At 40.6% G+C, this 72,089-nt stretch overlaps 2 protein-coding genes across 5 annotated transcripts; both read right to left on the reverse strand.

The window, feature by feature from the left end:
* Nucleotides 1-2,391: 2,391 nt before the first annotated feature.
* On the reverse strand, nt 2,392-3,036 carry LOC122030388 (mucin-1-like). The gene has a single exon (XM_042589594.1). It carries the CDS (start codon nt 3,034-3,036, stop codon nt 2,392-2,394), a length of 645 nt encoding a protein of 214 aa, XP_042445528.1.
* A 24,646-nt stretch (nt 3,037-27,682) lies between these two features.
* On the reverse strand, nt 27,683-34,129 carry LOC122029747 (transcription factor BIM2-like). Of its 4 annotated transcripts, XM_042588866.1 has the most exons (13): nt 33,719-34,129; nt 33,564-33,647; nt 33,426-33,453; nt 33,024-33,350; nt 31,539-31,629; nt 31,327-31,451; nt 31,109-31,220; nt 30,643-30,712; nt 30,446-30,541; nt 29,361-29,606; nt 28,854-29,077; nt 28,425-28,557; nt 27,683-28,297 (listed from the first exon to the last, which is right to left on the reverse strand). In XM_042588866.1, exons 2-13 carry the CDS (start codon nt 33,630-33,632, stop codon nt 28,160-28,162), a joined length of 1,659 nt encoding a protein of 552 aa, XP_042444800.1. In that variant the 5' UTR covers nt 33,633-33,647; nt 33,719-34,129; the 3' UTR covers nt 27,683-28,159. The 4 variants fall into 4 exon arrangements, 3 of the variants coding, with proteins under 3 accessions (XP_042444800.1, XP_042444799.1, XP_042444801.1); XM_042588865.1 differs by lacking the exon at nt 33,426-33,453 and having other exon boundaries at nt 33,719-34,122; XM_042588867.1 differs by lacking the exon at nt 33,426-33,453 and having other exon boundaries at nt 28,854-29,017; nt 29,544-29,606; nt 33,719-34,119.
* Nucleotides 34,130-72,089: the final 37,960 nt, after the last annotated feature.

Here is a 72,089-nt window from a genome sequence, read left to right on the forward strand (position 1 = left end):
CTACCAGCGGCGGTTGCAGGAGCAACTATTGTCGTAGTAAATCTTGTAGCGCCTTAGAGACCAATTGGTTGATATCTTCTTGAGTTATGACTATTGCTTCATCGTGGCTTCTTTCTTCGACGGAGTTACGGTTGTCGATAGTTCTTTTGATGTTAACCATCATAGCGTCTTAGCTTAAATTTTCCATAGACGATATCAATTTATTCTTTCCAAATATCATGGATAATCAAGATACTAGTCAATGAACAATCTGATGTGCACTCTCTCTAGAGGTCGTCGGTAAAGACGATGAGGGGGTTCTCAAACACACTTCAACAGAGGGTCAGACTGGCATCAAGGAGATCTCGACAGGCTATTCCAACGCTTAAGTTAGGATTTACTTGAGGTAGTATGCTAGAAGAAGAAAATTGAAAAGAAAGAGAGAACCTGGTGGAGTTGTAGAGAGTCCAGAATCTTTTTCCCTTACCCTCTCTAGGGTTTATATGATCGTCAGAAGAACATCTTCTCGTCAGGCACTTATCGTCCTCTTCAATCTGTACACCTTGCGTCAGATCCGACAGTTGTTAGTTGCCTCCCCATTCACCAAATGTCATGTGTTTGAAGGAGAGCATGTAGGGGACTAAATCTGACAACCCCTTAATAATCTCTCTATTCATGTAGTGCCACATATTTTGGAATTTTTATGGAGGCACGACCTTATTGAGGCGACAGTTATGATGTCTCCTTATTCATGTGCCCCCACGTGCTTTTCGTAGGCCACGTGAGGTATGAGTCTGATCCGAGGATAGATGAGGAAATGAAGTTGATGCAAAGTGGTCTTGAGAATAGACGAAATCGGGATCCGATGCTGAGGCCTGGAGGGTGCTGGCGACTGAGGTCGAGCCAAGTGTGATGCTATGATATGAGATTGAGGCGTGAAAGGTGTTGGCGACTGCAACTGAGAGAGTATGTCAGTGATTGAGACCAAGACAAAGGCAATGTCAGGTCTGAGACTAAAGCATAGATGATGTCGGGGGAGATGTCTGAATCTAAGACAGAGACATAGAGAGATGTTGATAACTTAGACCGAGACATGGAGGATATTAGGGATATTGGAAATGCAATCAATGCCCCACATTGGAAAGATATTGAAATGATCATGGATTTAAAAGAATGTAAGATATCTCCATTGACATGGAATTTTTTGGGTAGAGCCTAAAAATAAAGCCATGAGGACTCTACTCGAAGTAGACAATATTATATCATTATGGAGATATGTGAATTCCTTTTGGACTTGACAAAATAGTATCAGAGTCATAGTCCAGACCAGATGCCATGTGAAGTGGTCTTGAATGAAGTTGCCAGAGACTCGAATCAGGTCAGGGTGATCGGATGCTTGCGAGAGGCCCATAATAGGTCAAAATGACCTAATGCTGGGGAGACTCATTGCAGATCAGGATGACTAGATACTTGCGAGGAGGCCCGGAGTAGGTCAAGAGTAATCGGATACTTGCGAGAAAGGTCCGGACCAGGTCAAGGTGACCGAATACTCGTGAAGATGTCTGAACCATGAGAGTAATGGTTGTCTTTCGTTTAAGAGGAGAATTATTGAGAATATAATCAAAGTCTAACATCGGAAAGATATGGAAAATATCATGGGTTTAAAAGAATATAAGATATCTCCATTGACATGAGACATTTTGAGTAAAGTCCAAAAATAATATCATGAAGACTTAAGGTCAAAGTGGACAACATGTCATAGTGGAAATATGTGAATTCCCTTGGGACATAATAGGGTAGATGTCTGGATCTGAGATTGAGACATGCAAAGATGTTGACAGCTAAGACTGAGATATAAAGAATGCCCCAGTAAATGTTTGGATATGAGGCAGAGATATGAAGGATACAGGAGAGATATATGTCTGGATATGAGGCTGATATATGGAGGGATGTCAATAGTTAAGACTGAGACATGAAGAATGTCTAGGAGATGTTTGAATCTAAAGGTGAGATACGGAGGGATGCTAGTAGTTATGACCGAGGCGTAATAGCTGATTTATTCTTGATCAAACTTGAATCCTTTTGGAATAAGTATATTGAGCTGGCTCGATCAAAACCAAGTTTCATCTGGCTAGCTTGATTCCTTTTGGAGCCATGTTTAGCTCACTTGACTTTAATTGACAGTATGACTTTTGACCATACGAGACCTGCAGGGGCAAGAGGATTCCTCCAAATCAATAAATTTTAGTACATTGCGGGTTTTAATCGTCTGCGAATTCAAAGAATTGTTTGTCCCATTATAATCTCTTCAAAGACATTATTAGATTTTCAACCGTAGCCCTCGCGCAATGAAAGTTTCACCCTCTCTGTTCTTGATCCGTTGCCAAACACACACACGACGGTTTTAGAAATTTAAAGAGCGACAACGGCAACGAAAGCCGCGGCCAGCCCGCTGACGGAGACCACGGCAGCAGGGTTTGCGCCACTTATATGCTCGTCGCTTGCTTCGCCGGAAGGAGCCGGAGCGGATGCTGGAGAGTCAGCACCGTCTTCGGCAGTTGGTGCGTCCGCGGCGGAGGGAGAAGTCGCAGGGGAATCGGCTTCTGACCCTGGCCCTGGCGCCGACGCGGGAGACTCGCTGGGAGTTTCGGAAGCAGGAGACTTCGCTGGAGAGGGAGTCTTCGCCGACGATTCTGGCGCATTCGCCGCGACGACTGGAGCCTTCGCGACGACCGGAGCCTTCGCGACGGAACCAGTTGGGGCTGGAGTCGCGGCCTTTGGCGACTCCGAGGGGGCTTGTGCCAAGCCGGAGACGGCGGCGGCGGCAAGGAGGAGGACTACAAGAGCAGATGCGCGATGCATCTTCGTAGGCGGGGCGAGCGGCGAGGGATTGTTTGAGAGGGAAGAGATGAGGAGCTTCGGTTGTTGGGATTGGAGGAAGTTGGAGCATTTTATAGGAGGATCGGAGAGAGTTGCCACCGCAGCTGGCGGTGGCAACGGAGATGGAGAGAGAGAGAGAGAGGCCGAAATGAACGGCTCTGCCGCTAATGTGGTCATTGGTGATCACCGGCGACCCGTCCGAAACGGCGAGGGTCAATTGGTCTTTGACTTTCTGAATAATTCATAGATTGTGGCTCGTTTTTCCTTATTTTATCAACATTTAAACCGCATGCAAATCTCTCATGTTTAATAGATTCTTCCCATAATCCCATTCTTTTGGATTCAAGCTTTACTCTAACACAAGATCGATAAATTATTTTAAATTGAACGCGGAAAAATCCATAGGGCTCTCAAAGCATATAATTGCATCCAGTTAAAAAAAAACAACGAGATTCTTAACTGATTTTATTATTGTTAATAATCATGTGTGTAAACATCTGAATCATCATTAGTTAGTTTTATTGTCAACTTAATTGCTAATTACAAGATAACAACGAGGATGACGACGTGGTTAGGAGTCTAGATTAAGGTTAGGAGTCTAGATTAAGGTAAATAAGAAAAGAGTTAAAATGACAATCAGAAGGTTTTTCAGTGTAATTATTCTGACGCTCAAGTTAAAAGATGAAGAAGATGAGCATTAGGATTTCGATGTGCGTATATGTGTGTTCATATACCTGGATATAGGAAAGAGCTACCTTTTATAAGGAAACCATGTACTTTTTCCTTCCGTTTCTCTTTTCCATGTTGTCAGTATTTAATTTTTTTTAATAATATAACTTGTTCATGCCATTGCTTTTTTCCTGAAATAATCTGAGATTTACGCAATGATTATTCTTTTCCTGAAATACTCCGAAATTTACACTATGATTCACATTTTTCCAAAAATGGTCGTGCATCCTACGTCGCCAAGGGGTCGCGAAACCAAGGAGACAATGACCCAAGAGTCGAGAGCTAAGAGGCCAAGGAACCTGGAGGCCTGAGAGATCGGGAGGCTAAGGAATTGAGAGGCTCAAGAGGTCAGGAAGTTAAGAAGCCGGTAGGCCCGAGAGGCCTGAGAGGCCAGGAGGCCCGAGAGGATAGGAGGCCCGAGAGGACAAGAGTCTAAGGATCCGAGAGGCCTGAGAGACCAGAAGGCTATGGAGCCGAGAGGCTTGAGACTTTCCTCTGTTGGAACCATCTAAGTAGGTTTCACCAATCTTCTCTTATCCATATGACACATATTGATCATTCCCTGAATTACAAGTCTCCCCTTCAAGTCTAGTCTAAGGAGGTGAGAGTCTAACTGACTAGATTGTTGTATAATCAGAATGATCCCAACCACCTCGATTACTTAAGCCATGTGGCAAATCCATTGCATATTTATGAAGAGATTACACATAAAATGTCAACATGTCTCGACCATCATGTCCTTAAATGCAGCCATTCCTTTTAAGAATGTTGTTTGCATTATACACCTCTATTTATAAGCCCAGAATGTACAAGTGAACCTCTGAGATTGCATCACATTAATGTAATAAGACTCGCGACAGAAAAGGCTAGGCGTCTTTTAAAATGTAATGATTACTCTGAGTTTTAATTTGTCCTATGTGCTTTATGGCACGGTAAAAATTTTATCCCACCCTTATAACAATAGAGATCCAACGATCCCAATTGAACGAGTCATGCTATATTAGGTCAGATAAGAACATTTATGCATGCACTTGCTGATTCTTCAATTGTCATTTCTTCTTCTTTTTCGTCTCCTTTGTCTTCGAGTTTTCCTCTCCACCCAATAAGTTATTTTAGTCCATCTTTATGATTCTTTCTTTAACCAATCCCGTGGTAGCACATTCCATGGCCAGAGAATCTTCTTTCGCTCCCTGGTATAGATCTACTGCTTCAAGTTTTACTGATGCATCCCTTGATCAGTTGAGGATGGCTTATGGAGTTCCGACCAATCATCTATTATGGTTTTCGAATGGCAATGATCGGCTAGACTGTCCCCTCTAGGCTTTGTAACTTTCTTCCGAAGCTACATGATGAGAGAGTTACGCTTCCCTATCATGTTTTCTTTATTGAAGTGTCGTGATACTTTTACATCTCATTGTCACAGCTTGACCCCAATTCTTTCTGTATTTTGACTGGGGTAGTGATTTTTTTCTACTTATATCACATTCCACTTTCTCCTCGCTTCTTTCATTTTTTTCTTTTACTAGAAGAAGATGGAGGATTGAGTCTTCTTCTTCTCTCGATATGGGATTAACTTAATTAAGGAGCTTCCTTCATCCCACAAAGGATGGAAATCCCAATTCTTTTTCATCAAACTCCAAGGCTCCATATCTTGGTTGACTCGTTGGTAGTGAGAATTGCCGCCTCCTCTAACTTTGAAAGACTACCACCTAGTGTAAGTACCCAGAGTTAGTTTTGATGTGGGATTGAGTCTTCTTCTTCTCTCGATATGGGATTAACTTAATTAAGGAGCTTCCTTCATCCCACAAAGGATGGAAATCCCAATTCTTTTTCATCAAACTCCAAGGCTCCATCTCTTGGTTGACTCGTTGGTAGTGAGAATTGCCGCCTCCTTTAACTTTGAAAGACTACCACCTAGTGTAAGTACCCAGAGTTAGTTTTGATGTGGTCAACTGGGTTAAGTTAGGTCTTGCCATGTTTGTGTTGGAGGATCGGTGGCCGACTTGAAGGGGGGTTGGATAGACGGCACCCCCAAATCGCTCGCTTTCTACGTATTTGTTAGTTGTGCAGCGGAAATACAAATAATACAAACACAAATACGAAAGCTAAATACAAATACAAAGAACAAGAAAGAGCAAGCAAACCAACACGTGCCGATTTACGTGGTTCGGAGATAAAGCTCCTACTCCACGGCGTGTCCGTAAGGTGGACGATCCCTATCCGTCGGTGGATTACTCCCCGGAAGACCTCCGGCTAGCTCAAACATCCTTGTGGGTGGAGAAACCTCACCACAAACTCACCAAGACCTCTTGGACACAAGGGAAACTCTTGAGCACTTAGTGACTACTAATTAGGCTTTAACCAAGTCTAATTTCGTCACCTTGGCCGGCCATACCAAGCTCCTTCTTATAGAGCTTGGAACAAATTAGAACCTGATTTGCCCATTACCAGTCGACTAGTCCTTGCACCAGTCGACTGGTGCCAGCCCAACGGCTCTTTCAACGGCTATGCTACAGTGCATCAGTCGACTAATCCATCACCAGTCGACTGCTACAGTGCGCTACAGTAACTGCTACAGTACGCTACAGTACTGCTACAATGCCGCTATAGTAAAATCCTAGGACTAGGATTTTACTCCGAGTACAATCTCTCATGCACTCGTATCCTCACCCTTATGACTCATTTGACGCTTTCTTTGCAGCTTTGACCTCTTGCCTTCAAGCCTACTTCCTTTGGCTCTCGTCCCTCGGATGCATCCAAGCCCATGGCTCGTCCCCAATGCCATCCTTCGCGTATGCCTCGAAGTCGCTTCCCTCGGCCCTTGTTCTCGCTGCCTTATCCACGGTCCCTTGGATGCTCCATCCTTCACCGGATCCGAAGCCATCAACCTGAGTCACATGTGTCACCTGTAGTCCTGCACAACTCAAGTACACATATCAAATAACGAGGGTAATCCTAACTTAAACCCTTTGCCCAAACACCAAAACACATGGTCCCGCGGACCATTGGGATTGCTCCAACAGTTTGATCCTTGTGTCTAAGTGTATATAAACTTAGGAATACAAGCAGTTGAGCAGGAGATGCAGTGATGAGAAGGATGGTACGAGGAGTCAACGGGCTCGGTGCATCCGAGGGATGAGAAGTTATAAAAGAGTATACAGGTGGACGAGAAGGACGTGCGCGGCGTATTCGAGGGACGAGAAGCAGGGGAGGAAGCCTACTCAAGAAAAAGGTCAGAATTAGATTTGAGTAAGCTCAACTTCGAACAACCGGATAATCACCTAAGGAAGAGTTAACCAGTTTTTGAAGGTTAACTAGTCACATTGCCTCGTGGAAGGCGCTTTCAACATGGTTGGAGGTGCCCTCACACCTTTTGGTGGAAGGCGCCTCCAACCATGTTGGAGGCGCCCTTGCGTTTCCAATAGATGCACCTTGAGCTGTCGATTACCGTTGGCTAGCTATTGGAATTCGAATACAACTCTATGTCACGCCTCAAGGGAATACTTGTCCGCTAAATCAGACGGTACCTCTTAGTAACAATATACGAAATAATCGATATCACACCAATTCAAGCCAACATTAAAAAAATACCGATATAATATAACAATACTAAGTCACAAATGACAATGCATGTATGTATGTATGTACATGTGAAACACTCAAAAAAATCCAGAATAGAATGAACTATAACTATAAGCAACGAAAACCATAAAAAGAAACAACTCAACATAAATCCAACTCGATCGGGACTGGCAGCCAGGACCTCTGAGCGACACAACACCTCCTCTATCTCCTAACCTGAAAGTTAAGGAAAAAGCAAAGGGTAGTGAGTACAACCACTCAGTGGGTAGAAGAATATAGTGCATGAATAACATACTGACAGGAGATCAAAGGATGTAATCTTAGATAAAATACTTACTAACCAATATAAGGTCCCAACATAATCATTAGCTAACCAAAAGTATAATCAATAACATAGCACTTCACTAACCTGCTCAATCAAGTAAAACTAATAAATTAGGAGTACATACAGTATATCCAAACCTGCATGCATAAATATATGTCCGACATATAGCAAACACATAACAAATACTGACTGCAGGAGAACGCTCTACCACGGATGATCCAGTGGGCAGTCAAGGTAAATGACTAGTTATTGTCCGCAGGAGAACGCTCTACAATGGATGATCCAGTGGGCAGACAAGGTATATACCAATGGTCACTAATGACTCTCTCACCCATGCATAGGAGATAGGATATACTAACGATTCTCTCAACCATGAATGGGAGACAATGGTCTATAAAATATACTAACGGTTGCTGACGACTCTCTCAGCCATGAATGAGAGACAATGATCATCAAGGTATAGCAACCCAGGGTCTAGTAGGATCCTCGAAATCCCACCATATAGTATAATTCTACTAATGTATAGGAATGAGCCTATATAACAAGTAAGATCTACTAGGATACTCGGTATTCTATATTACGATATAATCCTACTATCTCAACTAATTCCCTAGAATTGTCACAGATATAATAAACAATGGAATCAATATCAAGTAATCCTAGGGACTGATTTAGAGGGAAAAGCCTAGTGGAATACACTATCCTTTTGCTAGGGAGTGATTTCCATCAAGTCTAGGTCAGTATAATCTCACTAATATATATATATATATATATATATGCCCTCGCATTGGTATACAACTATACTACCTATAAAATCAGTGCCCTGCAGGCATGGGCTTAAGTATATAACCATACTATAATATAAATTCACAAATATAAGCTATAGGCCTAAATAACAACAAGGATCTATTAGGATACTCAATATCCTACACTATAGTATGAAAAAACAAACACAGGTTTAGCAAGATGCATAATATCCTATACTATGGTATGATCGTCCTACACTAGGGTCTGGTAATATCATATATGAATCCAATCATGAATAACAGACATAACTGCTTAGCTATCAACAATAGGTCATCATATAAGGACAATCAATAAAGTATCAACTCAGGAGCAATATAGGACATATTTAAGATAGACGAGTAACTGTAACCTCATCAAACATGACAGTAAACAATCATACACTAAAATCAAAGCTATTAAGAAGATAAGCAGGATCTACCCACATAGATGTAGCGTGTCTAAATTGTCTTCAAGTCCAAAGTCTACCTTGAGCCCAAATCCTACAAGTGTCGAGAACGAAGCCGATCTAAGAAAACAATAATCCTAGTTATCAACCTATTGTTTAATTTCTATGTTAATCTATTAATCTCTCCATCAATTGAATTATAATTTAATCATGTAACCTCAATTAATCAATTAATTATTAAATATCTAATGCATCCATTAATCTCAATTAAGTAGTCATTTAACCCAACCTAATTAATTATCTAGCTTATCATTTCAATTAATCAAATAAACTTAATTAATCATCCAATACTCTTAATTAATAGTTAATCAATCTATTAATTAATCAATCAACTTCTCAATTAAAATACAAATTAATTAACCAAGAATTTAACCAACATTAATTAATTAGATTTACTAAATCTATAATCAGAATTATTAATCAATTCATTGGTGAGTTAACCCAATCAACTCAACCTAAGCTTAGTTAATTTGAAATCACAAAATAAACCTATGTTAATCAAAACATTAATTAATTACTTAAACTCTTCCTCTCCGATGGAGGCTCTGGGTGAGCTGGTGTTGCTGATCGGCGGTGGCATGGATGGCCTGCAAGCAACAAATTACTGTGGTCGTGTACAGGGTCGGGGATCCCGATTGAGGAGGTCGTCGGCTGCAACGGGGCACAGGATGGTGCTCGGCGATGCTAGGAGCCATGACGGCAAGGGTGGCAGTGGCTGGCTGGTGTGTCAGTTTCACGGCCTCTTCCCTCGGCTTAAGGTGGTCGTCCGGACTTGCAACGTCATGCCCATAGGAAAAGTGAAGTGCAGTTTGCGGTTTGCGGTGACGTTGGCAGTGGTAGACAATCGGGGAGACGACACGGCTAAGGGGTACCCGACCAACGTTCGGGTCTCTCTACATGAGGAGGAGAGGAGAAGGAGTGGAAAGGCGACATTGGCTGCTCGTGAGCAGTGCGTCACTTGGTCGAATGTGCTACTCTGGGCGGTGTGATCCTTCTTGCGGTGGAAATCGCAGCTGTCGATGCGTGGGGAGGGACGCGCGATGTGAGCATAATCCGGACATGATTATTGGCTACGTGATTTTCTTTTTTTTCCTTGCATTAGTGGTGATAAACTTTACTAGCTTTAAGGGATAAAGTACTGGAATTAGTCTTTCTAATTTTAAGGGATAAATCATTGGAATTAGTCTTAGTCTTATGGTGTATATAAAGGGTCCTAGAGATGTGTATTCATTCAATTCATTTTTTCATCTTCTAAGAAAGTATTCTATCAGTTGTCTTCTTCCTCGCTCTATTCTTTTTTTTTTTTTTTTTGCATATTAGTATGTGCCTTGGGTGTGCTATTCATCGATTCTAAGCCAACATCTCGTATCAGAGCCTTGGTAGTATAGAACACCCAAGAATCCACGTTCCACAAAAATGTCTGGCATCCCACAAGTTACTGCGAAGGAGAACGGCGGAGTGTCATTTCCCTATCCGATGCTAAGCCCTTACAATTATACTGTGTGGGCAATAAAGACATAGGTGATCCTTGATGCCCAGGGAGTCTGGGAGGCGGTGGAGCCAGTGGAAGGAGCCCAGGTGGATGCAAAGAAGGATAAAAAGGCACGTGTATACATCTTGCAGTGTGTCCCCGAGGACATACTTCTCCATATCACAAAAAAGAAGACGGCGAAGGAAGTCTGGGACAGCCTCAAGACGAGGTACCTTGGAAGTGATCGAGTGAAGAAGGTACGCGTACAAATGTTGAAGAGCGAGTTTGACGCCCTCCGGATGAAGGAGACTGACACGATTGATGAGTTTGCTGGCAAACTTAGTGCTATGAGCAGCAAGTTCTCCGCTCTTGGTGCCACACTTGAAGATTCATCTTTGGTAAAGAAGTTACTCGATTCTGTCCCTGATAAGTTCTTCCCTATTGTTGCCGGTATTGAGCAGTTTCACGACCTTGATACGATACCATTTGAGAAGACTATTGGGCGACTAAAGGAGTACGAGGAACGAATATTACAATTACGCGACAACACCAACGACACTGAAGGAGAGCTCCTACTTACTCATGCCGAATGGCAAATGCGACAGGAGGGGAGCAACGTGGACACTTCGTTAAGAGGAAAGGGGTGTGGGTCAAGCAGCCCTAGTCGTGGCAAATGGCATGGACGTCGGTGAGGGTGCGGTCATGGTCGTGGTACGCAACGCCAAGACAGTGCAGGAGGGACTAGCGGCAATAACAGTGGCACTCGAGACAAGAGACATATAAAGTGTTTCAATTGCGAGAAAATGGGGCATTATGCGTCCGAATGCTACAACCAGCGGCGTGATGATGAGGCTCATCTCACTTGTGCCACCGATGAAGAGCCAGCACTGATGATGACCGTGTCCCACGAGGAGTCTGACATTAGGCGTGAGCGGTAGGATACCATTCTGCTCAGTGAAGATAGGTTCATACCGGAGATGTACCACGGCATTAAGAAAGGAGATGAAGATGTCTAGTATCTTGACAACGGTGCCAGCAACTACATGACTGGCCATCGTAAGAAGTTTCAAGAACTAGATGAAACCATCACCGGGAGGGTGAGGTTTGACGATGGATTAACCATTGAGATCATGGGCAAGGGGACGGTTGTGTTCGAATGCAAGAACGGCGATCTGAAGGCTCTCCACAAGGTATACTACATTCCGAAACTTTGTAGTAATATCATAAGTCTCGGTCAATTGACAGAAACTGGGAACGAGGTGCACATGGAAAGAGATACCATGAAGCTGATTGATAGGAGCGGGAAGCTCTTGATGCTGGTAAAGCGAACACAAAATCGCTTGTACAAGATAACCTTGAAGACATTCAAGCAAGTCTGTCTCCTAGCAAGCCTAGAAGACCTAACCTAGTTATGGCATACAAGGCTCGGACATGTCAATTTCCATGACTTGAAGTTGTTAGGGGAGAAGAAATTGACGGTTGATGTGCCTCTATTTTCCCAGCCGAACAAGTTTTGCGAGGTGTGTGTGATCGCCAAGCATGCAAGGTCGTCATTCCCGTGCCAAGCAAACTTTAGAGCAGAGAAGCCGTTGGAACTTATCCATGCTGATATTTGTGACACAATCTCACCATGTACACTAGCCGGTAACAAGTATTTCCTTCTGATTGTTGATGATTTTACAAGGTGGATGTGGGTGTTTATATTGGCAGCAAAGAATGATGCATTCTGAGCAATCAAGAAGTTCAAATTATTAACGGAGACCAAGACTGAATACAACATCAAAACACTCCGAACAGACCGGGGCGGCGAGTTTCTATCCACGGAGTTCACTCAGTTCTATGAAAATGAAGGAATCGAGTGACATCTCATGACTCTCTACACACCCCAACAAAATGGTGTTGTGGAGCGCCGTAATCGTACCGTGATGGCCATGGCAAGATCTCTCCTCAAGGGTACACATATGCCGGCAAGGTTCTGGGGAGAGGCGGTTAGGCATGCTGTCTATTTGTTAAACCATCTCCCAACTAAGGCGCTAGGAGAGCGCAGGCCATTTGAAGCTTGGATGGGGAGAAAGCCACATCTCGCCCACTTGAGAGTGTTCGGTTGTGTTGCATATGTGAAAAATACAGGCCCTCACCTCAAGAAACTTGACGACAGAAGCTCACCCATGGTATACTTGGGTGTCGAGGAAGGCTGCAAAACTCATTGTCTATTTGATCCAAGGCATGGCAAGCTACAAGTAAGTAGAGATGTGATGTTTCAAAAAATTGTGAATGGACATGGAATGCAGGTGCCAATAATGAAGAAAGGGTACCAGAGTTTATGGTGGTAGATGCATTCGGCATCGACAAGGTGATTGTTGCAGCAGACATTGAGGCCGCAGTGGAAGATGTCACAACACCGGCAGTAGCCGTGGCAAGAGCATCAAGTACATCTGCACTATCATCGAACACCAATACAACTTCCTCGCCTTCGATAACAAACTCACCCGAGTCTTATGAAGGACCGGTCCGTTTTAGGTCCATTGCTGATATCTATGCCAACACTAAGGAAGTGGTTGGTATTGATGAAGAAGAGGGTGAGGTGATGATGGTGATATCTGAAGAACCGACATGTTATCAAGAAGCAGCAACTGAGGCTTGCTGGTACGAAGCAATGGAGAAAGAGCTGAAATATATTGAGATGAACAATACCTGGAACTTAACTGAGCTCCCATTAGGCCACAAGCCTATTGGCCTAAAGTGGGTGTTCAAATTGAAGAAAGATTTAGATGGGAAAGTCGTTAAGCACAAAGCAAGATTAGTGGCTAAAGGCTATGTACAAAGACAAGGCATTAACTTTGAAGAAGTGTTTGCGCCTGTCGCTAGACTTGATACTATTCGAGTCATTCTTGCACTTGCGGCAAATCAAAGCTGGAAGGTACACCATCTAGACGTGAAGTCAGCATTCCTTAACGGAGAGTTAGAAGAAGAAATATATGTCACTCAACCAGAAGGGTTTGAAGTACAAAATCATAAACATAAGGTATATAGGTTGTCCAAGGCCCTCTATGGACTGCGGCAAGCTCCACGTGCTTGGAACATGTGTTTGAACAGGAGTCTGGAAGAGCTTGGCTTCAAACAATGTTCTCAAGAACATGCAGTATATACAAGAGGTGAAGGAGAAGAAAGGATACTTGTTGGAGTGTATGTCAACGATCTCATCGTGACAGGAAGTAGCATAGAAAAAATCAACAAGTTCAAACAACAAATGATGACAGAATTTGAGATGAGTGATTTGGGTCTTCTCTCCTACTACTTAGGGATTGAAGTGGAGCAACAGAAGAGCCAAATTTTACTTAGGCAATCAGCTTATGCCAATAAAATTCTATCTCAGTTCAAGATGACAGACTGCAATTCCACAAAGCATCCAATGGAACCCAAGACACAGCTGTATAAAGACTTGGAAGGGACTCCAGTTGACGCCACAGAGTATCAGTGCATCATTGGTTGTTTGGGATATTTATTGCACACACGGCCAGACCTGTCATATTCTGTCGGAATGGCGAGCAGATACATGGAGAGGCCTACAATCATGATCACAAGGTGGTCAAACAAATTCTCAGGTATTTGAAAGGTACAATCTATTTTGGACTTGCCTACATAAAGGGACCCCAAGAAATTGGTGTATTCGGCTACTCGGACAGTGACTTAGCCGGTGATCTCGATGGAAGGAAAAACACAAGTGGAATGACTTTCTATTTTAATGAGAGTTTGGTGTCCTGGAACTTACAGAAGCAAACGACAGTGACACTTTCATCTTGTAAGGCAGAGTGTTGGATCGAGATGCGCTAGAGGGGGGGGGGGTGAATAGCGCTCGCGGCTAATTCGTTTGATTCGTAAAACACTCGAGTAATTAAAACGCAGCGGAAAATAAGAAAGCAAGCACACAAAGACAGGAGGATTTACTTCGTTCGGAGCCTTGATCGACTCCTACTCGAAGGCCCGCGATCCTTGATCGCTTTCCGTGGGCAACAACTATAAGCTCGTAAAAACTATTACAAACTAATTATAATTCAAAGCAGTAAAAGATTATACCGACAACAAAGGACTAAATCTGAAGCTCCGGGTTGTTGGGGTGTCGTTGCAGCACTTCGGGATCGTCTCGTAGGCAGCTTGTAGCAGATAGTTCACTTGGAAGAAGATATTTCAAGCTACTGGTCGAGATGTCCTTTTATTGGACGTTCAAGGCACCTCCAGTGCCAGTCAAGGCGCCTTGAACCCCAAAATTAATCCCTGTTCCTGCGCTGTGATAACCTCCGCTGACTGCTGCTTATCCTAACCTGAAGGCGCCTTCATCAAACCTCCAAGGCGCCTTCAATGGTCCAAGCTACCTTCAATGGTCCAAGGCACCTTCAATCCCTATGAAGGCGCCTCCAGCTTCACTTCGCAGCCAGCTTCAGGTTTTGCACCCGAGGCGCCTCCAAGCCTCATGGAGGGGTCTCGGACACTGTTCATCCGAGTTCTTCTTTGTGTTTTTGGTACCTGCAAGTATGTTAATCCAAAAATACCTGCAACACAAAGTTAACACAAAATAATAGTATGAATATGAAGTTATGACAGTCTCCGGACTGTCCGGGTCTGACTTCGGATTTCCGACCGGAAACTCTAGGTCGACCCGACGCCTACTGTTCCCTCTACGGGGAACGCGTCCTCACCTACTCCACTAAGGAGATTTACCTGCTGCTAGTGCGATCCTCCAGATCGACTGGACTTTTGCTCAGCACTCGATACTTCCGGACTTTCTGCTGGACATCCGCTTCCCGGCTAGTCCAGTCTTTCACCTGGTTCGCGGCACCAGGACTTTCCACTTAGGGTTACCACCCCCTAGGACTTTTTGCCTGAAGTCATCGACCTGCCAAGACTTTCCGCATAGGGTTACCACCCCCTATGACCTAGGGTTACCACCCCCTAGGGTTTTTCCCTTTGCCTAACCGCAGCTAGGACTTTTCTCCACCTAGGGTTACCACCCCCTAGGACCTAGGGTTACCACCCCCTAGGGTTTTCACCTGCCTAACCGCAGTTAGGACTTTTCTCCACGTAGGGTTACCACCCCCTATGACCTAGGGTTACCACCCCCTAGGGTTTTCACCTGCCTAATCGCAGTTAGGACTTTCCTGAAACACTCATTCAACATGTTAGATAACAAAGAATCTTAACTTTGAATCCCTTTGCCATTATCAAAACTTAGGTTCGATCGTCAGATGCTTCCTGCACCAACAATCTCCCCCTTTTTGATTATGGCAATAAAAATTCAAAGTTAAGAAAATAATGCCATTAAAAGATAAGCATGAAAATACAAGCATAATGATAGTTAAGTGCAGAGCTAAATTAAGTGCAGAGCTCCCCCTTAATATAAAGACTCCCCCTTAATAAAAGCTCACTTTTTAAAATTTGAGTTTCTTTCAATTTTCTTTAATTCTTTGAATTTTATTCTACTCTCCCCCTTTGCCATATATAAAAACTCAGTTGAAAGCAAGTTTTAAGATTTTAAGAAAACAACAAACGAAATATTTTTCACTTAAGTTTAAAAGGCTAATATATGGATGATTTCGAATGATGCCTTTAGCCACTTTTGAGACTTGGTTGTTTTTAGAAAGACATACCTAACTAAAGTTAGAAAAACTTAGCTAGATTTTTTTTTTTTTAAATTTTGGAGCCAAATTGTTTGTAAAGAAATTTGAAGTCTCAATTTACTTAGCAAAATTCTTTTGAAAGCCATGAGTTAAATTTTGCAAGTAAAGAAATATGCTTTTTAATACTTTTAACTTAGAAAAGTATTTTAGCATTTAGAGTTAAAATTTATAAGGTGGCTAAGTTTGAGAAAGTTGGAAGGTTGCTATATGAGTCACTTTAGCTAAGCCTTTTGCAAACAATGAATGTAGGTTCAGTTTAAAAGGTACTTAGCGTTAAAACTTAATTTTGAAAAGATAGGAGTAAGAATTTGTTATTTTTTTTGGATAAAGAGGGAGTGACTAAATGTTTAATTTAGGTTATTTATTTTAGTTGGTCTTTAAGTCCAAGCATGAGGTTAAATAGATTTTAAGTTATCCAGATTGTTTTGTTCAGGTATCAGAGCCCTAAAGTATGAGCATGCTCTAACTTCAAATCTCCATTTCCTTCAGGGCTAATTCCATATTCTTGTAAGTCTAGTAAATTTAGGGGAGCAAGAATTTCAAGTTAGTTTTTCAAGTATTTTTCAAAGGATTTTGAAATGAAGTTTAAAAGATTTTTAAAATGATTTTGAAAATAAGTTTAAAAGATTTTTAAAATGATTTTGAAAGATTTTTCAAATAATTTTGAAATGAAGTTTTAAAAGATTTTTAAAATGATTTTGAAAGATTTTTCAAATAATTTTGAAATGAAGTTTTAGAAGATTTTTAAAATAATTTTAAAGATAAGTTTGAAATTAAGTTTAAAAGATTTTTAAAGTAATTTTGAAATTAAGTTTAAAAGATTTTTAAAGTAATTTTGAAAATAATTTTAAAATTAAGTTTAAAAGATTTTTAAAATGATTTTGAAAGATTTTTCCAATAATTTTGAAATGAAGTTTTAGAAGATTTTTAAAATGATTTTGAAGGATTTTTCAAATGATTTTGAAATTTAGTTTTGAAAAGATTTTAAAAATGATTTTGAAATTAAGTTTTGAAAAGATTTTAAAATGATTTTGAAAAGATTTTGAAAATAAGTTTTGAAAAGATTTTAAAAATGATTTTCAAAAGATTTTGAAAAGATTTTAAAATGATTTTGAAATTAAGTTTTGAAAAGATTTTAAAATGTTTTTGAAAAGATTTTAAAATGTTTTTGAAAAGATTTTGAAATTAAGTTTTGAAAAGATTTTAAAATGATTTTGAAAAGATTTTGAAATTAAGTTTTGAAAAGATTTTAAAATGATTTTGAAATGATTTTGAAAATAATTTTGAAAAGATTTTAAAAATGATTTTTGAAAAGATTTTGAAAATGATTTTTGAAAAGATTTTGAAAATGATTTTGAAAAGATTTTGAAAATAAGTTTTGAAAAGATTTTAAAATGATTTTTGAAAAGATTTTGAAAATGATTTTGAAATTAAGTTTTGAAAAGATTTTAAAATGATTTTGAAAAGATTTTGAAAATAAGTTTTGAAAATATTTTAAAATGATTTTGAAATTAAGTTTTGAAAAGATTTTAAAATGATTTTGAAAAGATTTTGAAATGATTTTAAAATTAAGTTTGAAAAGATTTTAAAATGTTTTTGAAATTAAGTTTTGAAAAGATTTTAAAATGATTTTGAAAATATTAAAATTAAGTTTGAAAAGATTTTAAAATGATTTTGAAATTAATTTTGAAAAGATTTTGAAAATAAGTTTTGAAAAGATTTTAAAATGATTTTGAAATTAAGTTTTGAAAAGATTTTAAAATGATTTTGAAAAGATTTTGAAATGATTTTAAAATTAAGTTTGAAAAGATTTTAAAATGTTTTTGAAATTAAGTTTTGAAAAGATTTTAAAATGATTTTGAAATTAATTTTGAAAAGATTTTTAAATAATTTTAAAGTATTTTTGAAATTTGAGATTTAAAAATAATTTTAAAATTTGAGATTTAAAAATAATTTTGAAATTTGAGATTTAAAAAAAATAGTTTTGAAAGGATTGAGTTAAAGATTTTAAAGTTGAATAATTTTGAAAAATAATTTTAAAGTTAATTAAATTTGGAAAATAATTTTTGCAAGATAATTTTAAAGTTAGTTAATAAAAAAAAAATTTAATGTTAATTAATCTTTGAAAAATAATTTCAGACAATTTAGAATGATTTAGAAACTGAGTTTTAAAATAATTTAGATTTGAAAATAATTCAAGTTAAAATAATTTAATTATTAATTAACTTGATTTAAGTGAGTCAATTTTAATAATTTAATTTCCTAGTCATCTCACCTGATCTAAAATTGTCAATCTGGGAACCCTATAATTGTTGAGATGAATTATTGTTGAAATTAAGGGTCTGGTTGAACTTTGTGTTAGATTCAGGTTTAGCTTTGGGTTCAACAAGTAAGCATTCTTTGGATAAACTTCTGGGCTATGGTGAGTCACAAGGAGCTCATTAAAGTAACCATGCCTTCGAGGTTTCCCAAATAGTCCTACCCATTGAGCTTAATACTAATCCTTGGTCTAACTAGTTAGGATCCATTTAAGGGTAGCTTCGGTCAATTCCACTTGGCCAAATGCACCAGGTCGAAGCCATATCTTCCTAGACATGCGATGCCCAAGCTTCCCTAACGTACTATCATCCAAAAATTTTACCAGTACTGTGGTTCAAGTTCAACTTAGCCTGTTTTAATCTAACCTTAATTACCCTGCCGGATAATGTACTCTTGTTTTACCCATTTCGGGTAGATTAGCTTCAGTTACCCTGTCGGGTAGTTCAGTTGGAGGTGCCAGCTAGTTTGGATCCTCCATCTATTTTTGAATTTTGAATTTATAAGTTAATTTCGAATTTTTAATTTGATTTTGAATTTTGAATTTTTAATTGAATTTTGAATTTTGAATTTTGAATTTAATTTCAAATTTAATTTGAATATTAATTTGAATTATGTTCTTAATATTATTTTTCTATTAGCTCCCCCTGGATCATAGCCTCGATATGGTCTATCAAGGTAATAGACTTGATCCTTGGGGACCCAATAGTGACCAGTTCCAACTTGATTAACCAAGTTGGATTTTGGCACCCATGCTTGGAGAATTTTTCTATTATTTCTATTAACTAGCGATGAATATGATTTGTATTTTATTTTAGTTTTAAATCCAAGTCCAGTTTTGTTGTAAACGGCTCGTTGTTTTCCAAGAATCAGATCCAGATTCTTGGAGCCCAAGGTGAACTGTTCCAACGTGTTCTTGAGTTCTTTAATTTGAGCTTTCAAATTGGAATTTTCTTCCTCAAATTGTTGGACTTGAGTTGAACTTCCAATTTGAACTGACTCAGTTAAAGAGCTCGAGTCAGTCGCTTCCTTAAGGGCTGTTACCTCCTTTTGGAGCGACTTAACCCGGACGTTGGATTTAGCCAACTTTTTTACTAAGTAAGGTAATAATTCATGCAAGTTATCTAATTGAAATTCTGCGAATAGTGAACTTACAGTGGGTTTTGGTCCTTCGGAAACGAATGCGGATTCGTGGCTTCGATCAGACTCAGTCTCGGATTCACTCTCGATTTCTGACTCATACTCGGACTCAGTTTCTGCCACGGTTGCTAGTACTGGTAGAGCGAGGAAGCTCGTCGGTTCTTCTACGTCGGACACGGATTCATCTGAAGACTCGGACCATATCTTTTCCTCTGTCTTACTTGTACCTGCAACCATCGTAATACCTTCCTCGGTCGAAGTAGTATTATTCTGCTCATCTAATTCAAATAAATCATTTATTAAATTATGCTTACTTACTTGAGCGTCGAAAGTGCCCTCGTGTAATTTTATCAACTTTTGCCACAACTCTTTTGCACTTGCGAAGGGGCCGATGCGGTTCAGTTCTTCATTGGTTAGTCCACATTGTAGCATGCAGGTTGCTTTGGCATCGGCTTCAACTTTTTTCATTGTGCTAGAATCCCAGTTGATGCATGAGATAAGTTCTCCGGTGTCGTCACGTGGAAGTTCGAGTCCGGTCTGGATGATGATCCACATCTCGACTTGCGTCTTGAGGTGGTATTCTATCCGGTTCTTCCAGTATCCAATGTCCTCGCCAGAAAAGAGCGGCGGTCGGACGGTGCAGAATCCTTCTTGGAATGTCATTTTAAAAGAACCTTGCACACAAAAAATAGCAAAAAAAATGTACCAGGACTTGATCCTGGATTAAAAGTGCGGTATGGAAGGATCGAAATAGAAGTTCACCAGTTTCGAGAAAAAATAATAAAATAATAAAAAATATTATTAAAAAATATTTAAAAAATATTATTTCAAATTTTTTCAAATTCAATATTTTATCAATACTACTAAACTGTGAAAGGACGAAAATGAATTTTTCGAAAATAATTTTGAAGGGAAAAAACGAAAGGCGAAAAATAATTTTTACCCTATAAAGACGAAAAAGCCACAAAAGAAATGCTTGAATGGTGGTTTCACCTATTCGGAGCGACCCCGCTCTGATACCAATTGTTGGATCGAGATGCGCTAGAGGGGGGTGAATAGCGCTCGCGGCTAATTCGTTTGATTCGTAAAACACTCGAGTAATTAAAACGCAGTGGAAAATAAGAAAGCAAGCACACAGAGACAGGAGGATTTACTTCGTTCGGAGCCTTGATCGACTCCTACTCGAAGGCCCGCGATCCTTGATCGCTTTCCGTGGGCAACAACTATAAGCTCGTAAAAACTATTACAAACTAATTACAATTCAAAGCAGTAAAAGATTATACCGACAACAAAGGACTAAATCTGAAGCTCCGGGTTGTCGGGGTGTCGTTGCAGCACTTCGGGATCGTCTCGTAGGCATCTTGTAGCAGATAGTTCACTTGGAAGAAGATATTTCAAGCTACTGGTCGAGATGTCCTTTTATTAGACGTTCAAGGTGCCTCCAGTGCCAGTCAAGGCGCCTTGAACCCCAAAATTAATCCCTGTTCCTGCGCTGTGATAACCTCCGCTGACTGCTGCTTATCCTAACCTGAAGGCGCCTTCATCAAAGCTCCAAGGCGCCTTCAATGGTCCAAGGCGCCTTCAATCCCTATAAAGGCACCTCCAGCTCCACTTCGCAGCCAGCTTCAGGTTTTGCACCCGAGGCGCCTCCAAGCCTCATGGAGGCGCCTCGGACACTGTTCATCCGAGTTCTTTTTTGTGTTTTTGGTACTTGCAAGTATGTTAATCCAAAAATACCTGCAACACAAAGTTAAGACAAAATAATAGTATGAATATGAAGTTATGACAGTCTCCGGACTGTCCGGGTCTGACTTCGGATTTCCGACCGGAAACCCTAGGTCGACCCGACGCCTATTGTTCCGTTTACGGGGAACGCGTCCTCACCTACTCCACTCAGGAGATTTACCTGCTGCCAGTGCGATCCTCCAGATCGACTAGACTTTTGCTCAGCACTCGATACTTCCGGACTTTCTGCTGGACATCCGCTTCCCGGCTAGTCCAGTCTTTCACCTGGTTCACGACACCAGGACTTTCCACCTAGGGTTACCACCCCCTAGGACTTTTTGCCTGAAGTCATCGACCTGCCAAGACTTTCCGCATAGGATTACCACCCCCTATGACCTAGGGTTACCACCCCCTAGGGTTTTTCCCTTTGCCTAACCGCAACTAGGACTTTTCTCCACCTAGGGTTACCACCCCCTAGGACCTAGGGTTACCACCCCCTAGGGTTTTCACCTGCCTAACCGTAGTTAGGACTTTTCTCCACCTAGGGTTACCACCCCCTAGGACCTAGGGTTACCACCCCCTAGGATTTTCACCTGCCTAACCGCAGTTAGGACTTTCTTGAAACACTCATTCAACATGTTAGATAACAGAGAATCTTAACTTTGAATCCCTTTGCCATTATCAAAATTTAGGTTCGATCGTCGGATGCTTCCTGCACCAACACAGAGTTCATGGCAGCCACAACTGCAGCCTGCCATGCTTTGTGGTTGAGGAGCCTTGCCAGCGAATTAACCGGTGTAGAGCCAAAGCCGGTAACTTTATTTGTTGACAACAAATCTGCCATAACCCTCATGAAGAATCCGATATTCCATGGTCGAAGCAAGCATATAGATACAAGGTTTCATTTTATCAGAGAATGTGTTGAGAAGGGACGAATTGTGGTTGAGTTTGTTAATACCGGAGAACAGCGAGTCGATGCATTAACTAAAGCATTGCCAGGAGTGAAGTTAGCTGCCATGTGACAACTACTCGGCATCCGTGACTTAGAACCATCTCAGGATTAGGAGGGGTAATGTGAGCATAATCTGGACATGATTATTGGCTACGTGGTTTTCTTTTTTTTTCCTTGCATTAGTGGTGATAAACTTTCCTAGCTTTAAGGGATAAAGTACTGGAATTAGTCTTCCTAATTTTAAGGGATAAATCATTGGAATTAGTCTTAGTCTTATGGTGTATATAAAGGGTCCTAGAGATGTATATTCATTCAATTCATTTTTTCATCTTCTAAGAAAGTATTCTATTAGTTGTCTTCTTCCTCGCTCTATTCTTTTTTTTTTTTTTTTTTTTTTTTTGCATATTAGTGTGTGCCTTGGGTGTGATATTCATCGATTCTAAGCCAACACGCGAGTGAGGAGATGCAGGCAAGAACGTCGTAGGCAAGGAGGAACTCGACCAGGCATAGGCAGCGATCGTCCTTGGCCACCGTCAACACACGGTGGCAGCTTCGACGTGTGAGAGTCGTGCGACATGGGTGAGGGAGGAACGTAGTTAATCAAAACTTAAGTTTTGATAAGTAAAACTTTGTCATATATATTCAATCAACTTCCACTTTGATTGAGTATTTTTGTACAAACTTTCTTTTACCTCATAAAATCTAAAATAATTTCGTTAAAATCCACAAAAATTCTAATAAATTTCATAAATTCATATTGACTTAATTCCTGGTAAACTATTCACTAAAATAATTAAATTAAGTTAAATTTTAATTATTTACATCTTTATCTATCTTTTTGGTATATTACACCCTATCCTCATTGGAGGTCCCCTGAACCCTCTTGGAGGTGCCTCCAACCAACGGTAACATATTCTAGGAGGCTTTTTTTACAATTTCCTGGAGCTAAGAATCAAAGAACAACTTTTGTAATCAATTCCTAGCTATTTTCTGAGCTTTTCAAAGAGTATAAGAGGCTTCTCCACCTTCAATGAAAGAGATCTTTAGAGATTTTTTATCTGCTTTGGATTAACAATCGCATAGGTAAGTAACTTCTTAGTCTCTTACTTTTTGTTTTTAATAGTTGTTCTGTTTAACTATTATTGTGTCCCTGCTAAAGTAAGTTAGCTCGAGATTATTAATTTTAGTTATAGGCTATTCACCTCCCTCCCCCCTTCTAGCTGACCTAACGCAGACCTACACCTAGAATGGTGCTACTACAATGTCTCCTAGAAGTTACTAGGTGGCCTACACTTCAATAGCAATGTCCTACTCGATGAAGGACTGATGAACATGTTTAGGTTTAGGCCAAGACCAGCTCCTTGTATAGCTTCATTTGGTAAGAAAATCATCTTCACAAGTTTTGATATCTAACTGAAGGCATGTTATTTTTTACAACTGATATAATGATGAGGGCATCACTAAACAAGGTGATGAAGCTTATTGTGACAAAGTTGGAAGTGCACCAAGTAGCAATCGTCAACCTCACTGAGGCGATCCACGAGGAAGGAGCGTCACCGGCTTTGTCTATAGCCCCAACAGAGGGGGCTTCCTAATCGGTGGCAAGGGCGCTAAGCCCAACAGGAGAATCGAGGTCTCCTGTTGGTCGACTCGACCGACTTCATCTGCAGAGTTGGAAGCTCCCCAAGGAGTCGGATTTGAAAACAATCTTAGCTAAAGTATGTCCACTAGAAGAATTTGCTAGAATTAAAAATAAAAATGTAAAATTGAAAGAACAAATAATTTTTTTATAAAATTCTACATATTCAAATTCTGCTATTCTAAATTTAAGAAATTATAAAAAGCTTAACTAGTATATTAGGAATCATAGGGGCCAAATTATAAAATTAGATAGAAAATTTATTCTACAAAATTTTTTGGTAAATCCAGTTGTTAAATATTTATTTTAAGTTTCAAAATCATGCTTAAAGTTGGTCTGCTCTTTAAAAATAGTAGGATGAGAAATTTGTAACACAATTAAAGTTACCAACAATTTAACCACGTTCGAGCATTGTTGTTGGTCTGTTTGAGATGATCGGTTAACTTAGAAGCATAGCTTGGTGGTAAACAGACTTCTTTGAAGCAGTAGTAGGAAGCCGGAGCAGTCGGAAGCTCAATCGGAAGCGCAGAAGCTCCTGCTGTCCCTCAATCGGGACGTGTCCTCACCGAGTCACTCTCCTCCAGTGACTTACCTTCACTTACCAACTTGTAGTCGATTGACTAACCTCTTAACCCACCAGGTCTTCATGTTAGTTGTCAGGTTCACAGATCCAACTAGACTTCTGCTAGCTGTCAGGCCCTGCGGACCTAGCTGGACTTCCTACTAGATATCAAGTCTACCCTTTGACCTATCTAGATTTTACACCAGCTATTGGGTTCCGCGAACCTAGCTACATTTCAGCCTACTGTCAGGTCCTCCAGACCCGTCAACTCCTGTACACTTGATAAAACAATTAGATCACAAAAAATACCTAATTTAACTCACTTGTCATTCATCAAAACTTGAGTTAAACCATAAATGCAAACTTCACCAATAAAGTATTCGATCAACCTTGACCTACTTGACTTTTCTTTACATCAAATTGGTCAAACCTTGACTAGAGGAGAATTACACCAACAATCTCCCCAATTGGATAATTATACCTATAATCTCCATATATTACCAAATATCAAAACTCACACATTACGACTCAAGCTTGAGCCAACTTAAACTTAGTCAAATTGATCAACGTGACCTAGGGAAATTGCACCAATAGCTTATTTATATTTTGAATGGTTGTTTTGCATGAACCTAGAGTTAGAAGCAAAATAGAGAGAAGAAAAACATAAATGGGTGAACTGGACTTGACTTGGGTAGAACCAGACTTGACTTAGGTCGAACCAGACCTAAACCGATTCAGTAGACTGAACCAGCGATTTGGTAGACCAACTGGGTTCGGTCCAAATTGTTGAGTTATGAAATGTTGACATGGATGATGATGTGGAAAAAGATCTGGTTCATCTTTATGATTTGGATGAGGATAAGGATAAGTTAAATGATGTGGATAGAGATAAGGCTTGATCTAGATATGGCATCATCAAGATATAACTTCATCTATATAAGAGTTGATCTAGATAAAGATCTGATCTAACTCTATAAAAGGAAATGAAGGCTCTCATTTAAGAGACTCATTCAACTACTACTCATACTCTGTGTGGTCCAAAGGAAAGCTACAACACAAAGTTCTACGACTGGGGAAGCTCTAGAAAGGATGTGTTGCGCTCAAGACTTCTGGATCGGTTCGGGAAAGTGTTTGTCTATTTGTATTTTTATTATTACAAGCTATAATTATTTTATCATTCTTTTATGCTTGTGATTGATAAACTATAAGACAAGTTTCTTTACCTCTAGAAAGTTTCCGGAAACGAGATCACTAGTGGACTCTTGTACTTGTGTGCGTAGGCCTTGGACATACTGACCCTAAGGGTTGGGAACAAAGTAAATCCCGGGAACCAAGTAAACCCCACGTGTCTTTCTTATTGTTTCATTTATTATTATTCTACCGCATACTAACATGACTTTGATAGAGAAAATAAAAGTGCAAAAAAAAGAACGGTCGATATTCACCCCCCCCCCCTCCTCCTCCCCCCACTTCTATCAACATGCAACAATTCTACAACCTCTATGACTTGTACCACCTTTTCTCCCCTCCGATTTGTGAATTCCCGATTTCACAAAGGTGGTGGATGAACTATACAATCTTGATGATTGGGAACAGGAGCCAAAGTCAACATTTTTTTTTCTTTTAGCTGACTAGGCTTCTTCGACTTGAATATACTTAAGTATCTGAATTTGCAATCATTCAAAATTGGCAAGGGGCTTTTTTACTAAAGATCTGAAAAAAAAAATATCCATCAACCAAACCTTAAGAGAAAGCACTAACCTATATTTCTAGGGTAATTGAGGAAACATTCATAGCTACTTAATTAAACTGTGGCAAATTTTCTTTCGGGGTTCTTTGAATTTCTTCCTAAGGGAGAACAAATCATGTGGTATTTTCTGACATATTCGAATGGTTGCAAAGTGTTACATAAAGATGACTTTAAATTCCTCAAAGGTCCGAATAGAAGAAGCAGGGAGCCGACTAAACCATCTTTGTCCCTAGCCTGAGAATATAGTTGAGAAAACTTGACACTTGACATAATTCATATATTGATGTAATAAAGAAACATTCTCAAATTTGTGAATGTGATCTGCAGGATCTATAGTACCATTATATTTCTCGATCTGTAATATCTGAAAGTGCCTTAACAATTCATCTTGGAAGATGTCCTTCGAGAATGGAGGACTTCGAGGAGCTTTCGATATGCCAAATTCGGGGTCTTTTCCCCTTGGAAAACCTCGATGAGTGGTTTTGCTAAAAGATTCTACAAAAGGATCTCTAGCAACAGACTTACCAATTGGTATGAAGGAAACAGTCTCCAATGTTCCTATAGGCCAAGACACCTTCTGGTGCATCAAAGTCACTTCAACCGACTGGGCAGTAGTTCAGTTGAAGGATTGATCGTTGGAGGATGCGAGGGTTGCCCCTTTAACACCGCTTGCACTGTTACTACTACCAATTTGTCAAAATCCTCTATTACCATGACAATGATATTAGGTCTTTTGGCATCATCCATCTTCACATTCTGGTTCAGGTCTTAACTCAGATTTTCCATAAACAACGCTAATTTAATTCTGCCCATGAACGTCGATGAGTGAATCATCGGTGAGTTGACTCTGTTACTTACTTAATTACCAATCACTAGATAACAATAAGGATGACGACGTGGTTGGGAGCCTAGATGAAGGTAAACAAGAAGAAGAGGGTTAGAATAATGGTCAGGGGAATAATGGTCAGGGGTTCCCTAGCATAGCCATTCTGACGTTCAAGTTATCAAGTTAAAGGATGAAGAATATGAATATTAGGATTTTTGATATACGTAGGTGTGTGCCTATATACCTGGATACTAGAAAGAGCTACTTTTTATAAGGAGATCACATAGTTTAGCCATTCTGACGTTCAAGTTATCAAGTTAAAGGATGAAGAAAATGAATATTAGGATTTTTGATATACGTAGGTGTGTGCCTATATACCTGGATACTAGAAAGAGCTACTTTTTATAAGGAGATCACATAGTTTTTCCTTCTGTTTCTCTTTTCCATGTTATAATTATTTATTTCTTTAAATAATGCGAGACTTGTTCACGATGCTATTTTTTTTCTAAAATAATTCAAGATTTGCACAATGATTTAATATTTTCTTAAAATGGTCTTGCATTCTATATCACCAAGAGACAGTGACAAGAGAATCGGAATCCAAGAGACTAAGGATCTGAGAGGTTTGAAAGACTAAGGAGCCGAAAGACCCGCGAGACCAAGAGACTATGGAGCTGAAAGACCTGAGACTTTTCTCTATTAGAATCACCTTAGTAGATTTCACCAATCTTCTTTTATCCACACGACCTATTGATCATTCCCCGAATCAGTTAATTTTAGTTTCCAATGTAAAAATGAGACTTTTACAATCTGTTTGTCTTACTCAGTTGCTAAGCAGCATCGGCACACCTCTATCTTCTTAAGCAAAATATGAATAAATGAAATTTCAAAAATTAACTACTTAAATAGATTTTGGTAATCCACACAAATATAGTGTCACCTAATACAGTGTCACCTGTTGGAATCATATTGTTACTTACAAAAATCATTAATAGGAAACAAAAACAAGAAAACAGTGACTTCTCTTTGGTATGGAAGCCTATAAATAAAGCAGCTTCACAATTTGTAATGGAAGCCTCTGCGCCACCACATGGCAAAAAAAAATGAACAGGAGTTCACAATCACCTTGAACAGCCTCAAAAGGCTGAACAAAATATACATTGTTATGAAGAATCAAAATCATTAATAGGAAACAAAAACAAGAAAACAGTGACTTCTCTTTGGTATGGAAGCCTATAAATAAAGCAGCTTCAAAATTTGTAATGGAAGCCTCTGCGCCACCACATGGCAAAAAAAATGAACAGGAGGTCCCAATCACCTTGAACAGCCTCAAAAGGCTGAACAAAATATACATTGTTATGAAGAATCCAGGTATGCGGCAAGTAACTGGTCATGAGTTTTCAGTCTCTTTGAAGATTCTGATGGCTCCTCGACTAGGGCTCTCGACCTACTGCATCCCTTTGCTTGATTATAAGAACCAGAGTCTTCCTTGTCCTATGAGCATTGCAGGAAACAAGATAACCTCAAGTATTACTGAAGGTTGTAGACGAAATTCCATGGAGATGCACACAAGATTTTGCTGCCATGATATTGGTACAATTGGTGAAGTGAAAGGATATACCTTATTGGTGCAAGTTGTGCTACCAAGCCTCTTGTTAGCTGCTCGCTTGCCAAGATCAATCTGCACGGAGACATTGGCTTGTGACAGATTTATTCCAGAGCTTTGCAATGTCTGAATCAACGTATTCAACAGCCTGTTTTTAGGTGCCAAGGGTACAAAGCAATCATGAATAAGCAACCAAGACAATATGCTCAAGCCATCATGCACAAGTATATTCTAAATTTGCAACAATAGATTGATTAAAGTCGTATCAATTGAATGTTTGCTCACAAACTTATCATAGATGGAAACATATGTGCACGAAGATGGAAGAAGAAAAATGAATCATGCTTAAGAACCAAGATGAATGAATCTACAACAGCCATAAGATCACACCAACTGAAACTGGAAGGGAAAATAGGTCAATAAATTGGATCGGGTAATACTCACTCATGGGAGTAGGCAGTAGACACATTGATTGTGCCCTCATCAATTATCAGTGTCTCTTTTTCATACAGCCCCTGCCTGACAACAGCACCGTCAGCAAGGCCGCATGACCTTAACCATCCGCATTGATCTTGAGATGCAGTGTTATGGGCTTCTAATGACTTTGGCTGCAACCGATCAGTAGTATTAGTTTCTCTTCCTAGAGGGAACAATAAATTGTGTGTGCAATGGCGTAGCCAGCTTGAACAACTGCCCTGGGCTAAAAATGCTAAGCCCAGTAAAACTTAACCCAGCATAGCAAGGTTGAAGCTTAAAATTACTGGACATTGCTAGGCTGAACAACTGGCCTGGGCTAAAACTGCTGAGCCCAGTAAAACTTAGCCCAGCATAGCAAGGTTGAAGCCTAAAATTACTGGGCATTACTTGCTGGGTGAGGCCTAAAATTGCTAGGCATTGCTAGGCTTCACTGGGCTAGAACCCAGCAAAGCCCAGCCCTGACTACGCCTTTGTGTGTGTGGGAGCCAGATTGTTTGCATCCATCGTCTTTTTGTATGAGATACCACCAGAAACCACACACGTTTTTTGTTGATTGAGAGTAATCGATGTCGGAGTAGGAAATGCAACACTAGGAATGCTACTTTCATTAACTTTCTTGGAGTAGATATGTGTAGGAGTAGAAGAATCATCACTCACAACATGAGAGACCGATAAACCATTTGCAGGCACATGGCTGCTGTTCTTCTGTAAAGAAAATTTCTAGACAGAAAAAGAGAAAAAGAGACGACGATAAGTAGGCTTAAAAACATCAAGTCTCAAACAAATTGTAGACGAGCTTGTTTATGAACTGAATGCTACAGTTTGCTAAAATGATAAACACTAATGATTACCCACACTAAGATCAATAAAGTTGCATAAAGTACAAAAGAAAGTACAGTTGAGCCTCAGGTAGTGCACCCTAGAAAGCTGCAACATTTTATGATTAACAATTAATCACACTTTCATAAAGCTCAGAGTAGAGATTCTTCTTCACCATATCAAGAGTTCGTTGCATAAGAAGGTAAATTGAAAAAAAAAAAAAAAAAAAAAAAATAGGAAACTATATGATCCGGAGGAAGTTTTTCTTTTATGTTGAAGCCAAGGTAGGCATCAATCAAACACAAGATTATCCAAGAATTTGGTATCTGTCAGCCACTTATCAAGAAAAGTAGTTTCATAGTACACTGATTTGCATGAGCCTATGATAGATATGCTTGGTAGAGATAGATGAAAAAAAAGTCTCTTGATAAATTCTACCAAATACCTCTGTGACATGATCATAGCTTTTTCTGAACAAAATAAAATATGTTATTTTGCAAGAACACTGACACAGAAGAAGATGAAGCCAGTTTCTACTTTCTAGACCAGATTTTCACATTTTCAAATTCAACTGACTGATGAGTGTAGATAAACAAGGTGCATGTAGTATTCAAGTTCAATTTGCTCAAATTATAAACCTATCGCCTAATCACTAAAGATATATGGCTATGCTATTCAAAGTCAGCAATGCAGCATGCGTGCATCAGAGAATAGCACAATTTTAGCTTCAGAACTTTTACCCAAGGCATTAACTTCACATCATCTTGACCGCATTCTGGGTTCAATGATTCATACTTCTGCACCTTTTCTTGTAGAAAACGTACATATTCAATGACCTGAAGAATATTATATAAAATTTGTCAATTCAAAATCAAGAAATCCATTGTTGTAGAAAAACAAATATTGTAGGAAGGTATACGAGGCACTTAAAATGTACCTCCAGAAGAAATGATGCTTTGTCTCTCTTCTGATCGCTGTGAGGTATGATCCCTCGGAGTATATGAAATCTGCATGGATGATTATAGATAAATACAATCAGTAAATCTGAGTAAGTGTATGTATATGCATGAAAGGTGTAAATAAAATTTGAAGGGTTTAAAGTTAGTTAATCTAACATTTTTGTTTACCATTTTGAATAGAGAATCTTAAACATAAAAGCATTAAAGCAATCAAAAGGGATACACAATAACAAAAACACAACAGCCTATTTATTAAGGATGTTTAAACTAGGAGGAATTCTAACATGCATAAGATATGCTAAGGTAAGAATGTTTAAGCGCACCAAAATGTAAATGTTACATTAGCAGCATTTGAATTTGTCAGTTCCTTCCCATATCTCAAATATGCACCCACAATGCTTAAAAATCATGGTTTTCATCCAGGAAAGAGAGGGACTAGCTTGCCTATCATTGATTTTGCATCTTCTTCTTTGTTCTGTCGCAGAATGCTTTGACCGTGGTGTATTTGGCCTTTGATCATTGCATCTTGCATTTTCCTCTACTTTGATACTCAAATCTGCAACAATAGCAAATAAACAGTGTTAGAGAACTCTGTTCCGAGCAAAGTCCAATAGAAAAATGAGATCAAGGAATAATGGAAATGAAGCATAGAAAAGAGTCACCTTTACAAGCTGAAGAGCTTTCACGTTTCCCAAACTCTTCATCGTTGTTCGATCTATTGCGCCCCCGGATGGGTACAGAAGAAGCCAGCACCATGAATTGCTTCCTCTCCCAAGCTGGATCGTGTCTGTCAAAAAAGACCCAACATCTCAAGATAAATATCTTACTTCAAATTAAAAATGGAAGAATTGAGTAACAAAATTGGATGGCAAACCTTCCGGATGTGCCGATGTCATCTCCGACACCGGCAACAGAGGTAGGTCCAGAGCTACCATGAGCAGTAGGGAAGCAGGACGGCCACTGCCCTGAGCAAGATAAATGATCAATGCGTCAATTTTTTTTTTTAATAAAAGAAGCATCAAATTCTTTCAAAAGTCACGGAAGCTGCGAATTTCAGATTATGTAATTAACTTGCATAATTTGGAACAGATGCGCAAGGATCAAAAAAGTAACCCGGGGAATGATCTATTGTATATCGTTTTATCCTTTTTCTTAAAGAAGAAAAACAGATTCAAACTATAAAAAAAAATAGTCAGGTGCACATAAGCTCCTGCTATGTGGGTCCCAGAGAATGATTCATTGTACGCTGGTTTGAGCTCGTGACCTTTTAGTAATCCTTGGCAGTACATCCCTTGGTTGCCGTCTTCACCGAGTGAGAGACATGTCCATTCGGATGAGAAGCAACCCTTCGATAATGAAAAAGTTAAGTAAAGAGAGATTGCTCGGTGCAGCATAGCCGAGCGAGCGTGTCTCGGCCGAGCAGCCATCGCTCGCCCTATGGTGGAACCCCCCGTATATCTCCTCGTACACTTTTAGAGGTTTATGTCACTGACAACCGAACATGTTTCACAGACAAATCATACGGAAGGCCAACGCCAGGAACCCCTTCCCGGCTCGACACTGATGCTTTTGTGATGCAAGAGCACGTGAAGTCTTTGTTGCGTCAAACTCCACATCCCTAGATTTCCGTCTTCTCCGCTTTCGAACAAGATTATACACACACACAACTCATATGCTATGTGCCCATGCCTAAGGAGGTGCGCCACATGGCATTGCTTGAGGGGGCATGCGCATTTGCCCCAGGACATAGCGCAGATGGTGGGTGCATAACATCTTTGGCGTAATGATTAGAGGTCGATTCTCAGGAACGGACGACCTAGGATTTATCCCACCCCGCGCCTATGGCCTGTATATCTAAATTTACCTCCCTTCATATCCGTAAGACCGGTACTAGGGGAGTTGCTAAAGTAGCGGGGTGTGCACATGCTTGTATATACATCAAAAGCTTTATAAGAATATCAACGGAAATACTTTAATTTTCTAATAAAAATATAAATTTAGAGTTTAAAATATCATCAAAGTGTTTTTCTGTATGATAGTCAAGATTAAGTTGTTTGTATTATTTTCACTCGTATGAATTCAGCTTATTTTTTAGAAAAATGATTAAATCAGAGATGCAAGTTTGAAAGGAAATATATTAATACAGATCAAAATTTCTCTAATTTTTTTTTAGTCACTCACCAACTGTATTTTCAGTTATGTAAAAAAAAAAAATTCAATCCGTCCTTAAATTAGGTAAATAAATCACATAATTAGAAGAGAAAAGAATTTTCCAGAGCATGTGCCGATTTGTCTTTAAAAAAATACATTATTATTATTATTATTATTATTATTATTTAATTTGATGAATAACAATTACCTCTTGAAACAGTGTCTTTCTCATCCCACAGGGTGTAAGAAGCGCCTCCCGCTAAGGAGCCGTAGCTGGTGCCGGTACTCCGACTGCCGTAATCAGGTTCGGATTTGGCCTCCGACAAGATCGGGAAGCCTCTCGCAGAGCCGGAAGCCTTGACGATCGCAGCGGCGAGCGGCGCATGACTGACGGTGTACGCGCCCACCCCGCTAGGGAGCACGCCCTCCGCCTGAATCACCGCTTTGACGGTAGCCGGGACCTCCGCCACGTCATTTCCATAACCTTCCTCCTTCTCAAGCGGCCGAAGGAAGTCTCGAGTCTTCAAAATGAAACCTAGGAAAAAAATAAAGCACCATCAACAAGCTAAGATTTTGAAACGTAATTGGGTGAAACTTTCAAAATTCCGACCTTCCGTCATTCGTTCATTGTTTTCGCCCTCGAATCATTGAATTGGGATTTCAAAGGGAAAGTCAAAGAGAGAAGTAGAATTTAAAATTTTGTCATTCTTATTCTGTCTATTTACAAAACAAGCAGTACTGCAAGTACCTCGGGAGGAGGATCTAGGATCTGGAAGCTGGAAGGACGGATCGGAGGAGTAAAGCGAGAGGAAATCATGCGTTACTTTCTTCCCTGCAGAAAAAAAGGTGACAAATAAAAACACAAAGAATTAAACAGCAATTAAACAAACTTTCTATCAGTACCTTCGAGCTCCATCACTCCCCAAATTACAGTCGAACTTGAAAGTTCATAAGGAGGAGCAAGCCAAATCTCGAATTCTAGCCAACCTTCTCTCCTCGGAGATGAAACGCCGAGCAAATAAACTCTGTAAAGCTCTGATCGAAATCAGGGGCTAACAGAAGAAGAATCCAAATTTCGAGCGCATTCGACACGGGATCTAGTCAAATGATCCTGCAAAATCTCGATAGGCAAATTGAGGGCCAAACGGGATCGATGTGCTCCCTTTAGCAGAGGAGAAACGAGAGAGGCTCCGCCGAGAGCTCAATACGCCACCTCGCGCTTTGAGCTTTTCCTTTTTCTATTTCTTTGCCGCCCCCTCGCTTTTTTCTTTCCACTTCCACGACTGCCCTTTCCGTCACCGATAACGCCGTCTCGGGGAAACAAAACGGCGGTCACCTTCCCGTCGCCTCGTGGAGCGTTCTGCCCGCGGCCGTAAAAGATCACAGCCGGGCGATCGGAGCGATCGTGCGGCCGAGACCCACCGATGGAGACGTGGTAACGGGAATCACGTGAAGTACGGCGGTTGACTGTGGTTGGCCGTCGACGCGAGAGATGATTGCAGGCGCTAATCCCGAACCGGGTATTATTAGATATTAATGAAATTTAGTTTATTTGGGAAAGGGATTAAATTTGAGATGGACAGCGCAGCATGCCGGCGACGTGGGGCGACGACGCAGTTGCCCCTCAATTGCCTGGAATCTCCACCTGTCTAAACCTCTTTGTATAATAAATAAAGTTTGTGCACCGGTTAGTTTGGGACATTTGTTGATGGTTAATTGATAATTAGAGCGCATGCATCCGAACGCCGCGGAACGGTGACACAGGAGCGTGCGGGTGCGCAGAGGGAAGAGACTTGAGCACGGCACGTCTGACATCCCACGCGAGACGAGACTGGACAATCGTACTGTGTCCCAGGCCTACCATTCTAACGTCAGGTGATAGTAACTTTCAAGTCACGTGCAAATAGTGGCAACGCAGGGGCCGGTTTTCTTGAAACTTTTCATTCTTTTGTATGTAATAATAAAAAGGAAAGATGAGTTGGGAAGATAACGGAGACGCGTGCAAAGATGAAGATTCAAGAAGTCATGTACACAACTGATACACTAATAAGAAAGAAACTATCTAACACGAGTTACCACGGTATAAAATAAAATTAATACGGTCAATATTAAGATTTAAATAAGATTTATCCATATAACTCGAGCGGAAGATGACTACATCGATCGATGAGATGAATCATTGTCGAATCAGTTGACCAAATGAATTAGTATATGATCCACACGGTTGGTAGGAGGACGGATCGAGCGGGTTATCCATCCGACTCAGGGGTATGACATTATATGTATTAATAACAAACCAATAAAATAATAAAAGAGGGAAAAAACTGAGATATTTAATAAAGGAAAGAGTTAATAAAGAGAAGAGCAAATAAAAGAGAATATTTCATCTATCATTGAATGCAAAAAAGTCAAGACAAAATAGTTTTCTGTCAGTAATTAATATCACTAAACAGGGGAAGACGAAGCGTCACTAAGAAAGATATAAAAGAGTATACTAAGTATGAAGAAGGCAAGATTGATCTCTATCTCTATTATTCTTGATTTCTCTTCCTACTATTTTTTCTAACTTGAGCGTCGAAGGGCCAACGTCAGAGACCCCTTCCTTGGCTCGGTTTGTTTTGTAGAGGAGTGAAGTCTTCATACAGTCAGAAGAGCTACCACATCCCAGGCTTTCCAGCTTCAGGCTTTCGGACAGGAAGACGCTATGGGAAAGTAACATGCATCCGAATGAGAAGATGGAAGACGATAGACAATTCACAATGGTAACACTGACGCAAAAGGATCTCGACACGTTGATACAGTCCCGAACGGCGAAGATAGTGGAACAACAGCAACAATAGGCACTGGCTGAGCACCAACAGGCACTATCTGAACATCAAGCGCAGGAGCCTGCAACCTCAGCGGCATGTCCTCAGGCTGAGCAAGGAGATCGAGTGAAATAAATTTCCACTCGGGAACCGAACAAGAAGCCGATCAGCACTTATGGGGAAGCCCCTAATGCGCCGATCTCATTCCACCGAGCACTATTCTGGGCTCCATTAGAAGGGGGGCCGAGCGGATAGAGACCAAGGATCTTCCTCGGATGAAGTGCCCATCTGGGATGCACGAAAGGGAAAAGTGCCAAGGTTAAATGATTCACCTGAGCGAGTCAATCAATAGTTCTCACAAGGGATTCTGGAGGACCCTCTGCCGAAGCATTACAACCCGCTGACGGTCGCAGAATATAATAGAGCAACCGACCCGGATGACCACCTGGCCAAGTTTGATAACGCGGTCACACTTCACCAGTACACGAATGCGGTGCAGTGCAGGGTTTTCCTCACCACGCTAGTCAGATCAACGCAACGTTGGTTCAAACGATTACTGAGCGGCTCGATCCATAGCTTCAAGGACTTCCGAACAGCCTTCCTACATCACTTCGCCAGCAGTCGCTGCTACCAGAAGATGAGTGTGAATCTATTCTCGCTAAAGCAAGGGTCTAGAGAGGCATTGAGGGTCTATATCCAGCACTTCAATCAGGTGCTAATGGACATCCCGGCGGTCTCCTCAGATGTACTAGTGAACGCCTTCATCCAAGGGCTCACCGAAGAAAAGTTCTTCCGATCACTCATTCAGAAGCTGTCGAGTGACTTTGGCCACCTACAAAAGAAGGCCAACGAATACATCAACGTGGAAGAAACCCATGCGGCAAGGAAGAAGGAGATACTCGTCGAGCTAGCAAGCGCATCTGAGTGGTGTCCACCGAGCAACCATCAGCCCCCCCAAAGGACCTCGATCGGGAGAAGCCCAATCCCACTAAGAGCCAAGGATGCATGCCATACAGCATGTGGCGACTGGTCGTCCGAAGGTCGCCAAAGGTAAGGAATGGGCTCCACTCTTCTGCTCCTTCCATCAGTCAGTAACACACAACATGCGTGATTGTTATGAGCTGACGCCGATAGTTAGTAGACCGGCCTCGCGTGGATACTGTTGTCGATCACCACCTCCTGATCGATGACACTGAAGCTGATCTGCAGGGCGAAGGAAGGAGGATGACTGAGTCATACCATCATCAACCCCTGTAAAGGAATAACCTAGGTCCCGCCTGAGCCTCTGCCGAGCGGATCAGACCATCAGCACGGGAGGAAGAGAACCAGAGTAACGCTGCTCGAGGAGAGATAGGAATGATCACCAGCGGGCCGACCAGCGAAGATTCTAACCGTGCAAGGAAGTCTCATGCTCGGCGACTCGAGATTCACATTGTTGGCTGTAGCAAGGAGAGAGCTGAAGGACCTGAGATCAGTTTTAACCCTAGAGATTTAGAGGGAGTGGAAATTTCTCACGATGATGTACTGATCATCCGAACGATAATTGTCAATTATACAATCCATCGAACTTTTGTTGATACAGGAAGCTCGGTGGACATCATATACAAGAAGACATCCGATCAGTTGCAAATCGACTAGAGCAAACTACTGTCGATGACGACCCCACTCTACGGTTTCACGGGCAATGAAGTGTTATCGATCAGCCAGACCAAGCTGGCAATCTCACTCGGCGAGGAGCCCTTGAAGAGGATAAGGACCACAAACTTCATTGTGATAGACGCCCCATCAGCCTACAATGTTATATTAGGCCGGCCGACCCTCAACGAGTTCCGAGGGACAGTGTTCACCAACTGCCAAAAGATTAAGTTCTCAGTGGACGATAAGATGGGAGAAGTTAAAGGTGACTAATTAGGCGCTCGGCGATGCTACGTTGAGATGGTCAGATCAGAAGCAAGGACCACTTGGAAAAACCCACGCTGAAGGTGAACGCCATCATTGAGAAGCCTCCTACATTGGTTTATGAAGAAAAGGAGAAGGTCCAAATCCATCCAAGCCGGTCGGAAGCGACCACCTTCATTGTCACCGATCTAGAGAATGAGAAAAAGGCAGAGTTGTCTGGCTGCCTTAGGCGAAATCATGACATGTTCGCCTAGTTGACCCACGAGCTCCCTGGAATCTCATCGAGGATCGCCTAGCACGAGCTTCATATCAAACCAGACGCCCGGCTCATGAAGCAACGGAAAAGGGACTTCAGCGCGGAGAAGAACCTAATCATCCAGGCAGAAATAGAGAAATTACTGGAGGTTGGGCACATCCGGAAAGTCCAATTCCTGAGTTGGCTCACTAATGTTGTGCTGATCTCCAAGTTGAGCAACAAATGGTGGGTGTGTATCAATTTTTGTGACTTGAATAAGGCATGCCGGAAGGATTTCTATCCACTATCTCGGATAGACCAGATGATGGACTCTACGGCGGGCTGCGAGCTGATTTGCATGCTCGACGCGTATCAAGGTCATCACCAAGTGTCACTCGCCAAAGAAGATCAAGAAAATGTTAGCTTTATCACGGCCGACGGAACATTCTGCTATAATGTCATGTCGTTCGAACTTAAGAATGTCGGTGTCACTTACCAAAGGCTCATGAACAAGGTGTTTCGAAAGCAAACGGTCGCAACTTGGAGGTATACACCAACAATATATTAATAAAGTCAGTTTAAGTTGATGATCTGTGTGCATATTTCGAAGAAACATTCCAAACCTTGAGAACATACGGGATGAAGTTGAACCCGAGTAAGTGTCTGTTCGGTGCTAAAAGTGAACACTTCCTCAGATATATCATCACCGAACGGGATATCAAGGCAAATCCTGTTGGAACCCCAAGGTTGTTTTGGTGTGATCAACAAGTTAAGTTAGGTCCTGTGTTTTTCTAACCTTGTGTCTAAGTGTGCAGGAGCTTAGAAGCACAGGTAGTCGAGCGGAAGGCGCAGCTGTTGGTGCGGCTAGCACTAACGATTTAACCTAGGTTTTGATGAATGACAAATAGGTTAAGTTAGTCTTGTTGTTGTCTGACACTTTGATCGAGTGTGCAGGAGAAGTCCAGCTAGGTCGACGGGCTGACCGGATAGCTGGCGAGAAGTCCAAGGGGGTCGACGGGCTGACCGGACGCTTGGCGAGAAGTCCAGCTAGGTCGACGGGCTGACCGGATAGCTGGCGAGAAGTCCAAGCGGGTCGACGGGCTGACCGGACGCTTGGCGAGAAGTCCAGACGGGTCGACGGGCTGACCGGACGTCTAGCAGGTAAGTGAGGTAAGTCACTGGAGGGGAGTGACTGTGAGGACGCGTTCCCGGGAAGGGGACATTAGGCGTCGATCCGGCTTAGATCCATTTCGGATGTCTAAGTCGAGATCGTGACTAGATTCCGGTCTCGGAAAGACAGAATCTAAGTCATACTCTCTTTATCCATCTGTTGGAACTTTAACTGTGTTAACAATTTGTTTTACAGGATGTATATTTGCCTCGGACTAACTTTGTTTTGCAGGAAAAAGGAGTCTTGCTGGAACAAGGGGGCGCCCGAAGGCTAATTTTATCCAGCCAAGTCGCGCCACGTGGAGCATCTTGATTTGAGAAGTTCGTCACCTCCAGTGCCGGAAGGGATCCAGCGCAAGATATAAAGAAGCCCCAGGCAGGAGCTTCAGAAATCAATTTTTACTGAGAACTCTTCTACTGCTGGTCTTGCTGCTCGACGTTCAAGTGCGACGTCAACAACGCTCCGACAAAAGTGCTCCTCCGGTGTTTAATTTTTTTCTTTGTCGGTATTGCTTTATTATTACTAGCATTTCCTGTACTTATTCTGTAATCATATTTCGACTTGTTAGTGATTGCCCAACGAAAGTGGTCAAGGACCACGGGCCTTCGAGTAGGAGTCGTCACAGGCTCCGAACGAAGTAAAAACATTTGTGTCTACTTTATTTTTCCGCTGCGTTTATACTCGTCTTTTTCGAATCGATATTCACCCCCCCTCTATCGAATCTAACGGTCCTACAAGTGGTATCAGAGCAGGTACCGCTCTGATTTGGTGCAACCACCAATCAGACAGGGGGTGAATTTTCTTTTGTTTTTTTTTAAAAAAAAAAAACTGGTGTTTCGTTAACTTAATATTTCTCTAATCAATTTAAATTAGTGCAACACGAATCTAGTCTTTTTTTCTCTCTCTTCCCGCACTACTAATCCAAGACCAAGTCTTGGGATATTTTTTTTGGTTATTTACCTGTGCACAGAATGTCCCAACAAGAAGGATTCAGCACAGTGCGACCTCCACTCTTCAACGGGGACGACTTCCCTTACTGGAAGAAGCGCATGGAGGTCTACCTCAAAACTGACTTTGACCAGTGGATGAGCATTACGAGACCTTACAAAATTCCGGCAGACACCTCCGGGAATATACTGGATCCTGAAGAATGGACAGCTGACTTGAAGAAGAAGGCGTCAACAGAAAACAAAGCGATCAACACTCTACAGTGCGGACTAACAAGAGAAGAGCTAAACAGAGTCGGTCCACACAAAAACGCTAAAGAACTGTGGGACAAACTGATCGAGCTGTACGAAGGAACAAGCGACGCCAAGGTAACAAAACGAGACCTGCTTTTAAATAAAATTTTTAATATAAAAATGCAGGAAGGAGAAACAGCGAATCAACTCCACGCGAGGATCAAGGATATCCTCAACGGGCTCCATGCGATAGGCCACCAGATGGAGAACAGAGACTTGATAAGGTACGCATTAAACGCCTTTCCACGTAATAGTTTGTGGGCATCAATAGTGGATGCCTACAAAATTTCTAAGAATCTTTCTAAATTAAAATTGGATGAGCTTTTCTGTGAATTAGAATTACACGAACAAACTAATGCTGGAGCCGAGAAAGGTGTAGCTTTATTTGCAGGTTCCTCCAAGAAAAGCAAGCCTGAATCTGACGAAGACGTCGACCAAGACTCCGAAGATGAAGAACACCTGGTGAACTTGGTAAGAAAAATGTTCACCAGGAGAAAGAAGAGCTTCAGCAAAAAGGACCTTCAAAAGATCACCTCTCCCTCAGAACAAAAGAACGTCACTTGCTACGGCTGCAATAAAAAGGGACACTACAAGAACGAATGCCCAAAACTGAAGTTCGACAAATCAAAGTCAACCAAAAAGAAGGCACTCAAAGCAACGTGGGACGACTCCTCGGACGAATCGGAGGAAGAAGAGCAGAAACATCAGAGCCACCTCGCATTGATGGCCCACGAAGCTGAAACAAAAAACGAATCGGAAGATGAAGACGGGTCTGAACCCGAAACAAGCCACGAGTCCGTACTCGTTTCTGAAGGCTCGAATGAGGTATATTTTAATTTAAACAAAAAGTTTTTTAGAATCATTTCTTGTTTAAATAGTAAATTAACCAAAGTAGAAAATGAAAACAAATTACTTCTTGAGGAAAATCAAAACCTCAAGGAACAATTAAAAAATTCAAATCCAACTCAAGATCTAACACTTGAGGAGGAGAATTTATCATTAAAAAATGAAATAAACAATTTAAAGGAGATGTTAGAAAAATTCACAACAAGATCAAAAAATCTAGATTTAATCCTAAATAATCAAAAAGCATGTTATAATAAAACCGGACTAGGATATAAGTCGAATTCAAATAAAACCTTCAAATCATTAATAACCCAATATAAATCAACCAATCTAGCTTGGGTTCCGAAAGCGTGTCTAACCACGCAAGTAGGACTTAATCAATATTATATACCTAAAGAATAAATACATTATATAAAATTAAATAAACCAAACCAAAATCCAAAATACAAACCTAAATCAAATTCAAAATCTAAACAGTTTAAAAAACAACAAAATTATCACCAAGTTAACTATAACTATAAAAAGAATCGACACAAGCCTAAAATCAAAACTTAAATTAATGGCCAATAATTCAGGGGGAGGCTCCAGAATAGCTGGCACCTCCAAAACTAACTTACCCGACAGGGTAACCCAAAACTAACAAACCCGGCAGGGCAATTAGAATTAGAGACCAAGTTTAACTTGAATCATGGTATTGGTGAAATTTTTGGATGATAGTACGTTAGGGAAACTTGGGCATCGCATGTCTAGAAAGATATGGTTTCGATCTGGTGCATTTGGCCAAGTAGAACTGACCGAAGCTACCCTTAAACGAATCCTAACCAGTTAGACCAAGATTTAGTACTAAGTTCCGTGGATAGGACTATTCGGAAAACCTCGAAAGGTTAGTTATTTCTAATGATGTCCTTGTGACTCACCAAGCTTAGAAGTTTATCCGAAGAATGCCTATTTGTGGAAACCAAAGCTAAGTCTGAATCTAACACAAGTTAAACCAAAACTCTGTAATCAAACCAATTTCATCTCACAAAATCATAGGATTCCCTGATTGATAATATAGATCGGGTGAGATGAATAAGGCTTAAAAATTAAGTTTAAAATTTTAAACTTAAATTAATTTTAAACATAAAAAATTATTTTCAAAATTTTAATTTTAAACTTAAAAAATTATTTTCAAAATTTTAATTTTAAACTTAAAAATTATTTTCAAAATTTTAATTTTAAACTTAAAAATTAATTTCAAAATTTTAATCTTAAACTTAAAAATTATTTTCAAAATTTTAATTTTAAACTTAAAAATTAATTTCAAAATCTTAATTTTAAACTTAAAAATTATTTTTAAAATTTTAATTTTAAACTTAAAAATTAATTTCAAAATCTTAATTTTAAACTTAAAAATTAATTTCAAAATTTTAATCTTAAACTTAAAAATTATTTTCAAAATTTTAATTTTAAACTTAAAAATTATTTCAAAATTTTAATTTTAAACTTAAAAATTATTTTCAAAATTTTAATTTTAAACTTAAAAATTATTTCAAAATTTTAATTTTAAACTTAAAAATTATTTTCAAAATTTTAATTTTAAACTTAAAAATTAATTTCAAAATCTTAATTTTAAACTTAAAAATTATTTTCAAAATTTTAATTTTAAACTTAAAAATTAATTTCAAAAACTTAATTTTAAACTTAAAAATTATTTTCAAAATTTTAATTTTAAACTTAAAAATTAATTTCAAAATTTTTTTAAAAAATTATTTTCAAAATTTTAATTTTAAACTTAAAAATTATTTTCAAAATTTTAATTTCAAACTTAAAAATTATTTTCAAAATTTTAATTTTAAACTTAAAAATTATTTTCAAAATTTTAATTTTAAACTTAAAAATTATTTTCAATTTTAACTTAAAAATTAATTTCAAAATTTTAAATTTAAACTTAATTTCAAAATTTTATTCAAACTCAAAACTTAACTTCAAACCTAATTTCAAAAAAAAAAAAAAAAAAGTCAAAAACCAGGGGCGGGCGCCCCTGGTATTCCCCTCCGGGGCGCCCGGAGTTCCCTATAAATAAGGGGCAGCAGGCGCCCCCAACCTTTGCCCCACCAATTCTCACTTTTGCCAAGGTTCACTTTGAACCTCAGTGCGAAAGTACTCTAAATCAAAAAATTTTTGCGGTGAAGACGCTGTTGCGATTCAACCGAGGTCGTCAAATCTATATTTTTCGATGGCTCCTCAGTAAATAAAATACTTCCCCTCTCTAAAATCTTATTAGAATTTGTCTTCTCAATTTTTTCTTAGAATATTCTTTTATTTATAAACAGTAGGAAACGAACAAATACTGGTGTTGGACCCTCCAATGCTAGTACAGACCCTAGGTTTCCCACAGACGAACTTAGGATTAAGTTTGAGTCTACCATTTATAAGGTCATTAGGACTACCTGCATAGATAGATCGTTCTTTCTAAGGTCATGTCCCTCTGCTTTAGAGGTTATAGGCCACTATAACTTAACGAACCTTGTCGAATGTACCAGTCCAATAAACATAAGTCTGTGTGCCGAATTTTGCAATAACCTAGTAAAAGTAGACGATTTCACCTATACCACTAGGGCAGCAGGCACTGATATCGTATTTTCCCCTACGACTATCCGAGAGTTTTTAGAGTTGCGTCCATCTACTTGCTCCTTTTTGTGCTATCCTCCGAGGGATCTACCGTTCGAAGATCCCTACTCACATATTACTCTCGATACGATTTATTCGTATTTTTTTGGAGGAGAGAGAGATGACACAGTTTAGGTCAAGAGAACTTCGAGTCCGGGACTACGCTCTTTATAGGATTGTAGTCCTTTGCATTTTACCACTGACCACTCGGGACATCGCTGTGATGCGCCCATTCCATTCGTTCTTACTTTATGCCCTGATTCATAGGTTAGACATTGACATCATACATATCTTCTCCACCATCATCTATTCAACTGGATTTGTGACTGACAATCGAGTACATATGCCATTTGGTCACATTCAGCCTATATGTCCTCGTTGCACATTGATGTCACTAGGGGAGACGTTGCCCATATGACCGAGTTCGATGTTATAGCTGAAACTTTTCCTAGCCGGCATCCATATAGATAGAGATGACGGGACTATGTCTCGGAGGGGGGCACAAGACCAGCCCGATCCAGACTTGCAGGTGGCTTGCACTATTTCCAGAGGAAGCCGCACTGGCTCCACCACCACCCCCAGCTCGAGCACCACGACACGCTCCCCGCACTCTAGCCGACCGTATGACCGGACTAGAGAGAGCTATGGCGAGTCTCCAGCAGGAGAACTCTGATTTTCATCGGGACATACGGCGAGAGGTTGCTGAGTTACGAGCTGCCGGAGACACCCGACACACTGAGCTGATGGCACTTCTTCGATCCTTGGGATCTGGACCACCCCCTTCATCATCTTAGTAGCTTTAGTGATGACCTATTTCTATAGCTACACTACTTGTAAAATATTTTGGATTTATCTAGTGATATTTCAGACCTATATTGATTATGTTCTATCTCGGCAGACTATAATTTTTCTAAAAACTAGTTTAAAAAAAAAAATATATATATATATATATATATATATATTTTAACTTATAAGTTAAAACTATATGTTTTCAAAAACTTACCATTTTTAGATTTTCAAAAACAGTTTTGGCCTTAGACTAGTTTTGAATCCTTAGAAAGCATGTACCCATAGGACTAGTTTTTGAGCATCTCACCAATACCCTAGGTTTACCTTGCTTGTGTTTGACAAACATAGAAAGGGGTGAGATGCATAGGCCAACTGTCTGGACTTAAGATGCTTATTTCAGTGCATCAACATAAGTCTGGACGTTAAATACAACTCAGATATTAATCAGATTAAAGTTAATCAGTCAAGTCAAAAAAACTGACTGCTTGTAATCAACTTAATCTGACTAACCATGTGAAAGCTACTATCTTCTGATAGCTAGTTAGTACCTAATTGGTTAGACAGCTGGTTAAAGTTATATATCAAGTTCAGGGGGAGAATTAACTCAAATTTTGTGTGTTTGAAAAATGCCTTTTAAAACCTAACCTATGTTTGAACATTGATTTACAAAATTTAAATTTAACTAAGTATTTGAAAAATGCGAAAGTTTAATCCCACCCAATTTTCAAACCTGATTTGAAAAATTAACTATTTCCAAATTTAGCCTTTATCAAATTAGCCTTAAAAATTAATTTTGGCAAAAAAATTTTTTGAAAAATTATTTAATTTTTGCTTTGTTTTGAAAATTCGAAGTTGAAAAATTTACCTTTTTGAAAAGTAGATGTTACTTAAACATAAAAAGTAAATTTGAAAAACCTATTTTGAAAATTTCCACACGCTTGAGAGTTAAACTTGATTAACCTTAAATTTATACTTTTCGAAACTCAACCTGTATCCCCCAAGTCAACTTGACTATTTTTTGACTTGGTGTTGAAAATTACACTCTTATCTTTCAAATTTTGAACAAAACTCAGATATCTTTCAAAATTTGATTATCTGTTACAGTAACTCTTCACTATGATTATTTACCTATGTTCATTTTTTTTTATGAATGCCAAAGGGGGAGGAGGGTTAGGTGGTTAAGTTAGCTAAACCAATTTGACAACACAAACTAACTTTAAAACCACACAAATGCATGTTGTTTCTTGCATATGCTTTCACTAACTTAACCAGGTTGTCATTCCATCAAAAAGGGGGAGATTGTTGGTGCGGCTAGCACTAACGATTTAACCTAGGTTTTGATGAATGACAAATAGGTTAAGTTAGTCTTGTTGTTGTCTGACACTTTGATCGAGTGTGCAGGAGAAGTCCAGCTAGGTCGACGGGCTGACCGGAGAAGTCCAAGCGGTCGACGGGTTGACCGGACGCTTGCGAGAAGTCCAGCTAGGTCGACGGGCTGACCGGATAGCTGGCGAGAAGTCCAAGCGTCGACGGGCTGACCGGACGCTTGGTGAGAAGTCCAGACGGTCGACGGGCTGACCGGACGTCGGGTGTAAGTGAGGTAAGTCATGGAGGATAGTGCGAGGACGCGTTCCGGGAAGGGACATTAGGCGTCGATCCGGCTTAGATCCATTTCGGATGTCTAAGTCGAGATCGTGACTAGATTCTCGTCACAGAATCTAAGTCATACTCTCTTTATCCATCTGTTGGAACTTTCACATTTGTTATATTGTATATTGTTTTTGCCTGACTAACTTTGTTTTGCGGGAAAAAGGAGTCTTGTGGAACAAAGGTCCGGCGCCGGAGGGCGCCGGGGATCCGGCGCTCAAGGCTAATTTTATCCACCAAGTCGCCGCCACGTGGAGCATCTTGATTTGAGCGTCACCTGTGCGCCGGAAGGGATCCAGCATATAAAAGAAGCCCCAGGCAGGAGCTTCAGAAATCAATTTTTACTGAGAACTCTTCTACTGCTGGTCTTGCTGCTCGACGTTCAAGTGCGACGTCAACAACGCTCCGACAAAAGTGCTCCTCTGGTGTTTATTTTTTTCCTTTGTCGGTATTGCTTTATTATTACTAGCATTTCCTGTACTTATTCTGTAATCATATTTCGACTTGTTAGTGATTGCCCAACGAAAGTGGTCAAGAACCACGGGCCTTTGAGTAGGAGTCGTCACAGGCTCCGAACGAAGTAAAAACATCTGTGTCTACTTTATTTTTCCGCTGCGTTTATACTCATCTTTTTCGAATCGATATTCACCCCCCCCTCTATCGAATCTAACGGTCCTACAGCAGCTAGCGAGAAGGACAGTACACGGTGCGTCCGAGGGACGAGGCACTGTAGAAGAGTACACCGACGGACGAGAAGGAAGCGTATGGTGGTTCCGAGGGACGAGAAGCCGGAGCGGAAGACTACTCGAGGAGCAAGAGACGTAGCTAGCGAGAAGGTCAGAACGGGGTGCAACTGAGGGACGAAGACTGCGGATGAGTACGCTGGTGGATGAGAAGAAACCACGTGGTGATTCTGAGGGACGAGAAGCCAGAGCGGAAGCCTGCTCGAGAAGGCCGGAAGTTGGGTTCTGGTGAACCCTATTCCGGATGGCAGAGATCACCCTAGCGAGCGGAAGACTTGGTCTGAGGTGAACAGAGCCGGAACAGAAGACCCGGGCTGAAAAAAAGTCAACAGGGTTGACTTTCTCGCTCAAGGCGCCCAGAGCGTACCGGGGCGCTCGGACCGTACCGGGGCGCCCGGAGTTGACTTTTGACCAAATCGAGTTTTGACTCAATTTGAACGTTGGGAGATAAAATTTATCCTCCTAGGGCGCACAGAACCCTTGTAGGTGTCCCGACCAAGGATATAAATATAGCCTTGGTCCAGAAGCTTTTTATCAATTCAGAACTCAAGCATTCTTTCTACACTTGTGAGCTTTTTCTGTAGTTTAGCTTCTGTTGTGTGCTTCATTGCTGTAAAAGACTTCTCCGCCTGAAGGAGATACTAGTGCTACGTTTTCCTTGGATTAACAACCTCCCCAGTTGTAACCAAGTAAATCTCAATGTGCCTTTTTACTTTTCTGAGTTATTTTCTGTTTATCTATTTTTGCAAGTGTTAGCTTAAGAGTTCGAGAATGGTTGGTTTTTGTTTTTGTATTTACAGGGCTATCCAACCCCCCATTCTAGTCAGCCGCAATGGTCTTACAAGTGGTATCAGAGCCAAGGCGCTTCAGAAGGACTAACTACAAATCGAAGCAAAGATAATGGCCGGACCAAGCATCCACCCGCTTAAATACGAAGGGGATTTCGTTACCTGGGAAAAACTGATGCAGGTATTTTTCACAACAGATTTTGTATTAATTTTAACAATGGAACTTGGCATTGTAGCTCCAGAGGGCAAGGAAAAATATCAATGGACAAAAAAGGAGCAGGCTGAATACGTGACGAACGGCAAAGCAAAATATCATCTGTTAAGCGTTCTTCCGCCACAAGAACTCAGTCGAATCGAAAACTACAACTCCGCAAAGGAACTTTGAGAGAAGTTCCTCGAGCTGCACGAAGGAACTTCCGAAGCCAAGCTCGCTAGACGAGATCTGCTTCGCAATCAACTCACCAGCGTGCAACTTGGAGAAGATGAGACAGTCACGCATGTGCACTTGAGAATAAAAAAAATCATTACCGGACTTTCGAATCTCGGAGAAAAGGTAGGTAACCAAGATTCGCTCAAGTACGCACTGAATTCTTTTCCTAGAAATTCAAAATAGGCATCATTAGTAGATGCCTTTTACATTTCGAGAGATTTAGAAAAAAATTCATTAGAAGAATTCTTTTCAACATTTTAAGTACATGAGTCAAGATGTGCAGGAATGAAGGAGCCCAAGAACAATGTCACCCTCAAGGCTTTGAGAGACGAACCTGAGTCGAAATCTTCTCTCGACGATGAGGAAATTGTAATGATGGTAAGAAGATTCAAGAAACTTTGTAAATCTAGATCTACTAACCATCCATGGGAGAAAAAGAAAAGGACGATCCGTTGCTACCACTGCGACGAAGAAGGGCACGTCAAGGACAGGTTGAAGAACAAGGACAAGGAAAAGCGTAAGAAGCATATCCAAAAGCGAAAGCCCCTAAGGGCGACATGGGACGATACGTCGTCGGAGTCGGAAGTCGAGGCATTCTCCGGACTTGCTCTAATGGCAAGTCATCAAGATGACGACTGCGAGTCAAGCTCTTCCGAAATGAGCATCGAGAGCATCGATGAAGGGGGAGCCATGTCAGAAGAAAACAGCAGTTCAGGGGGAGAAACGGACAACGAGATCGACAAGGTAAGTCAGGTACGATCTCTTCCTCTCGACAAAATGTTTAAGTTCGTTAAACTTTTAACAAAAGTTTGCTGCAGATTAGAAAATGAAAATAAAAATTTAAAAGTAATTCTAGCTAAGTCCTATCCCTTAGAAGAATTAGACAAATCAACATTAGAAAATGAGAAATTGAAATCGGAAAATAAAGATCTGAAAATTCAAGTAGATAATTTGAAAAACCATGCATGCTCATCTAATTTTAAAAAATTTAAAAATTTGAATTGGTATTATAGATATCACCAGGGATAAATTAGGAATATCTCTAGAAAATATGTCCCTAAGAAATTTTTAATCAATCCAGTAGATTGGAACCTATATTGGGTTCCTAAGTCCTGTTTAAATTAAACTATTGATCAGACTTAGAGCTTTTCAGCGAGAAAATTAAACATTGAAATTCTTTATGAGGCTTTGTCTAAGGAAGTAGTTGTTACTCCAATAACCAAGAAGGCCTAGTGCCTCGCCAAGACTTGGAAGCCAAAATATTGAAATAAAAATGTTTAATTAACTTTCTGATAAAAGCATTAAGGTGGAAATTTAATAATGCTTTAAAAAGTCTTTTAAACATTTTCTTTCAAATTTTTTACTTAGAATTTCTTTTAGAAAATTTTCGTACTTAATTTTTTTAAGTTAAATTTTTTTTTTAAAAAAAAATTATACTTAGAAAAAAAAATTTCGTGCGTAAAATTTTTTTTGAAAAATTCAAAATTTAAATTAGAAATTTATTTTTGTAAATTCTCTAACTTAGAATTTATTTAGATATTTTTTTAACCCTTAGATTTTTAGGAACCCCAATTTTTTATATGATCAAAGGGGGAGAAGAAAAAGTATAAGTCTAGGGAGAGGTAGACAAAATTAATTTTTCTATCTTTTTGCAATTAATTGTAAAATTTAGTTAGTTTATTTTTATGTTTATTTTACCCTAGCTTAACTTGGGTTGCTCACATCAAAAAGGGGGAGATTGTTAGAACCCCAAGGTTGTTTTGATGTGATCAACAAGTTAAGTTAGGTTCTGTGTTTTTCAAACCTTGTGTCTAAGTGTGCAGGAGCTTAGGAGCACAGGTAGTCGAGCGGAAGATGCAGCTAGTGAGAAGGACGACACGCGGTGTGTCCGAGGAACGAGGCGTTGTGGAAGAGTAGACCGACGGACGAGAAGGAAGCGTGCGGTGGTTCCGAGGGATGAGAAGCCGGAGCGGAAGACTGCTCGAGGAGCAAGAGACGCAACTAGAGAGAAGGTCGGCACAGAGTGCGATTGAGGGACGAAGACTGCGGATGAGTACGCTGGAGGACAAGAAGGAATCACGCAGTGATTCTGAAGGACGAGAAGCCGGAGCGGAAGCCTGCTCGAGAAGACCGGAAGTTGGGTTCGAGTGAGCCCTATTCCGGATGGCAGAGATCACCCAAGCGAGCGAAAGACTCGGTCTGAGGCAAACGGAACCGGAGCAGAAGACCTAAACTGAAAAAAGTCAATGGGGTTGACTTTCCCGCTCAGGTCGCCCGGACCGTACCGGGGCGCCCGGAATTGACTTTTGACCAGATCAAGTTTTGACTTGATTTGAACGTTGGGGGATAAAATTTATCCCCCTACGGCGCCCGGAACCCTTCGGGGTGCCCCGACCAAGGCTATAAATATAGCCTTGGTCCAGAAGTTTTTCATCAATTCAGAACTCAAGCATTCTTTCTACATTTGTGAGCTTTTCTGTAGTTTAGCTTCTGTTGTGCACTTTATTACTGTAAAAGACTTCTCTGCCTGAAGGAGATACTAGTGCTACACTTTCCTTGGATTAACAACCTCCCCGGTTATAACCAAGTAAATCTTGGTGTGCCTTTTTACTTTTCTGAGTTATTTTCTGTTTATCTATTTATGCAAGTGTTATCTTAAGAGTTCGAGAAGGATTGGTTTTTATTTTTGTATTTACAGGGCTAATCCAACCCCCCTTCTAGCCAGCCGCAACGGTCTTATAAATCCGAGCAAGGTAAAGGTGCTACAAGACATGCCCTCGCCCCGTAGCTTGAAGGAGGCCCAACGATTGACTGGATGAATCATCGCATTGTCCAGGTTCATCTCTAAGTCATCTGACCGAAGTCATCCGTTTTTCAAGGTTCTGCGTCAAGTTACAAAGTTTCAATGGGACGCAGAGTGCGATCAGGCGTTAGAAGAGCTAAAAAAGTTCCTTAACTCATTGTCTGTATTAGCTAAGCCAAGCGGTGGAGAGCCACTCTGGATATATTTGTCAACCATCGAGTATGCAGTCGGTTCGACGTTAGTAAAGCAGAACGGCCCTGAACAGCAGCCCGTGTATTTTCTAAGCCACATATTGAAAGATACAGAGTCCCGCTACACCTGTCTTGAAAGGTTGGCTTATGCACTGGCGTTAGCCACTAGGAGACTTCACCCGTACTTCCTGGTTCACCCGATCATCGTGATGACTAACAATGCCTTGGAAAGAATCCTCCTCAACCCAGAGGCGTCTAGGTGGCTGATCAAATGGACAATCGAACTAAGCAAGTTTGATATTCAATATCAACCCTGAACGGTGATCAAATCTCAGGCCTTGGCTGATTTCGTCACAGAAGTCTAGAACGCCGAGCCAGAAGCAACTTGGAGAATATATGTTGACGGTTCATCCACTTGACAAGGTAGTGGGATCGGTATTCTCCTAATTTCTCCATGAGAAGATCGGATGCAACTCTTCGTTCGGCTGGATTATCGGGCCACTAAGAACGAAACTGAGTATGAAGCATTAATAGCCGGCTTACAGGCATCACATCATGTCGGAGCCACAAAAATCCTCATTCACTAGGATTCTCAGTTGGCCACTCAACAGCTATTAGGAGCGTTCGAGATAAATAGCTCCCGACTCAATTTATATGCAGAAGCCTTTGAGAAGCTAAAGGTAAATTTTCAAGAAGTCATGGTGCAGAAGATCCCCCGGTCAGAAAATCAGGTTATGGATGAGTTGACGAAGTTAGCCAATCCCCTGACACCGATCGTGATAGAGCAACTAATCAAGTAAATCTTATTGGTGGCACATATAAACAAAATGGAAGGGATAACTTTCCCGAGCGACTAGAGAACGAAACTGATAGAGTTCCTCCGATCGGGCGCCACACCTTCCGATCAAGAAATAGCACGCCTATTGAAAAGGAGGGTCGGACGGTTCACCTTGGTTGGAGACCAGCTATATAAGAGAGTCTTCTCTAGATCCCTGCTTAAGTGCGTGGGACCAGAGGACGCAGAGTACATTCTGTAGGAAGTGCACCAACGCTCTAGTGGAAGCCATCCGGGCGGTCGTTCGATAGCTCAAAAAATTCTCCTGGCCGGATATTTTTAGCCAACTCTCCAAGAGGATGTCACTCGGATAGTAGTCACATGTCTGTCTTGTCAAAGGTATCACAACATCCCTCACTGACCGACCATGGAGATGAAGGCATCCACGGTGTCTCGCCCGTTGGACCAATGGGGCATAGATATCATGGGACTATTTCCCATGGCGACTAGTCAGTGGAGGTTCCTACTCATCACGGTGGATTACTTCTCAAAGTGGGTGGAGGTCGAGCCACTGGCAAAGATAAGTGAACAGATGATCATCAAATTCATCTGACAGAACATCTTGTGTCGGTTCGGCATCCCCCACCAGCTCATCTTGGATAACGGGAGGTAGTTTACGGGTCGGAGGCTCAGGGAATGGTGAAAAGGTTATGGCATCTAGCCGGCCTTCACCTTAGTGGCCTACCCCCAAAGCAACAGTCAGGCGGAAGTCACAAACCGGGAGATCCTTAGAGGCTTACAAGATCAACTTGACCACGCGGGGGGCAGCTAGGTTGACAAGCTCCCGAGTGTCTTCTGGGCACTTCGCACGACTCTAAAAGAGGCAACCAGTGCAACACCATTCCAACTGGTGTATGGAGGGGAAGTGGTGGTCCCCATGGAGGTTGGAGTAGAATCCGACTGGGTGAGACTCTACGATGAAGGAAACGCTGAGCGGAGGTTATTGGAGCTCGACTTCGTGGATGAAATGCGGGATAAAGCTGTCATTCGGCTAATGACATACCGATAATGGATGAGGTAGAACTACAACTGAAGGGTGATCCCGAAATCTTTCCAGATCGGTGATCTAGTGTGGAAGAGAATCAAGCCAGTCGGTGACGTCACCAAGCTCGAGGTACCACGGGGAGGACCTTATAAAATCATGCAGAAACTCCGTTTGGGGGCTTACTACTTAGAGGATGATGACGGAAGATGACTCGAGCGGCCATGGAGCACGAATCATCTCCAATCCTATAGAGTCGAGTGAGTGGTGTGTGAGTAAATATAGATGTACTTGTGTATATGCCTTCTGGATGCAGGATAAACATGAATAAAGTTTTCTAGACTCTTGAGCCAATCAGCCAAGATAAAAGTTGAGTGGTGACCTTAAACCCCTGTTGTCATCAACGGTCGAGCAGCGACCTTAGACCCCTATCGTCATCAACGGTCGAGTAGCAACCTTAATCCCCAATCTTCATTACTGTCGAGCGACGACGTTAAACCCAAGTCTTCATCAATGGTCGAGTGGCGACCTTAAACCTAAATCTTCCTCAACAGTCGAGTAGCGACCTTAAACCCATGACTACACCTATCATCGGCCGAGCGACGACCTTAAACCCATGTCTATGCCTATTAACGGTCGAACGACAACCTTAAACCCTTGTCGTCATCAATAGTTGAGAGGCGACCTTAAACCCCAGTGTTCATTACCGTCGAGCGACGACGTTAAACCCCTATCATCATCAACAGTCGAACGACAACCTTAAACCTGAAATTGATCGATCGACTATGAAAATGGATAGCCCGTTGCCGGTCAGAAGGTCACGAAGCCACACTTGGCGTAAGTCCCTCGCAGTTTCGCTCAAGCTTGCGCGTCAACGCGTGAACTAAATGCAAGTCGAATTGAAAAGAAAATGTCGAACAGCAAAAAGGGGGCAAACAAACAAGAAAGGTTCGCCATACGAATGATCATTAATTAATACTTCAAAAAAAATTACAAAGCTCAAGAAGGGCAGTACAGAATAAATCAAAACTCATACGAACATGCTCACTTAATACAATCTAAAGTATCGTCGGACAGGGACTCAGTCAGCTTGTCTTGGCTGATGACCTTGCTGGTCAGAGTAATCAAAATGTAGCCACCATCCCTAAGTTGATCGAGCATCCAATCGATCATGAGGTTGAAGAGGCGGAGAGCCCGATTGACAATTTTGTCATTGAAAACATACGAGTGGAGGTAGGTCTTCTTCAGTAGCTCAAAGCTACTGGACTCGGCTCCTTGATAAGTCTCTAGGGCCTCTTGGGAGGCTTCAAGCTCTGGCTTCAACTTAGCCAACTCTGTGTCTTTAGCGTCAAGCTGGATCTTCGCGACGGATCGCTCGACCGATCGACCCTCCCGCTCAGCATTAAGAGACGCCTCCGTATCCTTCAATTTCTGAGCCAACATCCGAAACTCCTTGTTTTTGATCTCCAAGTCTTCGATCGCCCGGAGCTTCCTAGTGTTGCCAGACTAGATTTTGGATTCGAAGGTACTGGCATGTTTATTTAACCGAGCTAATTGTGTCACCTGTTTGGCGCTCTTGCCCTTCTCCATTTCCAGCTGCTTGGAGACTTTATTCAGATCGTCCTTCAATTAGGCCATCTCAACACCCATCTGCTCCATATGCTCCTGCAAAGCCTCTTCCTGGCCACTCGGGACACGCAACTGCTTAACTTCTTGCTCCAAAAATGCTAGATTTGGCACATGGCCAGACTCTCCACCCAATACTGCGAGGAACTAGGAAATTATTAAGGCCAAGCGAAGATAAATAGGAACATACAAGCAAAATACTTACCTCTATGGACATTTGGGTATGACTATCGGCGAGCGCCCCTGGAGGCATGACCACCGCGCGAGCCCAAGCATCAGTCTATATTTGTGTGAGTGGCCCCTGAATAATTATGTAATGCTTGGGGCTCAGGATTCGACGCTTTCGGAGTCACGTCCTCGTCCGTAGGCAGATGGATGACTGTCGTTATGTGACGTCGACCACTCGGAGGGGCTGAAGTTGCTCTGCTAGTTGACTGAGATGCTGACGCTGGTCGGACATGAGACTTCTAAGCCTTTGACAGATATGGAGGCGGTATAAAGGCAACTGGGGGACCGTAGATGGTTCCTTGTGGTAGCCCGAACAAGGAAGGCGTCCGATCAGACGACAGGGACGTGTGAGGAGCGGCTGCCACTTGGACAACAAGCGTCAAGGTTTCACCCTACTCGGATGGATGGCACGGGCTGACTCTGGTTGGGGCCCACATCGAGGATGAAATAGATCAGGAGGCAGCCTCCGGGTGGCGCCTCTTTCGGTTTATCAATGGTTTCCCAGAAGAAGTCGATTCCAAGGCCCTGTCGACCGGAATCACTGGAAGTCGTTCTGGTGGAGGATTCGCTGCACCAACCGCTTCACCGCCAGCTATCCGGCTGGCTACTCCTTCGCTCCCTTGAGCTGGGGCTCCCACGCTCTCTCTGAGCAGATCCTCGTGGGAGCCAAGCGACTGCAAGTCGCGGCCCTCCAACTCGGCTATGGTTGCAGCATTGATCTCTGCGTCCACTAGTTTGCATTTGCCAGCTAGACACGCACGCATCATGATTTGAGCTACAAAATAAAGACATAAATCAATTAGATTCAAAGGTTGGGAGGAGAAAGAGCATACCTAGACTAGTCGAGAGCTTCGTACGGATCGGGCTCAAGCTGAACACGTAGAGGACACCCTCATGTAGCAACTTGTGGATGTGGTACTTTTGACTGGCCAAGTTTGAGGTTGCATGGAGGTAGTCCGACCTACTCTTGTACTTCTTCAGTTTTGGTGGGTTTGCAACTTCCAACTGCCAGCCGGTTGGGAAATCTGGCCACTTGGGAAAGCGAATGAAAAAATAGTAGTCCTTCCAATTCTTATTAGAGGATGGCATCTTATCAAAAAAGACTAAACTCACTCGGGCTTGGAAGAGAAAAATCCCTGGCTCAGACAACTTGGGATAATAGAAATAGTGGAAGAGCCGAGGAGTGAGAGGAATGCCATGCAGATGGAATAGGACGATGATCCCGCATAGGAGCCGAAAGGAGTTCAACACTAATTGATAGAGAGAAATGTGAAAAGATTTACAAATGGTTAAGAAAAAAGGGTGGACCGGGAACCGCAGACCGGCGGAGAATGGGTCCCTAAAGAAACAGACAAAACCCAATGGTGGTTTGTTCGGATGGTCAAAGGCAGAAGGAAGAGCGATTTGATAATCAAATGGAATTTCATAAGCGGCTCTCAAACTCTCAACGTCGCCGCAGTCGAACCTAGACTCAATGGAAGTATACCAGAGCCCAGAGATGATGACCGGGGGATGTGAGGAGCTTGCCATCGAAAACAAAGAGATCGAAGTGCAATGAAAAAATTCGATTGAAAGGAGGAGGAAGCTTACTGGAAAGATCACCAAAAAAATAAAAGAAAACGAAATGTCACCAGAGAACTCGAAGACAAAGGTGCATGGAGGAAGGCGATGGGCGCGTAGTTTATAAACCTCATGGCTTATCTACCTGCGTCGTCCGATCCAGGGTCGCGAAAACATATGAACAGATTCAGCCGTTGAATTTGAAAAGGTACACATTGCGTCACGAGCGGATATCTGCATGTCATACCAAGCGTGCAACGGAAGTGTGGGACATGTGTCCTTAGGTCATCAGACAACATTTAATGAACTTAATTAAAAGGTATGGTCGCGTGCTCGACCATAATTATCAGGGATTTGCACGATCTTCGAGAAATTTGGATGACGTCAGCCAAGCCCACACTCACCCAACGAAGCACAGAGAAAGGAGAAGTTTTAGCCAAGTGTTGCTAACCATCGTTTCGGTTGGCATAGGGAACGGGTCAGGGCTGCCCATTGTCCCGATCGGCACGGAGGGCGGATAATAGGGTCGAACGTCTTATGCACCATCTGCCTCAGCCACGACCCAAGAGAGCTACAGGTCCAACACGGTAAAATAAAGCCGAGTGGCGTTGTCTTATGGGACGATCAGAGATTGGGGATCACTCACAGTCTGATCGAACGTGGAATTCACCGAAGACACAACCTGTCCGTCAGTTGGATTTGCAGTCTCCTGGGACTAGACTTGATGGGGAGGCTTGTGATGCGGTGATAAGGAAGAGTCCACGTGGCACGAGTCAATTGCCACGGTGTAGGTCAAAGCCAGGGCAATCAACGCCAGGGCTTTAAGCAAGGATCGTCAGCATAACCCGAGTAGAAGGTGGCTACATCGGTCGATCGAATGAACCACTGTTCGATCGGCTGACTGGATGAACCAGTGTTTGGTCAGCCCGATTGGTAGGAGAACGAGCTGAGCAGGCTACCCGTCCGACTCGGGGTATGTCATTGTACGTATTAATACTAAACCGATAAAATAATAAAAGAGGAAAAAACTGAGATACTTAATAAAGGGAAGAGAAAATAAAAGAGAACATTCCATCTATCATTGAATGTAAAGAAGTCAAGACAAAATAGTCTTCCGTCGATAATTAATATCATTAAATAGGAGAAGACGAAGGGTCACTAAGAAAGGTATAAAAGAGTATATTAAGTATGAAGAAGGTAAGATTGATCTCTGTCTCTATTATTCTCGATTTGTCTTGCTACTATTGTTTCTAACTTGAGCGTCGGAGGGCCAACGCCAGGGACCCCTTCCTTGGCTCGGTTTGTTTAGCAGAGGAGTGATGTCTTCATCTAGTCAGAAGAGCTGTCACACCCCCGGCTTTCCAGTTTCATGCTTTGAGATGGAATAGGACGACGAACTCACATAGCAGCCGAAAGAAGTTCGACACTAATTGATGAAGAGAAATGTCAAAATATTTACAAACGGTTGAGAAAAAAGAGTGGATCAAGAACCGCAAACTGGTGGTGAATTGGTCCCTAAAACAGACAAAACCCGGCAGTGGTTCATTTGGATGGTCAAAGGCAGAAGAAAGAGCGATTTGATAGTCAGATGGAATTTCATAAGTGGCTCTCAAACTCTTAGCGTTGCTGTGGTCGAACCTGGACTCGATGGAAGTATACCAGAGCCCATGGATGACGACGGGAGGATGTGAGGAGCTTGCCATCGAAAACAAAGAGATCGAAATGCAACGGAAAAATTCGATTGAAAGGAGGAGGAAGCTTACTGGAAAGCTCGCCGAAGAAATAGAAGAAAATGAAATGTTGCCAGAGAACTTGAAGACGAAGGCGCGTGGAGGAAGGTGACGGACGCGTAGTATATAAACCTCGCAGTCGATCGACCTGTATTGTCCGATCCAGGGTTGCGAAACCCTAGGAACATATCCAATTATTGAATTTGAAAAGGCGCACGTTGCGTCATGAGTCAATATCTGCATGTCACATCAAGCATATGACATCAATGTGGGGCATGTGTCCTTTGGTCACCGGACGATATTTAATGAACTTAATTAAAAGGTATGGCCGCATGCTCGACCATAATTATTAGGGATTTGCATGGTCCTCGAGAAATTTGGATGACGTCAGCCAAGTCCACACTCACCCAAGGAAGCACAGGGAAAGGAAAAGTTTTAGCCAAGTGCTGCTGACCATCATTCCAGTTGGCATAGGGGCGGGTCAAGGTTGCCCATCGTCCCGATCGGCACTGAGGACGGGTCATAGGACTGAACGTCCTATGCACCATCTGCCCCAGCCACGACCCGAGAGAGCTACAGGCCCAACACGGTAAAATGAAGTCGAGTGGCATTGTCTTATGGGGCGATCAGAGATTGGGGATCACGCACAGTCCGATTGGACGTAGAATCCGTCGAAGACATAACCTGTATAGTCAGTCGGACTTACAACCTCTTTCAACTATGCTTGATGGGGAGGCTTGTGATGCGGCGATAAGGAAGAGTACACCTAGCATGAGTCAATTGTCATGGTGTAGGTCAAAGCCAGGACAATCAATGCCAGGGCTTAAGCAAGGCTAGTCCGCATAACCCGGACGAAAGGTGGCTACATCGGTCGATTGGATGAACCACTGTCCGATCGGCCAATCGGATGAACTAGTGTCTAGTCAATTCGGTTGGTAGGAGAACGGGCGATCGAGCTACCTGTCCGACTCAAGGTATGATATTGTACGTATTAATTACGAACCGATAAAATAATAAAAAAGGAAAAAACTAAGATATTTAATAAAATGAAGAGAAAATAAAAGAGAACATTTCTTCTATCATTGAATGTAAAAAAATTGAGACAAAATAATCTTCTATCGATAATTAATTTCATTAAATAGGGAAAGATGGAGGGTTACTAAGAAAGATATAAAAGAGTATACTAAGTATAAAGAAGATAAAATTGATTTCTGTCTTTATTATTCTAGGTTTCTTTTTCTACTATTACTTCTAATTTAAATGTCGGAGGACCAATATCAAGGACTTCTTCCCTACCTCAATTTATTTGACAGAGGAGTAAGTTCTTCATCCAATAAAAAAAAACGACCACATTTTCAATATTCTAACTTTATACTTTCAAACAGAATCAACCACCCGTATTTATCTGTCTATCTACACAATAATTAGACAATCCCGTTGATGGTGTAGTACAAGAGCGGCTTTTGTTTGGCCCCATGGACACTCTCTTTAGAGGTATCCGCTTAGGGATCCGTAAACTATCATCAACCCGCTCTGTTGTTGGTTTAACTAAACTAACACAGCGATTTCCATTGATGTCACGGGAGAGGCGAATTTGATGGACTTGCAGGGCGGTCGTCCTCATGGTTTCGATATCAACACGCGTTGGTAGCCTGTTGGTGGATGCCGAGTGAGCCGCGTGGCTAAAAAATCTGGAGTCTGGACCCCATCACGTGGCCAACTCACGGCGGGTGGCTCTGTGGGTCCCGTCGCCTTGAAATATGAACTCCATGTTAGGGTGTATACTAAAAGCCTAGCTTTTGGTATAAACATTTATCTAGTAATAAGAATCACATTGGTCAAATGTCTATATTTATGATAAATGTAGTTGTTCAATTAATTTATATTGTAGATAACATGGTGTGTGGTGTCACACACAGAGGATCATGTTATCAGTACCTTATAAATTATAAACAGTAGCTCACGACCAAAATGGAAAGGAACAAACCATTAGAAGGTCGTAGTGTAATTAGGTATCAGTTTATCTTGACTGTATAATTACACTAGTACACTTAGAGTGTATTGAGTAGGACAATTTGAGGTCGTTTCTTTTATACTGATTTTATAAAGAAACAAAGACCTCGGTTATTATGGAAGTGTGTGCTCTTAATCCTAATATAATAACAAGCACATATATTTGATATTTATTTCTTTAATTTATCAATGGGTGAGATTTAGTTCGATGAATCAATAAGCCCGATAAGTTGGGAAATGATATCACTTATAGTGTGTGTTGTTGATTATAGAAGGAAACTGTGTCCTAAAGATACTAGGTTGATAATGTCCTCAAGAGGAGCTCATAAGGATTGTCATGTTAAACCCTGCAGGTGGACCTAGTCCGACATGATGATAAGGTTGAGTGGTACTACTCTTGGACTAAGATATTAATTAATTGAGTTGTCAGTAACTCACTTAATTAGTGGACATTCGATATCTTAAACACAAGGAGACTAACACACTCATGATAAGAAGGAGCCCAAAATGTAATTTGGGATTGGTGCGGTAGTTCAATAATAGTTCTCTAGTGGAATGAATTATTATTGATAAAATTAAGTTGTGTGTTCAAGGCACGGGATGCTTAATTTTATCGGGAGACCAAAACCAATTCCTCCTCTCGGTCCCTATCGTAGCCTCTTGTATATAGAGATTTATACCCACCACATACCCACCTTCTTACCCAACCAATAGGGGCCGGCCAAGCTAAGCTTGAAGCTCAAGCTTAGGGCCGGCCAAGCCTAAAGGTTGGCCTTAAGGTGGCCGGCCAATAGCTTGGAGCCCAAGCTTAGGTGGCCGGCCACATCATATTAAAAAGGATTTTTTATTAAAATTATTTCTTATGTGGATATCATAGTTTTAAAAGAGAGTTTAAAAATTAAATCTTTCCTTTTAAAAGCTTTCTAAAAGATTAAGAAAAGATTTGAAATCTTTCCTTATTTGTAGATTGAAAGGAGATTTTATTTTAAGAAAAACTTTCCTTTTTAACCATGATAATAATTTAAAAGAGAAGTTTAAAAATTAAATATTCTCTTTTATTAGTTTCTACAAAAGATTAAGAAAAGATTTGATATCTTTCCTTATTTGTAGATTGAAAAGAGATTTTAATTTTTAGAGATAACTTTCCTTTTGGAAATTATCCACATGTTTAAAAGAAGAATTTTAATTTATAAAATTTCCTTTTTATTAACCACCATGAAGGGAAAATTATTGGAGAAATTTTTTTATAAATTTCTGGAGACAAATTAGGAAGTTTTAATTAATTAAAACTCTCCTTGTTTATAGCTTGATGGTGGCCGGCCATGTAAATTGAGAATAGGAAAATTGTTTTTAATTAAAATAATTTTTCTTTTTTATGACAAAAGAATTAAGGAATTTTTTATTAAAATTTCCTTATTTGTCAAGACCAAGGATTATAAAAGAGGGGGTAGAGGTGCCTTCACGGGTGATCAACTCTATTATTCTTCTCCTCTCTTTTCCTCCTTGGTGGCCGGCCCTAGCTTCTTCCTCTTCTCTTCTTCTTATGGCCGGCGGCAACCTCTCTTGGAGCTCTTGATGGTGGCCGGTTCTAGCTAGGAGAAGAAGGAGAGAAAGGTGGTTTTGTTTCTTACATCCCTTGGAGCTTGGTGGTGGTGGCCGGACCTCTACTTCTCTTGGAGAATTGTGGTGACCGAAACTTGCAAGGAAGAAGAAGGTGCTTGGTGGTTCTCATCTCGGAAGATCGTTGCCCACACAACGTCCGAGGTTAGAAGAGGAATACGGTAGAAGATCAAGAGGTTTTTCTAAAAGGTATAACTAGTAATTTTCTTTCCGCATCATACTAGTTATTTTTGGAAATAATACTAAATACAAGAGGCATACGATTCTAGAGTTTCGAATTTGTTTTCGATATAGTGTTCTTTTGTTTTTCTTTTCCTTGTGATTTGATTGTTCTTTTTGGTTAACCTAAAGTTATTTTAGGAAATTAAATATTAACTTTCTATAAAAGGTTTTGTCTAGTCGGTGGTGGTTGCTCCCATATCCAAGAAGGCCATGTGCCTCGCCACGTCAGTACTGGGAACCGATTATGGAAATTAATATTTAATGGAATTAATAACTTAAGGTGACTTGGGTCGAACGTGTTAAGTTCCGCAGGAGATCCAAGTCAAAACCTAAAAGAACAAATAGATTAAGTTTTGGATCAAACGTGTTAAGTTCCGCAGGCGATCCAAAATTTAATTTAAAAGAACACATGGTAGCTAGGAAAAAGTTCAGACCTTTGTACAAAATTTTGTACAATGGAACCTCTAGGCTTTCCGAGTAGCAACCAACAATTGGTATCAGAGCTAGGGTTTTGCCTCTGTGTATTTGGTATTAGGTTAATTATGCACATGTCATACATAATTTAGGCAGGTTAATAGTAGGATGTGCTAACTTTGTGGATGCAGGATCCAACTATTATGGCTTTTAATTATTATGTGTGTGATTGAACCCTTGGACATGTCAAGGGCATTTATATGTTTGTGCATGATTGTATTAAAATACAGCAGGAGCTGTATTTAGATTTATTAGGATTTTATATTTGATCTAGATACATGTACATTCCTTTTATGGAATATAGGATCAAAATGTAAAATTCTATTTATGTCGCGGATCGAATCTTGCAAAGCGTGGAACCTTCTAAGGACCAGAGGCGCAGCGGAACTAGGAGCAAGATGGATGCGACAGCTAGACCCGGTGGCGGTGGCCAAATATGGCAGCAGCTTGGGATGACAACACACGGAGGACAACTAGAGATAAAAGGCATAATAGTTGAAAATTAGATTTTCTATTTATTGCTTTTATATTGTGCTGTGTGTGCATGTTAGTTTACAAGTTTAGTAGGCTAGCATAGTTAAAAATTCCTCATTTATAAATAACTAAGTGGGAGAGGGATTTTTAAGTAAATCCCATGGTCTCCATTACTGGTTTGTAAGTGATGCAAACAAGCTTGCGTTGGCTCGAGTGCCTTCCTCCATAACAGATGAGCTTGTTTGCGGATCACTAGAAGACTTCCATTTTGGATGACTATAGGAAGTTAATTAAGAGCGTGTGATCTTCCCCAACGGAATGGGCATAATCTTATTAATGGACTTAGTGTCAAGTAATGGTATACACTTAGACACATCTAATAGTATCCTCCCCATCGGAGTCACTGCTATTATTTGTGTGACCAAATGAGACCAACTATTAATTTGTCATAAAACTAGGTTGACAAGATAATAAAATTAAAGGGTTAAAACCCCTCTTACAAATGATTGATTTTGTATACGTCCACACTAACGTGGCATACAAAATTAACGGTGTTTGAGATAATTTTATTTGTCATAAAGTTACGTTGACAAGATAGTTAATGGGTAAAACCCTCCTCTTACAAATGTTAATTTTGTATACGTCCACACTAACATGGCATGCAAAATTCACGGTGTTTTGAGGTGTTGGTAAATTTAAATAGTATTGTTAGAGGAATCAATATTATTTTAAATTTAGAGTCTTGACCAAATATTTGATTAAAGATAGATCAACTATTAATTTTATTCGTCATAAAGTAAGGATGACGAGATAATAAAATTAAATAATAAAATTTGTATACGTCCACACTAACGTGGCATACAAAATTCATGGGGATTTTTAAGGAGTTGGTCTTAACCAAATATTTTTGTGATTCTTAGGATGATGGTCAATCCCTAGCTGATATACTTTAGGATAGACTTAGTGGTCCCAATTATAATTGATTGGAAATAGGATTTGGACATTAAGGTAGATTGTCCTTTTAGAACTAAGAATAATAGAGGTGTATTTTATTCATTAGTTGATACATGTTTAGTGGAGTTATCTACCGGTACCTGGAGTGTAGATACAAGATGCCATTAATCATGTCTGCAATTCATTGCAGGGTTCCAGGAAACCCGACAACTAAATGAAAGGTAAATCACCGTCCACATGGGCACTACTGTAAAAGTGGTAGCTATTGCAGTGGGAGATGTTTATCCTTTGATAAGAATAAAATATGGATTTTAAGTAATTGTCTTTACATACCAAGTTTAGAAAGAACCTGATTTCAGTTTCTAAACTATTATAGATATTGTGTCTATTTTGATAACAAAGTTGTTATCAAGAAAAATAAGGAAGTTATCTATTCTGGTATGATGGTTGACAATTTATAATCCAATAACTCCCACGATGCAACAAATGGAAATTAGTAACACATCTTCTAATTTTAAGAGAAAGCAACCTTCGGAAATGAACCAATTATATCTTTGGCATCTAAAAGCTAGGTTATACTTGAGTAGGATTCATTGGTAACTAATGAACTTTTGGGTTCATTGGTAGTGGAAATATTTCCAACCTGCGAGTCTTACTTGGAAGAAAAATAACCAAGAAGCTTTTAAGTCCAAGGGGTATGGAGTCAAAGATATGTTGAAATCGGTTTATTCTGATTTGTGTGATCCTATGACTATCCAGACAAGAGGTAGTATTGAATATTTTGTCTATTTTATAGACAACTATTCAAGATACAAATAAATTTACTTAATGTACCACAAGACTAAGTACTTTGATTAGTTCAAAGAGTACAAGGTTGATGCGGAGAAATGTTAAAGTAAAAAGTCACTATGGAAGATCGTAGTGGCAAGTACCTCTTGGGAGAATTTAGGAGTCATTTATCAGAAGTAGGGATTCAATCCAAACTAACTGCACCTGGTACACCCCAACAGAATGGTGTAGGAAAATGAAGGTATAGGACTCTTATGGAAATAAGTAGATTGATGAGTTATTAAGAATATTATCAAAATCATTTTAAGGATATACTCTGGAAACAGGAGTGAATATAGTACCTTCTAAAGTCAGAACTCTCTACTCATATAGAATTGCTGAATAGGCGTAAGCCTATTTCGAAGCATATTCGGATTCGAGAAGTCCAGCACATATGCAGAAGAGAGACAATGATAAGTTGAACAGGAATTCACTTGTTTGTGGGTTATCCTAGTAAAATGAAAGTAGGTTTATAGTCTTAAAAATCAGAAGATCATTGTTAGTATCAATGACCGATTTTTAGAAAAGGACTATGTAATAAACCATGTGCCCATAAGAAAATTTGTTCTTAAGGAAATAATAAAAGACATGTCTAATCTAATACCAACTGTACAAGATGAGATACCACAAGAAAACTGCAACACGTATCACAAATTGATACACAATTACAGAAAGTGTCTTATTGTAGTGGGAGTGTTGTTATGCAACCTAAATAGGTTCATGTTTTGGGAGAGTTTTTGGACTCGATCCCTGGAGGGCATGAACCTGATCTCCGGTCATATGATGAAGCACTCAAAGATAAAGATGCAGCATCTTGGCAAAGAGTAATGAATAAAAGAATTAGAATATATGTATTCTAATAAAATCTGGAAGCTTGTAGAATCACCAAATGGTGTAAAAGTCATTGGGTGTAAAAAGGTCTATAATAGGAAAAGAGGGATAGACAGGAAGGTAGTAACTTTCAAAGCAAGGCTTGATGAAAAAGGAAACTTTTTCACTGGTAGTCATGCTTAAGTCTATCCGGATTCTTTTATCTATTTGGCAAGAGGATGTCAAGACAGCATTCTTTAATGGAAGTTTTGAAGAAAGCATCCATATAAAGCAACCAGAAGGATTCATTGCAAAGGGCTAAGAGCATCTTGTGTAAGCTCAATCAGTCTATGGACTGAGGCAAAGCTTCAAGGTCTTGAAACATCTGGTTTATCAAAGTAATCCAGATCTATGGATTTATTTAGTAACTGGATAAGTCTTGTGTATACAAAAGGTGTGATGGAAGCGTGGTGGTATTTCTTGTACTATACGTAGATAACATTTTTGGTAGTTGAAAACAATATCAAAATATTGTCAGAAGTAAGGGTATGGTTGTCCAAATAATTCGATATAAAGGACTTGGGAGAATGTATATATTTTTGAGATCAAAATAATAAGGGATCGAAAGAAAAATATATTTTACTTATCCCAAGCTTGATACATCGGAAAATCCTTGCTCGTTTTAAGCATGCAAAACTCCTCGAAAGGTTTCTTACTTTTTAAGCATGGAGTGTCTCTATCTAAAGAGATGTCTCCGTTGACATCAAAAGAGATTGAGGATATGTAGGCAGTTCTTTATGCTTCGGCAGTTAGAGAACCTAATGTATGCTATACACGAGATCAGAAATCTGTTTTGCCAAGGGCATAGTTAGCAGATATCAAAGTAACCCTAGATAAGGACATTGGACTGCAGTAAAGCATATATTAAAGTACCTTAGAGGCGCTAGAGATTATATGCTAGCTTACAAGGCAATTAATTTGGTCCCTGTGGGTTACACGGATTTTGACTTCCAATCGGATAGGGACAATAATAAGTCAACCTCGGGGTTTTGTGTTTACTTTAGGAGGTAAAGTCATAACTATGGAAGAGTGATAAGCATAGGTGTTTTTCTGGACTCCACCATAGAAGCTTAGTATATGGCAAGCCTCTGAGGAAGCCATAAAAGCTGAATAACTTAATTACCTCAAGATAGACTTAGATATGATTTCTAGTTTGTCCAAAGATTATTACAATTTATTGTAAATGGTGCAGTAACAAACTCGAAGAAACCATGAGTCTATAAGACAAGTAAACACAATAGAGCGCAAGTACCACCCAATACGAGAAATCGTATAAACGAGGAGAAGTTGTTGCCGCCTAGAATGCATCAGATGATGACCTAAAGATCTTTTCACTAAGGTCCTTAAGGCGAGAGCTTTTGATGGACATGTTGAAGGGTTGGGAATCAGATGTATGGCAGCAGATATGGCAGCTTAGTCTTTTAGTATAAGTGGGAGATTGTTAGGGTGTATACTAAAAGCCTAGCTTTTGGTATAAACATTTATCTAGTAATAAGAATCACATTGGTCAAATGTCTATATTTATGATAAATGTAGTTGTTCAATTAATTTATATTGTAGATAACATGGTGTGTGGTGTCACACACAGAGGATCATGTTATCAGTACCTTATAAATTATAAACAGTAGCTCACGACCAAAATGGAAAGGAACAAACCATTAGAAGGTCGTAGTGTAATTAGGTATCAGTTTATCTTGACTATATAATTACACTAGTACACTTAGAGTGTATTGAGTAGGACCATTTGAGGTCGTTTCTTTTATACTGATTTTATAAAGAAACAAAGACCTCGGTTATTATGGAAGTGTGTGCTCTTAATCCTAATATAATAACAAGCACATATATTTGATATTTATTTCTTTAATTTATCAATGGGTGAGATTTAGTTCGATGAATCAATAAGCCCGATAAGTTGGGAAATGGTATCACTTATAGTGTGTGTTGTTGATTATAGAAGGAAACTGTGTCCTAGAGATACTAGGTTGATAATGTCCTCAAGAGGAGCTCATAAGGATTGTCATGTTAAACCCTGCAGGTGGACCTAGTCCGACATGATGATAAGGTTGAGTGGTACTACTCTTGGACTAAGATATTAATTAAATGAGTTGTCAGTAACTCACTTAATTAGTGGACATTCGATATCTTAAACACAGGGAGACTAACACACTCATGATAAGAAGGAGCCCAAAATGTAATTTGGGATTGGTGCGGTAGTTCAATAATAGTTCTCTAGTGGAATGAATTATTATTGATAAAATTAAGTTGTGTGTTCGGGGCGAGCACGGGATGCTTAATTTTATCGGGAGACCAAAACCAATTCCTCCTCTCGGTCCCTATCGTAGCCTCTTGTATATAGAGATTTATACCCACCACATACCCACCTTCTTACCCAACCAATAGGGGCCGGCCAAGCTAAGCTTGAAGCTCAAGCTTAGGGCCGGCCAAGCCTAAAGGTTGGCCTTAAGGTGGCCGGCCAATAGCTTGAAGCCCAAGCTTAGGTGGCCGGCCACATCATATTAAAAAGGATTTTTTTATTAAAATTATTTCTTATGTGGATATCATAGTTTTAAAAGAGAGTTTAAAAATTAAATCTTTCCTTTTAAAAGCTTTCTACAAAAGATTAAGAAAAGATTTGAAATCTTTCCTTATTTGTAGATTGAAAGGAGATTTTATTTTTAAGAAAAACTTTCCTTTTTAACCATGATAATAATTTAAAAGAGAAGTTTAAAAATTAAATATTCTCTTTTATTAGTTTCTACAAAAGATTAAGAAAAGATTTGATATCTTTCCTTATTTGTAGATTGAAAAGAGATTTTAATTTTTAGAGATAACTTTCCTTTTGGAAATTATCCACATGTTTAAAAGAAGAATTTTAATTTATAAAATTTCCTTTTTATTAACCACCATGAAGGGAAAATAATTGGAGAAATTTTTTATAAATTTCTGGAGACAAATTAGGAAGTTTTAATTAATTAAAACTCTCCTTGTTTATAGCTTGATGGTGGCCGGCCATGTAAATTGAGAATAGGAAAATTATTTTTAATTAAAATAATTTTTCTTTTTTATGACAAAAGAATTAAGGAATTTTTTATTAAAATTTCCTTATTTGTCAAGACCAAGGATTATAAAAGAGGGGGTAGAGGTACCTTCACGGGTGATCAACTCTATTATTCTTCTCTTCTCTTTTCCTCCTTGGTGGCCGGCCCTAGCTTCTTCCTCTTCTCTTCTTCTTATGGCCGGCGGCAACCTCTCTTGGAGCTCTTGATGGTGGCCGGTTCTAGCTAGGAGAAGAAGGAGAGAAAGGTGGTTTTGTTTCTTACATCCCTTGGAGCTTGGTGGTGGTGGCCGGACCTCTACTTCTCTTGGAGAATTGTGGTGGCCGAAACTTGCAAGGAAGAAGAAGGTGCTTGGTGGTTCTCATCTCGGAAGATCGTTGCCCACACAACGTCCGAGGTTAGAAGAGGAATACGGTAGAAGATCAAGAGGTTTTTCTAAAAGGTATAACTAGTAATTTTCTTTCCGCATCATACTAGTTATTTTTGGAAATAATACTAAATACAAGAGGCATACGATTCTAGAGTTTCGAATTTGTTTTCGATATAGTGTTCTTTTGTTTTTCTTTTCCTTGTGATTTGATTGTTCTTTTCGGTTAACCTAAAGTTATTTTAGGAAATTAAATATTAACTTTCTATAAAAGGTTTTGTCTAGTCGGTGGTGGTTGCTCCCATATCCAAGAAGGTCATGTGCCTCGTCACGTCAGTACTGGGAACCGATTATGGAAATTAATATTTAATGGAATTAATAACTTAAGGTGACTTGGGTCGAACGTGTTAAGTTCCGCAGGAGATCCAAGTCAAAACCTAAAAGAACAAATAGATTAAGTTTTGGATCAAACGTGTTAAGTTCCGCAGGCGATCCAAAATTTAATTTAAAAGAACACATGGTAGCTAGGAAAAGGTTCAGACCTTTGTACAAAATTTTGTACAATGGAACCTCTAGTCTTTCCGAGTAGCAACCAACACTCCAGTCGTGCATGTGAAGAGACGAAGCTCTACGGATGCTATGTCTTCCTGTTGGAGAACCCCAATGTCAAACCCGCATCACGATTTTGCAACCAAGCGATGCCTTTCCCTTTCGGAACCTGAGGCGGATAATCGTCGAGCCGTCATGGAGGAGTGGGACCCTGGCGCCGCTGAGCACGTGAGGGAGGTCGGGATTGAAGAGCCGTGGTCACAGTAGGTCCATCCCTTTCCGCGCTTACCACATGGACGCCGCGGCTAGTGAGCGCGGCGGTCCCCTATCGCGCCTGAAGGCGCTGTTTTCGTCGAGAGTTGTGGTAGCGGATTGACGTGACTTTTATCACGTGCTGTTCGCCGTTAGAAGTCGACGGGAAGTTACGATTCCACGGTTTCGTTACTTCCATATTCCAAAACTTACTCATGGCCACGTGCGTGGCCGGCAGTGACTAATCACCATGGGCCCAACTTAGCGTGTGCTACCGTGACGTGAGGGGTGAAATCATCGACGCCACATTTGATGGACCAACGACACCGAGTCATGCATGGAACGGCAGGTGGCATCGCCCTCGATCGGGCTGAGAACGTGGATCTCTTCTCGACGGGGATGATTAAAATGGCACACGTTCGTCACGTGCCACGGTGGGGACCCAGTAGTCACGACGCATCGCCCATCCGGTGCGCGGTGCCGAGCCACCGTGCCAATTTGGCATCCCAATTTCTGGTTCTCTTTCATTATTTGGAGATGCGTGCGTGATTTGTTTCTCTTTCACCTCACGCAGAACATAACTTAAATTCTAGTTTCAGCATCTTTGAAAGTGACAGAAATTTCATCCTTATTTCTGGTATTGCTGAATTCTCTTCTTTCGAAACCTCTGGGTTCACCTTCACTTCTATTGTCTTTCCTTTCTAAAGTTCTAACACTAATTATGTTTACATTTTCGGTAGATGTTCAGCAGCGGCGGGTCGAAACCTTCTAAGCATGCATATGATAGCTTTGTTGAAGCTGCCCCATCGTAGGAAAGGGAGTTGCATATGGCATGAAAGTGGTAGCTACTATAGCCATAAGAATCATGCCTTTAATATAAGTTATAATGTCACAATCATCGGTAGTCATATTATGCAGCTAATCATTCCTAAATGGACAAAGCTAATCGCATCAACAGAATCAAAAGATAGTGGCAAATACTATCAAATTTATTTTCATACTCGACATTGTCGTTGGTCCTTTGTCTGATCAGGCCTCAACCTGTTGTTCTTGATGCCATACAACTTGGGCTATTTTTCATTTTAGAGACTAGAGACTGTTGAACTTATTATCTAGTTATTGTTAAACTGATTCCTCAATTTCGACTAAAAATTTCACTCATTTTTCTTCCATTCATTAACTGCTGTATACCACATTACCACATATCAACCAATTTTTACCAGCTCATCTTCGCAACTTCCTGCTTGAGAATGATGACGAACGAACAACCAGTAAGTAGACGTGGAGGTCGCCTTGGTCGTCAGTTGCCCATCGACAATGAGGATTGGTGGGAGGTCTGCTAAAGCCTAAAAGGGAGAAAATGAAAGAAAGAGAGTTAGAATGACAGCATGATTCTCTAGCTGATGTACATAGATAATATATGTTTTTGTGCACTGTTTGACGCACATTTACTTATATTTGATGAGTATAATCTATGTGTATTGCACGCTACTTTATTATTATGTCATACTTCAACTCTCTTTATTCGGAGATCTATTCATTAGTTGTTTTGATTGATAGAATATATTTTAGAGCAAATTGGGCGCCGAAGCAAATTAGCAACCAGGGTCGTGCCTTTTGGTACAGTCATGTGCCAACCCTTAGAAGTCCACATGGGCAGACCGTGCCTCGCTCCTCAACGCTAAACACAACCTGATCGTGCCCAGAGACACGACCGTGCCAAGTCTCCAAACAAAACACATGGTCTTGTCGTGCTTAAAGGAACTCCCATGTCTCCACAAGCAGAGTATCACACGCCACTGTCATGTCCAAAGGCATGATCATGCAACTTCCATTGCCAGATATGTATGACACGACTGCCATATAGGCAGACAAGCAGGGGTCGTGCCCCTGCCTATAAAAGAGGATTTTTTTTCTTTTAACCTATCTTTGATTTGGGACTTAGCCCCTTTCGTTGGGAAGGGTTCTCTCCTTGAGGGAAACCCTAAAGTCATCTTCTGAAGCCGCCTTCAATGATCCATCCCCCTCTGAAACAAGAAAACATCTCCAACGACACGAGAACTTCATGGATAAACATTTCTCTTCTCTTTATTTTAACGTAATGAGTTGTAGATTGGTATTTCTTTGTCTCTTGGGTATGTTTCCCTTCTCTATGGTGTAGATTCTCCTAATCTAGAATATAGGGAGTAGTTATGATGTGATGATGATGTATGAACTATGTAATTGCTCATTTCCTTGTTCAATGATATGTTTATAATTTGTTCTATTGTGTTGTGCCTTGTATGTGTTTGACGAAATGTGTGTGAGGTCAATACACTTAGATATTGAGGATCGAGCACCGTATAGAGGAGGTTCTTTGCCCTATGACAGAGAGTATCTATTTAACTGGACT

This window comes from Zingiber officinale, chromosome 10B (genome assembly GCF_018446385.1).
Source record: "Zingiber officinale cultivar Zhangliang chromosome 10B, Zo_v1.1, whole genome shotgun sequence".
Classification (NCBI taxonomy): Eukaryota; Viridiplantae; Streptophyta; class Magnoliopsida; order Zingiberales; family Zingiberaceae; genus Zingiber; species Zingiber officinale.

Coding starts and splice junctions, on each gene's coding strand:
- LOC122030388 (XM_042589594.1), bottom strand. CDS start 3,036: ATGACCACATTAGCGGCAGAGCCGTTCATTTCGGCCTCTCTCTCTCTC.
- LOC122029747 (XM_042588866.1), bottom strand. CDS start 33,632: ATGATTTCCTCTCGCTTTACTCCTCCGATCCGTCCTTCCAGCTTCCAG. Junction 29,078..29,360: donor ACAATCTGGCTCCCACACAC/ACAAAGGCGTAG, acceptor TGGCTACGCCAT/TGCACACACAATTTATTGTT. Junction 28,558..28,853: donor TCTACTGCCTACTCCCATGA/GTGAGTATTACC, acceptor ACCTAAAAACAG/GCTGTTGAATACGTTGATTC.